The sequence below is a fragment of the Arachis stenosperma genome, chromosome 1 (genome assembly GCF_014773155.1).
Source record: "Arachis stenosperma cultivar V10309 chromosome 1, arast.V10309.gnm1.PFL2, whole genome shotgun sequence".
NCBI classification, from domain to species: domain Eukaryota; kingdom Viridiplantae; phylum Streptophyta; class Magnoliopsida; order Fabales; family Fabaceae; genus Arachis; species Arachis stenosperma.
This window is the reverse complement of record NC_080377.1, coordinates 122085188-122157276: the sequence shown is the minus strand read 5'-3', so window position 1 is coordinate 122157276 and position 72089 is coordinate 122085188. Positions and strand designations below refer to the sequence as shown.

The following is a 72089-nucleotide window of genomic DNA, read 5'->3' as shown; positions in this document are numbered from 1 at the left end:
ATCCTTTTTTCTGAAGGTTTGGACTTCCACTCTAAGCTTATCTTCAGATGAAGAGATCCTCCAGCAGAGCTATCCAAAGACATCTTGGATAGTTCAGAGAGACCATCATAGAAAATACCTATGATGCTCCATTCAGAAGCATGTCAGAAGGACATTTTCTGATCAATTGTTTGTATCTTTCCCAAGCTTCATAGAGGGATTCTCCATCCTTTTTCTGAAGGTTTGGACTTCCACTCTAAGCTTACTCAATTTTTGAGGTGGAAAGAACTTTGCCAAGAAGGCATTGACTAGCTTTTCCCATGAGTCCAGGCTTTCCTTAGGTTGTGAGTCCACCATGTCCTAGCTCTGTCTCTTACAGCAAAAGGGAATAGCATAAGTCTGTAGACCTCAGGGTCAACCCCATTAGTCTTGACAGTGTCACAGATTTGCAAGAATTCAGCTAAGAACTGATGAGGATCTTCCAATGGAAGTCCATGGAACTTGCAATTGTTGCATTAGAGAAACTAATTGAGGCTTAAGCTCAAAGTTGTTTGCTCCAATGGCAGGGATAGAGATGCTTCTCCCATAGAAGTCGGGAGTAGGTGCAGTAAAGTCACCCAGCACCTTCCTTGCATTGTTTGCATTGTTGTTGTTTTCGGCTGCCATGTCTTCTTCTTTGAAGATTTCTGTTAGGTCCTCTACAGAGAGTTGTGCTTTAGCTTCTCTTAGCTTTCGCTTCAAGGTCCTTTCAGGTTCAGGATCAGCTTCAACAAGAATGCCTTTGTCTTTGTTCCTGCTCATATGAAAGAGAAGAGAACAAGAAAATATGGAATCCTCTATGTCACAGTATAGAGATTCCTTGAGGTGTCAGAGGAACAGAATAATAGAAGACAGAGGTAGAAAATTCGAACTTATCAAGAAAGATGGAGTTCGAATTGTGCATTGAGGAATAGTGTTAGTCCATAAATAGAAGGATGTGAGAAGAGAGGAAGAAATTTTCGAAAATCAAGTAAAAGAATTTGAAAACATTTTGAAAAAAAAACATTAATTAGTTTTCGAAAATAAGAGTGGAAAAGAAATCAAGTGATTTTTGAAAAAGATTTTGAAATTAGAAGTAAAAAAGATTTGATTGAAAACTATTTTGAAAAAAAATGAGGTTAAGAAGATATGATTGGTTTTAAAAAATATGTGATTGAGAAGATATGATTTGAAAACAATTTTTAAAAAAGATTTGATTTTAAAAATTAATGACTTGCCTAACAAGAAAAGATATGATTCAAACATTAAACCTTTCTCAACAGAAAAGGCAACATACTTGAAATGTTGAATCAAATCATTAATTGATAGCAAGTATCTTTGAAAAAGGAAAGAAATTGATTTTGAAAACATTTGATTGAAAAGATATGATTTGAAAAAGATTTGATTTTGAACAACTTTGAAAACTTGAAAAAAAATTGATTTGAAAACAAAATTCTCCCCCTTGTGCCATCCTGGCGTTAAACGCCCAGAATGGTGCACATTCTGGCGTTTAACGCCCAATGCACTACCTTTTTGGGCGTTAAACGCCCAACCAGGCACCCTGGCTGGCGTTTAAACGCCAGTCTGTCCTTCTTCACTGGGCGTTTTGAACGCCTAGCTTTTTCTGTGTAATTCCTCTGCTGCATGTTCTGAATCTTCAGTTCCCTGTACTATTGACTTGAAAATAGAACCAAGATCAAATAAACAATGCATTGCAAGACACCAAACTTAAAATTAGACACTAGACTCAAACAAGAAACATAAAATCTTTTTTGGTTTTTTATGATTTTTGAAATTTTTTTGGATTTTTCGAAAATTATATGAAAATAGAAAATGAAGGTTTCAGAATTCTTAGTTTGGATTCCAGGAATCATTGCAATGCTAGTCTAAGACTCCGGTCCAGGAATTAGACATGGCTTCACAGCCAGCCAAGCTTTCAAAGAAAGCTTCGGTCCAAAACACTAGACATGGCCAATGGCCAGCCAAGCCTTAGCAGATCATTGCTCCAATAACAAGATTGATAGAGATCAATAAGCTCTTGTGATGATCAGTTGAAACCTCGGTCCAATAAGATTAGACATGGCTTCTCAGCCAGCCATATTTCAACAGATCATCATGAAACTCTAGAACTCATTCTTGAGAATTCTGAAAAATACCTAATCTAAGCAACAAGATGAACCGTCAGTTGTCCATACACGAAACAATCCCCGGCAACGGCGCCAAAAACTTGGTGCGCGAAATTGTGATCAATACTTTTCACAACTCAAATAATCCCCGGTAATGAATCCAAAAACTTGGTGTTCAATACCATGGCATAAACACAACTTCGCACAACTAACCAGCAAGTGCACTGGGTCGTCAAGTAATAAACCTACGCGAGTAAGGGTCGTCCCACGGAGATTGTTGGTATGAAGCAAGCTATGGTCACCTTGTAAATCTTAGCAGGCAGACTCAAATGGGTATAGTGATATACAAATAAAACATAAAGATAAGGATAGAGATACTTATGTAATTCATTGGTAGGAATTTCAGATAAGCGTATGAAGATGCTTGGTCCCTTCCGTCTCTCTGCTTTCCTACTGTCTTCATCCAATCCTTCTTACTCCTTTCCATGGCAAGCTTATGCAAGGGTTTCACCGTTGTCAGTGGCTACCTCCCCTCTCAGTGGAAATGTTCAACGCACCCTGTCACGGCACGGCTATCCATCTGTCGGTTCTCGATCAGGCGGAATAGAATCCAGTGATTCTTTTGCGTCTGTCACTAACGCCCGCCTTCAGGAGTTTGAAGCACGTCACAGTCATTCAATCATGAATCCTACTCAGAATACCACAGACAAGGTTTAGACCTTCCGGATTCTCTTGAATGCCGCCATCAGTTCTTGCCTATACCACGAAGACTCTGATCTCACGGAATGGCTGGCTTGTTTGTCAGGCGAGCACTCGGTTGTCAGGCGATCAACCATGCATCGTGTATCAGGAATCCAAGAGATATTCACCCAATCTAAGGTAGAACGGAGGTGGTTGTCAGTCACACGTTCATAGGTGAGAATGATGATGAGTGTCACGGATCATCACATTCATCAAGTTGAAGAACAAGTGATATCTTGGACAAAGAATAAGCGGAATTGAATAGAAGAACAATAGTAATTGCATTAATACTCGAGGTACAGCAGAGCTCCACACCTTAATCTATGGTGTGTAAAACTCCACCGTTGAAATAATACATAAACAGGGTCTAGGCATGGCCGAATGGCCAGCCTCCCAAAGTGATCAAAAGATCTAAAGAACAAAAGATTCCAAAGATCAGAAGATGAAAATACAATAGTAAAAGGTCCTACTTATAGAAAACTAGTAGCCTAGGGGTTACAAAGATGAGTAAATGACATAAAAATCCACTTCCGGGCCCACTTGGTGTGTGCTTGGGCTGAGCAATGAAGCATTTTCGTGTAGAGACTCTTCTTGGAGTTAAACGCCAGCTTTTATGCCAGTTTGGGCGTTTAACTCCCATTTTGGTGCCAGTTCCAGCGTTTAACGCTGGGAATTTCTGAGGGTGACTTTGAACGCCGGTTTGGGCCATCAAATCTTGGGCAAAGTATGGACTATCATATATTGCTGGAAAGCCCAGGATGTCTACTTTCCAACGCCGTTGAGAGCGCGCCAATTGGGCTTCTGTAGCTCCAGAAAATCCACTTCGAGTGCAGGGAGGTCAGAATCCAACAGCATCTGCAGTCCTTTTCAGTCTCTGAATCAGATTTTTGCTCAGGTCCCTCAATTTCAGCCAGAAAATACCTAAAAATCATAGAAAAATACACAAAATCATAGTAAAGTCCAGAAAAGTGAATTTTAACTAAAAACTAATAAAAATATACTAAAAACTAAACCAAATATACTAAAAACATACTAAAAACAATGCCAAAAAGCGTACAAATTATCCGCTCATCACCAGCCATCCCTTTCCCTTCCCCGTTCCTTTTTTTTTCCAATTGTTCCTTATAGTAACTTAATAGGAACTTAATGATGTGCATGTGTTCTTGGGACTGAATCAGGCATACTTCTTGGCTTATAGTAACTTCTTCAACCTCTTGTTTTCTTTAGTACGAATAACACAGATGTCTCATAACTCTATTCGTGCTAGAGAATATAGGCGAAATTCTTTAAAAAGAAAGCGAATGCAAAGTCAACGTCGAAATGCAAGTGGTTAGTACTGAATTGACTTTAATGATATTTTTAGTCTTTTCTACTCTAATTTTTAGTGATTTTATATCTATGTGAGTGTTTGTAATTTTTCTTCATTTTGTAATGCTCTAGAGGTGCTTGATTCCTCGATGCCTACCCTCACTTTGAATGATTATATGGGTAATTTTTATTGTTCTCTTTATGTTTTTGTACTTAATCTTTGTGTTTATAATAATCTATCTGTTTATTTTATATGTTTTCAATGTTTCTATTTCTTCTTATATTTTTGAAAATTTATTTGAGGTATCCCAGAATGTTAATCAGAGTTCAAGTTTTATTTTGTCAGGTATAATAATATCTTTAACTATTTGATCCCTGTCTGATTTTTTCCCGTTAAATTATATTTTAGGTTTCTTTGATTTATGTCTAATAGCAAATGTTTTTAAGTCATTTATTATTGTTTTTTTATGCTGTTACACCTAAAAGGGTTAACTTAATTATTAGTAATCTATAAAATTTATAATTAAATATATGTTTGTACTTCTCTAAGATATAAAGTAGTCACTACAAGAAAATGGAACATTTGTAACAAAAAATTTGTATCAAATTTAAAATTGTTACAAAAAAATAGTATTTTGTAATAATAATATGTGATTGTTACAAAAGAATAATGTTTTGTAACAACATTACAAGTTGTTGCAAAATATGATACTATTTTGTAACAACCTTTTTTATTTTGTTACAAATTATGTTAGTTTTTGTAGCGAGACGGTGTTTTGTTACAAAATATTACAATATTTTGTAACAAAAAAAAAACAAGGTGCAAAAATTTAAAATATTTTGTAACAAATTTTGTTTTTTGTTTCAAAAACTCTAATTGTTTTGTAACAAAACAATTTTTTGTTTCAAAAACTCCAATTGTTTTGTAATAAAAAATTAATTTGTCAGAAAATTCAATATTATTTGTAACAAGTTAATTATTTGTCACAAAATATAAATATATTTTATAACAATTTTTTTTTTCAAAATGTTAAACACTTTAAGAGTAAAAAAAATTGTGTATATATTTTTTTCAAAATAATTTTATTTTGTAACATCCTGCATTTTTGAAAATCTAAATATAAATAAATTGTGATTTTATTTTATTAAGTTTAAACTTTATAATTTTAGAAATTATTTTATTAGAAATAATTAAATAGATTCGGAGATGATTTCATTATAAATCAATTAAGATTCTTAAGTAATTTTATTATAATTGAATATTTTGAGTAATTTTTGTAATTGAAAAATAAGAAAGAATTATATAGCTTAATTTAAGTAACTTTTATCATGAAAAAGTTATAACTTATTATTAATTTAAACTTCTTATTTTATAAACTAATCTATTAAGTAATTAAATTAGTTTTTAATATTTGAAGTTAAATTAATTAATATTCTTGTGCAAATTTTATAATTGGTCATTTGAAATTAAAATTCAATAATAGAAGTATTATAGAATTGTAAGACCTAGAAATTTTAGAAGATTTTATTAAGAGCTAATTTAGATTTATTTATCATTAAGTATTTAATCTCTGAAATTATTTTATTAAAGATAATTAAAACAAATTTTGATTAATTGAGTTTAAAGTAATTTAAGGTTTTATCTGATTTTATAATTATCGAATTATTTTCTATATTTAAATTATAAAGTTTAGCAAATAAAAAATAATAAATTTTTTTATATAATTTAATTTAAATAATTGAGATTTCAGAATTTAATACAAATAATTTTATAAATAAAAAAATTAATTATATTACCTTATAATTTTAATTAGATTAATTGATTTCAAATCAATTAATATTTTAATATAATAAATAATATTTTAGAATAATTTTAGAGATACAATTAGATTCTTGATTAACTCAAAATCCCCAATTTCATACATACACAAAATCCTATTTTACCCTAAATTAAATCCTAACCTCACAGCCACTCACCATCCACCGCCCCCAAGGCCTATACACCCACATACAGAAGAAATGAAGAAAGGGAAGAGAGAAGTGGGAAGAACCGAGTGGGGAGGAGGAAAGGGAGAGCACATAGAGCAGAGGGAGGATAGAGAGAGAGGACGTGCTACTGCCGTCGTCTAGTCGCCGCGCCATGGCCGCTGTTCATACGCCGCCGTCATTGACAAGGGAAGAGACAGAGCTCGCGATGCAGGAGGAGAAGAGAAGCCATCGTCCCGCGTTGATTCCGGTTTTGCCGCGTCATCTCGCCGTCGAGGTCGCAACCACCATCGCCGCCGAAGCTGCGCGTTCGTCCTTGGTCGCGCCGCCGCTGTCGTCCAAGGAGCCGCCACCTCTGTTCGTCGACATCGTTCAGGGAAGAAGGAAGAGCCGTGCGAGCGTCAGTGGAGGAGAGAGCCTCTGCTGCGTCACCACCGCCCTTGGATGCTGCTGTCGAAGCCACTCCTGCCACCGCTGCTACTAGGGTTTGTCATCGTCAAGCCCCGCGTTGCCGTCATTGGAGGAGCCGCCGCCGGTGTGGTCGGAGCCACCGTTGCTAGTTTGGTCAGAGCCGCTGTCGCTGGTGAGAGAGAGAGGCTAGCCAGTTCTGCTTCTGGTTTCTAAAATCTGACAAGAACTACACTGCAGCTGCTAGAGTTACTGTTGCTGTTGCTCTGGCTCCGTTTTGAACCGTTAAACCGCAACTATTTTGGTAAGCCCTACCTTGTTTCTGATTCTACCTTGTTCTACCAATTTGTTTTATCTTAAAGCATGTTGCTGAAACTATTTGTATTGGATAAAGTGCTTATAATAAGTTACGTTGCCGTTGCTGCCACGGTCGCCGGTGAGTCATGCACCGCCATGGTTAAGAATTTCTTAATTGACATGAATGACTTGAAATGCATTTGAAATTAGTTAGTTGTTGTGATTATTCTGAGCTGTGATTGAATTTAGATGCTGTTGTGAACAATGATTTAGTTTAATTTATTAAATTGAAATATGCCGAGTTAATTATTGAAAAGCTCTCGTATGGATAATTGATGAATTGAGTTTGGATTGTTGCTGTGAATTTAATTGGTTTTGTTGTTATGAGACTAATTGATAGAAATAAGCTTGGTTTGAGATTGTGAAATTTGTATTAAGTTTGATGATATTTTAGTGTTTCAATTGGAGTATTGAATTCAGGTTATGGCTGTGAATGTTTTGGGCTTTGTTGTGAGTGTTTGAAGCAGAAATTGATATTGGTTTTTCTGATTTTGATGGAATTGTTGAAAGTTCTGACTCTATACTGAATTAATTGAGTTGTGTGGCTGAAATTATGATTGGAATGTGATTTATTTTGATGGATCAAATTGAATATGCTGTTGAACATTACATAAGTGTGGAAATAGATGTGATTGTGTCAAACGCAGCTGCAAATCCTTCTCAATAGCGCCTATTTTTGGGGTAAATAATTTGATTATGGTGTTAAGATCTGAACTTCTGATTGTAAAGTTAATTGTTTATGGCTTCAGTCCTTGAATTCATTAATGTTATCATAGTTTCAATGGTGTAATATGTTGTTGGAAATGACATAAATACCTTCGAATAGTTACTTGTGCTTATAGTGATTGCATTGTGTGTGCATTTGTGTTGAATAATTTTTCACATTAAGTTGTTATTGTTGCTCTATACTTCGTTGGTTACTGCTGATTTTTCCCCCTCATTGCTTGCTTGTTAAATGATTCTTAATTCAATGAGAAGGAAATGCTGCTGAGTTATTGTTGTTTGTGTTGGAATATATGATGGTTGCTGAATTGAGATGGTTTATTGATAAATCTGTTGCTGAAATCATTAGTTTGGCTTGATTGATTTTCTGTTGAATTAATGGATAAACTGCTGTGCCCCTATTGCTTGCAAGTGTAATGGTTATTGACTTCAATGAATAGAATGCTTCTTGAATCCATTACCTTTGTTCATTTTACTGTTTTAGGTGCTGTATGATGGGTCATTGATTGCTGTTCTGTTCAGTGCTGCTCTGCTTCTTGCTGGTTGGATTGGTTTTAATTGTATCCTCATGTTTTCTTGCTGGAATTTGCTTATTTACTTGCTTCTTATGAATTCATTTGATTTTTTTGTTTTTAACTGTCAAAGAATTCATATGAAATTTGAATTGATTGATTGAAATTGTGAAATAGGCAAATTTACTGCTGAAATGCTGCCGGAATTTATCTTAATCTATTTTCAATATTCATCTTTGATTCAATTAATTGATTGAGTTGGTATTTAATTGCTTTTGGTTTTAACTATTGCTAAGCTCAATTGATTGATTATCCGGCTAAGTGCTTCACTGTTTGGTTGTTGGAAGCTGGAAGCTTCGGGTTTTGTTATTCACTATTTAGTTGTTGTCCTATTTGGTTGATCAATTAAACTGCATTGTTGTTTGAGCAAACAAGTTCTATTTGACGAATTTCTGTGTCAAAATAGACCTTATTGCTACATGATTTCTGATTGCCTCAAGATATTTCTTTGCAAGTTGTGGTCATGCCTTTAACATTCTTTGCCCTTTTTTTCATACTAAATTACTCCTATGCATTGAATAGTTCAAGTGAATTTCAAATTGAACACGAACTTGAAATTCTTTTAAAAAAGAGCCTCTTTTGCATGCTCTCCCAAGGTTAAAGATTTATTTCTACCAATGTGGCTAATTTGATTTATTTTATTCATGCCTAACTTACCTTAAGCCACATAGGCATGAATTTTTCAAGTCTTGTCTCAACCTTGTGACTTTTATGCTTCATTGGAATTTGGTGTTTGAATGTTCTTTGGCTTACATGTTTCTTTATGTTTCTAACTTAGTCATACCAAATTGTTTTAATTTATGCCACTTACTTGTGATTGATATTTACTTGATTATGTGCTCACATACATGTGTATCACTTATTTTGGCATTTTGAATTGTTGAGAAGTGAATACAAACTTGCTTGTTTTGAAAATTTAGAAACTTTTGAACTTAAGGAACTTTTGACTATGCACCTAACTTTTGTTTCGGTTTTTCTTATTTACAGGAGTGATGAAATGGTGACCACATGCTACCTTGAGGGCTCAAGAATATTTTGATTCATAGAGACACTAATCTATGTTAGAACTTTTAACTTTTGGTTGAACTTGTGTAAGACATATAACTTGTAGAACTAATCAATGTACTCACTAATGTTATTTGTTTTAAAACAATGTTAGATAATAAGGCATGTTTGAATTATGTATGTTTTTACATATTATATAAATGTAGACTTGCTTAGTAAAATAGTTAATATATTAGTTAATTAAAAAAATAATTAGTAAATTAGCATGTAATTTGTAATAAAAAAATTGTTACAAAATAATAATTTGTTTTCGTAACTAAAGAAAAAAATGTTACAAAATCATGTTACATTTTGTAACAAAATTTTTTGATAGGGAAAAAAATTGACTGTTACGAAAAACCTTTAAGATCAAAATTTGTTACCACTTTTGTAACGGCTTCTAGTTTTTGTATCAGAAAAAATTATTACAAATATGGTATTGAATTGTAACAGTTCTATTTTTCGTTACAAAAACTTTTTGTAACGGGACTTACTGCAATGGACCCTTTTTTTGTTACAAAAAACTTTTGTTTCAAAATTTTGACGTTTTATAACAATATTTTTTGTTACAAATGCGCCTTTTTCTTGTAGTGAGTCAAAAATTAAACATACGTCAGTAAAAGATATAAAGTAGTCAAAAATTAAATAAAGTGACTATTAGGTCCATCCTTATTTTTTTCGCCTTCAGATTAATTAGGCCTTGAATCAAAAAATAAATATTAATTTGGTCCTTCAAGATAGTGAACCATGAATATATTACGTCTCTCAATTAATTTATTTATGATGTTAAATTTAGTGTCATACTTGGATGTTCTTACTAATTTTTCATCGGTTTTTCCGAATGAATCGGCAGCTCTGGTCCGGTTCTTGCTGCTATCTTTTTACGTCATAATTAGTAATTTAGATTATTTCATTTTAATGTTCGTAGTTAGTATCAGTGATTAAAATAAACAAAGTGTATTCTAATGTTGTTAAAAATTAAACTCATTTTGAATGTGCATTTAGTTTTATTTATATTTACTTATTCATAAATGAATGTTTTTTTTATTGATTTCGTATTTTATTATATTTGTGCTGTTCACATTCCATGTTCATTATTAGATAGTTAATTAATTTCTTTTGCATGATTTATTTTTGTTTTATTTGGTTGTTGAATTTATCTTTACGTAAGTTTGTCTTATTCTAAATCAATGGATGATATAGACCAATCAGAATATGATCCTTCCGTAAATTCATTCAGTCAAGTTGGTTCTGTTATTGATCATCCTCTGTTCTTGCAAAGTGAGATACAAGGTACATTCTCTTTCTTAATTCATATTTAATCAAGAATAGTAAAATAGAAACTTTATTTATTTAGTTCTGAAACATCCGATTGTTATGTCATGAGATATTATTCAATTAGTGTAAAATATAAATATATTTTCTGACGTATTTTTCTCACAACACTCAATGAGTAAAGTATTTATTTTATTTATCTTTATACTAATAGTTTATTCATTTTGTGTTGAGTCTATTTCGTGTCATGTAATTCGGATGAAATCCTATTATTGTTGGGTATATTTTTCGATTTTATGTTTACCAGGCTGCCTTGATGTTGGTGATCCTAACTATGAATGTTCAATTTGTGGCGCGTGTTTCTGGTTATTAGAACGTGTTGAAGAGATTCTACATTAATCATCCTATTTTTACTGTTTGTTGCTCAAAGGGAAAAATTCAGTTACCTTATCTCCAAAGGCCCCCAGATCTGTTATATAATTTGATCAATGGAGATGATAGCAAGAGTTTGTATTTCCAAAAAAATATTCGATCTTATAACATTATGTTTGCCTTCACGTCTCTTGGCGGTAAGGTATTGGATTCAGTGAATGATGGGAGAGGTCCACCGCAGTTTATAATAAGTGGTCAAAATTATCATCGGATGGAAGTTTGCTCCCAAATGCTGGTGAGAAGCCTAAATTTGCACAATTATACGTATACGACACTCAGCATGAGATATTAATAGGCAGCGAATCTTTGGGTATGTGTGTTGATACATTGTTGTTAGTCTTTCTGTTGTATTTTCCTGATGTTTTGCTGTTATTTGTATTGGAAAACATGTTTATATGTGACTTCATAGTTATACTGTGTTTTGTTTATAATGTGCTATTAGTCATTTTTTAATATTATATCAAAATATCTTACAATTGTATTTTATGTGGGTTTTAAATATATTTTTTTTTGGTTAATATATATTTCTTTTAGGCAAACATCTGAGATAGATAAAGAATTGATAACTGAGTTGTTGCAAATGATCGATACTCATAATGTCATAGCACAGTCATTTCGAAGAGTTAGAGAATTCTATCAGTGTCATCCATCTGAGATTTTCTCATTGAAGTTGTATTCGCAACGGAACATTGATCGAAGAATGTACAGTGCTCCCTCTTGCGATGAAGTTGCTGCTTTAATTGTTGGCGATTTTGATTCGTCGGATCATGGTCGTGACATTATTGTTCGATCTACTGCTGGTCGGTTGCAATGTATATATGAAACTCATGCTCTATATTGGCCCTTACAGTATCCTCTGTTGTTTCCATATGGTGAGGATGGTTATCAGTTGAACATTGGTTATCGAGGTCAACAGTCTGGATATATTCCTGGAAGGAGAACAAGAGTTTCTCTCAGGGAATTCATATGTTTTCGTCTACAGATTAGGGAGCATGAAGATGGAATTATTCACAAGTGTAGGCGGTTGTTTCAACAATTTGTTGTTGATTGTTTCACGATGATTGAGTCCCAGAGGTTGTATGAGATCAGAATGAAGCAAAGTACAATTAGAGGAGAAGTTCTTCAAGGAATAGAGGAGGCTATGCGTCGTGGTGATGATGAGGCTTCTTCAATTGGGACACGAATTATTTTGCCTTCCTCCTTCACTGGTGGTAAACGTTATATGTTTAACCGTTGTCAGGATGCCATGGCAATTTGTAAACATTTTGGCTATCCAGATTTATTCCTCACTATTACATGTAATCTAAATTGGCCTGAATTCCAGCGGTTCACAGAGCGAGAGCGAATTCCCATCGCTGATCGTCCTGATATCTCTTGTCGTGTTTTTCATGCTAAGTTGAAGTGCCTCCTTAGCGATCTCAAGGAAGGTGTGTTTTTTGGTCCACTTAATGCAGGTATGTTCTTTTCTCGCTAAGCATTTCAATTTCTGTTTGTTGTTGTCGGACATGCAGTTGTTTGGTTCTTTAATATGTTTTTTGTATTTTTTAGGTATGTATACTATTGAGTTCCAAAAAAGAGGTCTACCTCATGCACACATGTTACTCTGGCTTAATGGAGAAAGCAACTTACAAAGTGTCGAAATTGTTGATGAATTCATTTGTGCTGAGCTACCCAATCCACAGAAATTTCCATCTCTTTATAATGTCGTCATCAAGTACATGATCCATGGTCCCTGTGGTGCACTTAGACCGAGTTCTCCTTGCATGAAAGATGGTAAGTGCTCAAAATTTTATCCAAAAAGATTCGTTGACCAAATAAGTTTTGATGAAGATGGGTATCCAATATATAGACGTCGTAATATGGGTGTGACAGTGAAAATCAACGATGTTGATATTGACAACAGATTTGTTGACCATGAGGATCTCTACCTTTGTGATGCTTGTGGTTCATGTGTTGAACATGTGTTGGTCAAGTAAGGTTCATATGTAAATCTACTATTTTATAGATTAATTATTAATTTTATAGATTTTTGGTTAGTTCTTTGTTATGCTTCACTCTATGTGTTTTTAAGCAGATTTAATTTCTTGATTTTAGTTATGATTCTTGTTTCTTAATTGTCTTAGATATAGGATTCGTGTAAAGATTCATCATGGTGGGTGTGCTGTTTTGTTTGTTTTGCTTGATAATGTGGCAACAAAACTACTTGGAAAAACGTGTTCTGAAGCATTTCTCGGGGTAGATGAAGAATTTCCTGTTGATCCTAGTGTGCTTGCAGTATGAACTTTTTCATATTGAACCTCATTCAGTGTTTGTTAATTTTATTTTTTGTGTTCAACTGTATTGATTCTTTTATATTAAATTCCGAAGGTCTGTCGGTCATATTCTCCATAAATGTTTGGTGTTGTTGTTGGAGAGGAGAAAGTTTTCAAGGTTGAAATTCTTTCTGGAGTTGATCCAGATTACTCCGGGTCCTTTAAAGTTGTAAATGTGTTTAGTAATAATCTGGAAGCAGCTGCAATCGATGATTATGTGGATGTATGATTTCTGACCCTATGTTACAACATCTTGATGCATTCCTCTTTTTTCTTGATCAATGCATTCGATACTTATTCTAAGTAAATTATCCCAGGCAAGGCTTCACGATCCGATTTTTGCACCAATCTATGATGCCTATTTGCAGTACGCAACTGCGGAAGATTACAAGACTCAAGTAGTGTGTGATAATTCTATTCAATCAGAAACTATTGAAGATATTATTACTGATCTGATTTCACCCAATCGCTGCTATTCTGATGTTGAGAATGTATATTATTTATTCTCATTTGTGATAAAATCTCCTTGTCCTTTCTTTTTTATTATTCTTGTTATATCATATGCTGAAAACTTAGTTATTGATAGTTTTGTAAATTATTTGAAGTTTGAAATGCTATATTAATTTTTTGTGTGCTGGCAGGGTGATTTCGTTTTTATTTTGGGAACTATATCATCTGTTTTCAAGAAACATAAGTGGTGGTTCTCAACTTGTTTGTGTGGTTCTCTTGTGTCGGCTAATAAACAAACTTTATCATGTGATCTATGTCAGCTTCAATGTATTGATGCTGTCCCAAGGTGTTTTCTTCTTTGGTTTTATTCTGTTTTCCTCTGTTTTCGTAACTAATTATTATTCCAAACTTAACTGAAAATTTTCTTGTTTTCTACTGGTTTTTAAGATTCTGCTTGAAGATTGTAGTGTCTCATGCCAATGGGAACAATATATTTGTTCTTAAAGATCGTGAGGTTGTGTAACTAATAAAGATTAAATGCTCGAGGTTCTTGGATAATCACCCAGAGTTGAATCAGGTTCTCATCCTGCTGTGGTTTTAATTAGTATATAGTTATATAGATATATAGATATAGATATAGTTAGTTTGTATGTTTTGACATCCCTAAGAAATACGTAACCTATTATTATGCTATATTTTAACTATTTTGTTTTTTTTTTATTTTTTGTTTTTAGGGATCTTATTGCAAAGTTGTTCCATTGAAACTAATTTCAAATCTTTTGCACAAAAAAGTTGTATTCATGGTTGATGCTAGGCCTGTGGGTTATGAGATGAATCGATCTGTGTATATTGTTCAACAAATTTGGGATGATGCCTCTGTTATTAATGTTTTTGAGGCTGCTTCTGAGATGAATGATCATAAGGTTTGGTTTTATGGTTTTTATAAGTTATTCGATTATTAGTATTTAAAAATATCAATAACTGAGAGGATTTAAACTTTTTTTTCAGATTCGTGTTTTGGTTGATTCTTTGCCTGAAGTTGAAGACGCTTTAAGCCAATGTGGAAGTGATCATGACGCTGTGGAGGATCTAGATGCCTTTTAGTTTAATATGTTAGGATACTACTATAAGTTGTTGTTGTGCAGGATCTTCATGCTTTTTAATTTAATATGTTCAGATAGTAATTTAAATTGTTGTTTGGTTTATAATACAATGTTAGTCCCTTCTGAATTGTAATATGGATATAATTATGGTATTTATATATTTAATCAAATTTCTTTTTTAATTACGACAAAAAAAATATGTGTTTCTTTTACCATTTTCAAATAAACTCGTGCAATAATTAATCAACTATTAATCGGTATTGTAAATATGATAATTGCGGAAAATAAATATATATACTGGTTTTTGATTGCCATTTTTAAATTTATGTATTCAACCTAAGGTTAGATTTAATTGTTATTAAAAAATATAGTTGTCTTTAGTTTTTTTTTTATTTGTTTAATCAAATTCTTTTTTAATTACAAGAAAAAATATGTGTTTCTGTTTCCAATTTCAAATAAATCCATGCAATAATTAATTAATTATTAATCAGAACTAAAAAAGAAATTGATAATTAGAAAAAAAAATATAGATAATGGTTAATAAACTGGTTTTCATTACTATTTTTAAATGTATTCAAGTTGAGATTAAATTTAATTGTTATTGAAAAATATATATGATATAAGTTTTTTTAATTTCCTTTTTTTGTCCAAAAAATGTGAACTCAAGGTAGCCATATAGCCATTAACACATAACTCATGTTGTTGCTTTTGTTCATTTTTTTCATTTTTGGGTTTTTTCGTGTGTTTCTGTTTTTCACTTTGAAACCCGATTTGGTGTCTATGAGCTCAACGATGATTCCCTCCGACTCGCCCTCTCCAGAAGCAGAAAGCCAAGTACCCAGAACTTCGAATCGTTCTCTTGATATCGTTGATTTTGTTGGGTGGGTGTGTGATTCAATTAGAGTCGCGATGCATGCTGTTCTTTAGTCAGGGGCTTCTTTCTCTTCAAGTTCTCCCAAAAACAGATATCAGATCAATGAATCGGGTTCATCGAAAACTATTATCCTCTTGGTTCTTTTTCTTTTTCTTGATTCTGTCGATTTTTCTGATGAATTTTGTCATCGTTCCACGATTGATCTGGGTTTTGTTGTGTATGGTTGCTCATATGCCTGATTGTGCAAATTCTGTTCATTTTTTGTATCTCTTGTATGCTTAATCGAGATTTTTTTTTCTAGGGTTTGTGAAATTCCTAATCTTCCAAATTGTCATCGTTTTGGTATCTGTTCGATGTTTAACCCACATGTTATTGTTTAGGTTTTCTGAAATTACTAATTTGCAAATTTTGTATGTCAGCTGGTTTTTTTGTGGGTTCATGTTGTTGGTTCGATTTTTTTGGGTGTTGCTCTTACCCTTCAGTTTGAACTTATTATCAGATCTCCTTTTGGTACATGTTGAATTGTTTGTTGCATGTATTTTGTGCTTTTCATGAATATATTTATGATTTATTACTTTGTTTACATTCGACAAATTCCTTGAGTTTTTAAACTGTTTTCTGTTTTGAGAAACATGTTCTGTTATCTATGTTTGATGTAATGTTCACATGAAAATGTGGTTTGGATACATAATAACGTTGTTGTGTTTATTCTTTATTGGGAATTCGAAATTTGGGCCTCTTTAAGAAGGTATGAAGTTTGAATCATATCTGTTTCATGAATGTTGGCTTCAGTTTGAGATTTTTTTTAATTTTTATCTAAACTTTTTTTTCCCACTCATCTGCTGTTTTGAATGTATCCTTACCTAACACATTTACCAACTCTCATTATGATCAGTAGAATCATTGTTTGGGGTAGTAGATTCATAGATGGGCTGATATGACATATCTATATAATATAGAGGTATGAGTATATCTAATTTAATTAGCTATGGACACATTGACTGTCATATGTCAATCAATCAATCAATCTAGCCAAGGAGTTTAAGAGAAACGTATTTTACAAGCTTTGCTTTAGAAACTTGCTCATTCCTCTGGTATAAGTAGTACTGAGGTAATGCAGTATTGTGGAGATTTTTCAAGAGCTATCAGTTGCTCCTTACTTGTCTTTTTTCCCTTGCATTCCTTTCTGTTGAGATAAATCTCATATCCCACGCTGTTTTCTTTTGCCCATTTTTGGTTCTTTAATTTTTTTTTTCATGCATGTTCTTTCATCTTTACTATTTATTAATCGATAAGATGAGTGTTAGTATTGATCCTCTTCACAAAATCTCTCCATGGAAGGAAACTTGGAGTATTGAAGCTAAGATCTTGACCATTTGGGAAGATACTTTCATTGTTAATGAAAATATGCAGAAACTTTTACATGTAATCTTGATGGATAAGCAGGTGAGTATGTGTGTGTTTGTTGGTGTGTGTGTGTGTGACTGTGTGTGTTTGTGTGTGTGTGTGTCAGAGTATGTGTGTGTGACTGTGTGTGTTTGTGTGTGTGTGTGTGTGTGTCTGTGTGTGTGTGTGTGACTGTGTGTGTGTTATCAAAAGCTCAGTTTTTGCATGACTAAATTGTGTATTTTAAAATTCTGATTGTGATCAGTTTTAGTATGTAGTATTTCATGGTATGATATTTAGAAATGGTCAGATTATTTTTTCCCTCTTTTTTAATTTTCAGCACAATAAGGTCCAAGCAACTGTTGAGGATGATTTGATCACAACTTTTGTTCATCAGTTAAAAGAAGGACATGTGTGCATTATTTCCGACTTCAAAGTGATACCTAATGGTGGATTGGTTAGGGTTACAAGACATCGATTCCGGATCCTTTTCAAGTGTAGTACTTCTGTTGTTGCAGCTCCGAATAAAGTCATACCTAATCCTGGTTTAAGTTTAACCTCCATGGACGAGATTCTTCAAAAGCGCACTGGTTATGAGTACTTAATAGGTAAGTTTCGTTTTTTCAAAATTCACCCAAAATAAAAGTCTTTTGAAGCAAGGTTATTAACAGCTAAATGAAATGTCTTGTGGTATTGTATCCGGCAGTTTAATCTTTTCTGGTATAATTTGAATAAACAGATTTTGTTGGAATGCTGTGCGAATTGAAGAGGAAAATGGATGTTGAGTGTAATGGAAAGATATTGAAAGTTATTGTGCTTGTGGTTTTTGCTGATGGGTATCCTTTGGCTTTTTGTTTTTCATTCTATTTTTAAATTATGTTATGCCACTTTTTCATTTCTTTTTATTGCTCCTGAATTGTTCTATTGTTGTATTCCATTTATTATAATGATTACCCAGGAAGAAAATACCCTGCAGTCTTGTTGGTGACTCTTCTACTCTTATAGACATCAGTAGTTTGCAAAAGTATCAGAGACCACCAGTTCTTATTTTGCAATCTTTCAAGATCAAAATCATTGGAGGTGAAAAGTGGTCCATGTTGGACACATGTCTGAGCTTGATTTGTTTATATATTTTTGTTTACGAATTAATTGTTTCTTTATGAATTAATTCTTTCTTATTGTGTTTTGTGATTTGTAGATAAAGTTAGCCTCCAAAATGTGATCAATGTTTTTCGGGTTTCAATCAACCCTGATATGCAGGAAACTGTGAATTTTCTCAATCAGTTAGTTCCATTAAATTTTTACTCAATTTTGTCACAATGAACTGAAAAATTCTGCCTTTCTCTTCATCGCTCACTTGCTCATTCTCTCTCTCTCTATTGTTCACTTGCTGATTCTGTCTCTGTCTCTAATGCTCACTCACTCACATTCTTACTCTTTCACTCTCTCTCTCTCTCTGTCTCTGTCTCTCACTTTATCTCTTTTCCTGAAATTATTTGACTCTAATATTAATGTTTTTTTATAGATACCATATCGCAAGTCACCATTTCAGTAGACTACGTAGTAATGAGACTGGGGATTTGGTATCTGTAATTGATGATGAATCTTTTGATTGGAAACTAATACGGACTATTGCTAATCTCAAGGGAAACAATGAGGTGTGTATTGTTAGGTTTTTAACATGTTTTAGGTCTATGTAAGAAGTACTGATGTTAATTGATTTTCTCATATTGTGGATGTGCTTTGTCTATTCAATTCATAAAATTTTTGTTTTAATAGGATGGACAATTCTTTGTGGTTGGAAAAATTAGAGAGATTGTTGAAGATCCAGAGTGGTGGGTCTTTTCTTGTGTTTGTGGTCATGCAATTGTAGGTGATGATAATGTGTTTCATTGTCAGCTCTGTGGCAGAGAGGTCCAGCATTTTATGATCAAGTAAATCCATGCTGTAATTTAAAAATTTTCTTTCATCTGTTCTGATTCAATAATATAAATAAGCTTCAGATATCAGCTTCTTGTGAGACTTACAGAAAGATTAATCTGATATTTATTTTCTTGGTTATAGTTATAGGATTAAGATACTTGTTGAAGATGGGACTTCTTGTGGAATGTTTGTCTTGTTAGACAGTGCAGCCACTAAGCTATTAGGGAGAATATGTTCTGATGTGTTTTTGTTGTTAGAAGATGAACAGGAGGTATGATTAATTCTGTTCAATTTTATTTCTGTATACTCTATCAATAGCTATTTTTTATTCCTCAATTTTGTCGATTAATTAGTGATGACTTTTCAATTTCTATCACAGAAAATTGAGCACCAATACTGTCCACAATTTTTTCATCAACTCATTGGGAAAGAGATTGTTTTCAAAGTTCAATCAAAGAGGATTAACACTCGCGGTTATTGCGGTACCTTTAAAATCATCAATGTGATTACTGATGCATCTTTCTTCAACAAACTTGAGTCTGATCAGTGCATCAATGTTAGTACTCTTTCTTTGGGTTATATATTAATATTAATTAATTGATTAATTGGAGGAATAATTTTTTGGATATAGTTTGTTGATTCCCACTTTCTAATTCTTTGGCTGTTGTTTTGAATGGTTTCCTTTACATACCAATATGATTTTTACTCATAATTTACAAAGTTTGCAACCTTTTGTAATTCATGCTTTGCTTCCAAATTTTAAGGATGTTAGTTCTGATTCGGCCTTTAGCCCAATAGTTGAAGACTTCTGCCAGTGTGGACAGTTTAGAAGTTATGACAACCAACTCATATCTGGTGTTCCAATACAACTGCATAGCATTAAAGAGATGCTTGCTGACATTCTTTGTGCTAAAATATATTCTTCTGCATCAAGAAATGTTAGTATTTATGTTTATGTTCTCAATCGTCTGAACTGTGTCTCAACATATCTTGTATGATAAAACATGCATCATAATATGCCAATTACTGTTTCTCTGCAGGATCAGATTTGTATTTTGATCGGTGAAATTATTGATGTGCCGAAACATCAGAAGTGATGGTACTATTGCTGTTTGTGTAATGCACCTGTTTCTCATGTTGGAAATTTATTTTATTGTTATCTGTGTAAAGTTGAGTGTTTTGATGTCATAAGAAGGTATCTATTTTATCTCTTGGAGTTCTTGGTACCATTTTTTCTTTTTGCTTAATTTCATCTTCTACAACTGTCTCTTAGTGTATATTTTTTCTTTTGTTTGCATTATTTAGGTATCGCATCAAAATTATTGTTTCCCATTCAAATGGGAGCAATATTTTCATACTTGAGGATGATGAGGTGATGCAAATACTGAAAAAGAGTTGCTTAGATTTTTTGATGGACCAAGGAAATTCGTCCCAAGTAATCATTTTGTTTTTAATTTAATTTAATTGTCCTTGTTTTCAGTTGACTGTTTATGGTTCAGGTATGTGAATTTTGCTAATGTACCTATTCTTTTCTTTTTCTTTTTCTTAGTCAACGGATGATTACACTATTCCGAATAGCATGATTTCTCAGTTGATGAACAAGAAAATTGTCTTCATAGTGGATCCTAGACCCATTGGATATGATTTGAATAAATCTCTTCATGTTGTTCGTGCAATATGTGATGATGTTGATATTGTGAGCTTTTTGGAGGACTCCATCCATGATAATCAACAGCAGGTGGTACCATTATTATGTAAATCTAATGTTGCGTTATTCCACTCTGTTTTTTTTTATCAAGTTAACCTCAATTGCCTATATTGTTATGTGTTTTTTCATGGGCGATGTATTAAGTGTTACTGATGTTATTCCTCTCTTGTTCCATTTAGAAATTTCCTCTGGATCCCTTTGTTCCTCATTTTCCTTTCGAATTTAAGAATCCTGTTGAGTTTCACTCCAATGCAACCGTTCAATGTTCGTCAAGCTCAGGTGCTCCAGTGCATGATGCTTCATCGATTTCCGTTCTGAACTGGAATTGTTGGGTATTTCTTTATCTAATGGGCTTTGATTCTTTATCTAATGTGTTCCTTGTTCTTATATTTTGCTGTGTTCTCTGTAGACTGTTAACCATGCTTTTCATGCAAGAATCTGCTCCTCACAAGGTTCCAATTTAGTTGGCAATCATCAGCCTCTCACTATTAGGGAGGAGCTTCGGAGGGCCTTTGGACATTGTGAAAATACTAGCGATGCTGTGGAAAGGATGGATGAGTGTAGTGGCTAATTGTTTCTTACATTACAATATATATTTATATAGATATCTATAATATCATTGCAAGACTCTGAAGAATTGTTAGAATTTTGCTTAGTTGTGTTAAGTACTTGGGAAATTGGTAAAGTATATTGTCAATGGATCTATTTTGGTATGTAATTATCAACTCATTCTTTGGAGTTGTGATATTTATAAAAGGTATTGTTCTCTTTCTTGTGCTTAAATTTGTATGTATCGTTATTGTATATAGATGTGGGGTTTGTTTGGTATGTGTATATATATATATATATATATATATATATATATGTTTTGTTACAACTTATTAAAATGTATGCAATAATTTAAATAATGAATTCCAAAATCATTTAAAAAATGTATTTTTTTAAATTGTGTTATAATTTTATATTTAGATTTAGATATCTCATGTAAAAGGATATTTTTTAGTCAAATTGGTTAAATGTATTTCTTATTTATTTATCATGTGAAAATATATATTTCAAACAAAATTTTAAAACATAAATTTCAATTACTAAAAAAAAAATCTAATGAATTTTTTAGTAATTTTACTTTTATTATTAAAAATATATCAACTCTACTAAAAAGTAAATAAAAATATATTATTCATCCTTTTTTATTTTTTCGATTTAGTAGTCATCCAATACTCAAATACTTAGTTGGTTTTATTAATTTTTTATTGATATATCTAAGTTATCTATCTTAGTACTTTAATAGTGTATAGTTAGATATTTTTTTGATAAAAAAAGGTTAAAAATTTCTAGGCAGCAAAACGCTGCGGTTCCACTCAATGAGACAATTAGCAAGCCCTAAGTGCATCCTCCCGTGGCAGACCTAGCATTCCAGAGTCCAGGGCGCCGTTTCAATCTCATCGACCTCCAGAGAGCCCCTCAGCTCCGTTCAGCGACCGCCTCGTGCCGCCGCCATTGTTCGTTCGAACAGCTACTGTCTGCGTGCTCACTTCCCCTCGATCGCGAAGCAGCCATCGCAACCTTGGAAGCCTCCATCGCGCGGTAGCCATCGTCTACTCCAGCACTCTTGCATGCTCTGTCTCCCTCGGTGTTTCTGTCTCCGTTGGTCACTCGGTGTCTCTGTCTCTGTCTCTCGGTGTCTCTGTCCCTCTCCGCAACCACAATCTCTTGCATGTTCTCTAGGTAATTTTTTTTATTAACTATCAATTTATGATTGAAGTCTGGTATAGTGAAACTCTGTGAACTCTGATATAGTGAAACTGTGTTACTGAAATAGTGAAGCTCTGTGAACTCTGATTCAACTGATCTGAATCTTTATTTGAAAATTATTTTTTGGTTCTTTGATTTTTAGGTTGCTTGCCGCTTCAATTTGAGGGGATTCTGAATTTTGGTTTAAACTGTGATTGAATGTTCTTTGGTTTGGGTATTTTTCACTTTCCTGAAAGCTTAGCTTTTAATTCGTTGAGATCAAATTATTGTTTTCAACCTTGGTGATTTTTAGATATTCTTTTTGGTTGCTTTCTTTTTAAATGTTTCAATTGGTGTTATTGTGTTGTTGGTGTGATTTAAATGTTCTTTTTGATTCTTTCTTTTGCTCGAATGCCCAGACAATGCTTGATTGCTTGGGTTTGCTCAGTGATTACATTTGATGATAAATTTTATATTTATAACTCTATTAGTGCTTTATTGTCTGTTTCTATAGTTAAATTTTATTAAACTTTTCTGAATTTTCACTATGTTATTGATTCAAAGTTTTTTGAGTTTTGTTCATTGTGTGGTTGCACCATCCCAGCTCTCAATCTGTGCTGACTTGCTGCCCCTCCTCTGTGCTGCATTTTTATTTTGTTTCAGCTGTTTGTGTTTTTGTTTCAGGTCCTCTTATGTTTGTTGTGCAAAAATATCAAATTGTTTTACTTTTTGACTCAGCAAAATTAAGACAATATTTCCTATCTTTAACCTGTGCATTGTATATTTTTTCTTTTTATTTTTGATTTTATTATAAAATGGTTTTTTCGGTTCAACCACGGTCAAACCGATTAAAACTATGAACCAGTGAACAAGTAGCTAGAGCGGTTCAATGACCGGTTCGCTTTTCAGAACTTTGGTTTTAAGAAATGAAATATGCTTAGTGTCAACTTATTCAGAAAATCTCTTCTCTAATCTCACCCCTGAAATGAATGTTGAAAGATAACACTCAAAATCATCAGAATGTGGTTTTTAATTGATCATAGGGAGGAGAATGAATAACATGCTTTTCTTCAGCTTCTGATAATGGATAAAGAAGTTAGTTATTATAGCTATTTTGATAGTTCTCTTGAATAAGTTTGTATAGCAAAATTTTACTCATCTAAATATTCTACTAACTGTTCAATGCATAAATTTAATCATGCTGGTTCAGATGCTTTTTGAACTTGGCTTAAATTAAAAGTTTTATATGATGTTGACTAGAAACATAAATTGAGTTTACTAATTCACATGTCTTGAGTGTTAGTGTTGATATTTTCTTATCTTATTTGTTATCAGTTTTAATGTTTTATTGTGGCTTTTGTTTCTATGTGAAAATTCTTAAATATCTTCAATTTCCTACCTGATTTAAGGTCCTATAAATGACATGCTTTATGTTTTGTTCTTTAAGTTTCTTTATTCAATTTTATCGCTTGTTTTTCTTGAATTTGTTGAGATTTTCTGTTAGGGTTTACTTTATTATAATGCTCTCTTTTGCAGTACGAGACAACGTCCTTTATTTCTTCTTAAATCTTTATATCAAGCCTCTCTATTTGACAAGTCTGAATGGCCATGGATGCTAATAGAGAAGATCCAAACAGGTATGGTGCTGAGCATTAGAGAAGATGTTTTCTTTGCTGCATTTTCAATTCGATTGAAGTCTCATTTGCTTTTCCATTCAATATATTTCATATTAACTTATGAAAATTTTAATGTGAATTCAATATCAATGTAATGCCATCTATAGTGTTTTTTTTAAATTCTTACTCAGATATTTTTCATGTTTTAATTTAATTTTATTGGCCTCTCATTTGTATGTGGGCTAGATTTCAGAAGTTGTTGTAATTTATACAATATGTATGTTAGTTTTCTAATGTGGTCTCTTGGGTATTTTTCATTATTGTGCTTTTAGTTTGTTACAATTTTTTTTGTATACTTAGTTAGTTGTTTTCTTGGTTAAAAGTCTCGGTCTTAAATTCTAATCGTGCCTTTATATGCTAATAGGAGGTTTTTAGCAACCCAGGTATATTGGCCCAGCGAAAAAGAACTGGTTTTCAGATTTTGTGATCTCAGTCAGCAGGTAATGAGATATAATGGCCAATGTGCAGTTTTGTAGAGTAGTGTCAATCTCAATTAATTAGATTACTGATTTGGCTTTATGTTCTTTAATTTGTTATTTTCTATTATTTTCTTCATCTGTGAGACTGATTGCTTTGCCCCTTTGTCGTTTTTCTATGGATATTTTTTTTAAATTCATTGAGATATTTACTGAACTAGAATTTTCTCAATTATTTATTCTAAAGTTTTCTTCTCATTATAATGTTAGTTCATTTACGTGATTATTGTTCTCTTGTGTTACTCAGTTGGTAATAATAGTAGATTTAAAATACCTCTATTTGCTAAATAATTAGGTAAGATTATGTGAAGCTTTTTTAGCATGTTTAGTTACAAGAGTTAACTTTGTTAAGAAATTTGAATATAGGGTGATAGAGCTCTTCCCTCAAATTTTTTTTCAACTCATGGGGAAGGATTCGAGCCAATATTCTATGTCATTGACGAGTTAGATAATTGTTTATCGTTGGAGGTGATCAAAAAGAATGATCAGTTGCTGATAACTGAGTACTCATTTGAAATGATTAGAACTTTCTATCTTATCGATAGATCGGCATGTGTTCAATTTAGGTACGTTGGTTTTGGAATTTTTTTTATTTCATTGTTTGATAAAGACAACCAACCCATCCAAGTTCACCTTGATCCTGATTGCTATGTTCCTGAGCTAATGGACCCATAGACACTTGATAATGTGTCAAGAGTCTTCCACATAAAGTATACCAGGATGGAAGAAAACTCATCAGCTGATGTCATTGTTCTGTCTGGTTCTGAACCATCGGATGAACAGTTTTCATCGGATGGTGATGAAGACAATGATCAAGATGGGTCACTGGTTGGGGATAATCCACATAATCCCATAAATTTGTCTAGTGGCAGCAGTTTATCATTGGAAGTTGATGAACACATTAATGTGTCAAACGAATTGCCTGATCCTAGGTAATGCTACATGTAACTATTTTCCTTTCTTTTGTATTTTAATATCATTTGATAGCTTTTTATTTTTTACTATCGTGATTAAGGTTCATATTATCTTGAATTAGATATGCTCCAGAGGTTTCTTATGAAAAGAAGATCACAGCTTGGGATGTTGGGCAGTCTAGATTGGTAAGTTGATCTTAAAGAGTGTTTTCTTTTTTTTTTTCCTACAAACTTATTGGATGTTCTTCCTAAGTCTGTTATTCATTGTGTATAAAAATATTATGTTTATGTTAACTATGAATTATTTGTTGCAGTATTTGGCTTCAAAATTTGTTGTGTATCTTAAACCATCTGGAGATGGTTCGATTTAGACGATCATTGGTCCAGATTCCAATGTTGAGAAGAATGAGTTTTTTTTTCAGTTACTGAAGAGTCGAGGAAGACGTACAGAATGGAAATTTGGGGTCGGGTGGAGTGAATGTTGTAGAACATATAATTTAAAGGAGGGTGATACCATCACTTTGAAACTTAGCTCGATAGCTAACCGCCAGATAGAGTTATCGATTCAGCGTTGTTAGGCCTCCTATGTATAACTCTATTTGATGGATATTGTGAATTATATGTTAAGTTGTCTTGAAGATATTTTATTTTTTGTTTAATGAACAAATTTATATATGTTGTATATATTTTGTTTTGGTAATAGTAAGTATCCTAATGTTATGTGTTCTTAAGATAATATGTAATAGTAAACTACATCTCTATTGTACTTTTTTTTCTGTTTTTTTTTTAGTGTTTAGCAATTGTTTGAATATTTTATTAACTTTTATTATCTTACAAAATATGTTATATATTTATTGACATATTGAATAATTGTTGTAATCTATTTTTTTATTTTAGTCTAATAATAATTTTGTAATTATTCAAACTTAATACAACATATCTATTTGTATAGAATATATTTTAGTTATATTCTTAGTATTTTTTTTTTAAAAGTTTAAATTTCGTGAATCCCGTGCATTGCACGGGTTATCACGCTAGTAAATAACTAATAGCAAATAAAAGTTATTACTAACGAATTTTATTCTAAGTATTTTAGTTAAAAAGATAACCAACTTAATAGTTTAAAATAATATTCAATATTTAAATATGACTTTTATAAGATACAAATATTTAATTTAAACTGAAATAATCTTTGGGAGTGTGCTTTTTTGTGTACATATATTAGTTCAATTTATTTAGTTAATAGTAAAAATTTAGATTTGTCATTTTAAAAAATTATAATGATAGGGACAATAAGACATACAGAGAAGTGCGGATACTGTGAATCTGCGACTTGGTAAAGAAAGAAGGGAACCCTAATGCAAAACAGAATAAAGCAAATCCAAAAAAGAGAAAGTTAAAATTGAGCAAATAATGAAAATAAATTAAATTGAAATCTCTGTATTACCTGAACAATTGAGCTCATATTGGCGGAAGAAAGAAGAAGCGGCAAAAGAGAAGATAAAGCAGAGTGAGTGTGGGATTCGGAAAATAGCTTGCGGCAACGGAAGGAGAAACTCAGCCTTGGAACATGGGTGTTATTACAAGGATGATAAAGGGTGGTTAAACTTGCAGAGTAAAGCCATTAAAGCTACAAGCTCATGGATCATGTTTAGCATATGGAACACTTGTGAAGCCTATAATCTTCAACTTTAAAAGTCACAACCCCTTGAGTTTCTTCATACAACTTTAAACCAAGCAAGAGATAAGATCTTCCCTTGTCTCAGTCTGAGAATGTCAGTTAGTGATGATGACTCATCACTTGGTAGACCCTTTGGGTTTCTCTTCATCTATGGACTCCATGGAGAGGGAGAAAACCTTGGGGAGCTAATAGAATCCATGTGGAAGTTCACATCAAGATTGGGAGAAAGTATTAAGGATTGCAGAATGGTTGTGACTGAGTTGGGTTTAGTGATCCACTTGCAAACCATGTCCCTCAAACAGCATCTATGTCGTGCATCCATGATCTCTGGTTCACAAGAAAGCTTTCAAGCCACAGTGAGCAAAAGGTTGAACTTATTATGTTGCTGACAAGCTGGTTCTTGGTGAGAATGAATAGGCAACTGAGATGAAGCAATATATAGAAAATGATTTTTATAGAATTTGACATTTCGAGACACAAAAAATTTTTTTGAAATCAAATCAAGAAGCATATAACCTTTGGTACCTTCCGGAAGTCATCAGTTCGAGTCTGATTATCCCTAAACCCAACCCAATGTGAGTTTTTCTATTTTGATGCCGTAATCGAATGAGAATTTAGAATAGATAAAAAAGAGGCTCTTGGGATTGACGAGATGGGGGGTCTATATTTCTGGGAGCGAACTCCAGGCGAATATGAAGCGCATGGATACAAGTTATGCCGTGGAATGAAAGAGAATTCCGAATCAACTTTGTCTACGAGCAAGGAAGCTATAAGTAATGCAACTAGGAATCACATGGAGAGTTCGATCCTGGCTCAGGATGAACGCTGGCGGCATGCCTTACACATGCAAGTTGGACGGGAAGTGGTGTTTCCAGTGGCGGACGAGTGAGTAACGCGTAAGAACCTGCCCTTGGGAGGGGAACAACAGCTGGAAACGGCTGCTAATACCCCGTAGGCTGAGGAGCAAAAGGAGGAATCCGCCCGAGGAGGGGCTCGCGTCTGATTAGCTAGTTGGTGAGGCAATAGCTTACCAAGGCGATGATCAGTAGCTGGTCCGAGAGGATGATCAGCCACACTGGGACTGAGACACGGCCCAGACTCCTACGAGAGGCAGCAGTGGGGAATTTTTCGCAATGGGCGAAAGCCTGACGGAGCAATGCCGCGTGGAGGTAGAAGGCCTACGGGTCTTGAATTTCTTTTCCCGGAGAAGAAGCAATTACGGTATCCGGGGAATAAGCATCGGCTAACTCTGTGCCAGCAGCCGCTGAGGTGAACACATTTTTTTGAACACATTTTTTTGAACGAGAGTCCAATTTTGTTATGCTATTTTTGATCGTGCTTGCATATGCTAAACAACCAAATATTTTAAGGTGAAAAATATGGGGAAGTGATTTATGCAGTATTTTAAACGGAAATTTTTCACGTAAACGAGGTGTGAGAATTCAGTTTATCAAATAGACTGCGTGGATCACTCCAAAATTCCAATAACACTTAGGTATTTGGGCGTGGAACATAATGGCCCTTGCTACACCAAAATGTGTTGATGTTTTCGTTCAACAACACCATTTTGTTGTGGCGTCTCAATGCATGACCTTTGGTGCAAATTTTCAAATGAACCATAAAAGGTTGGCATTAAAAATTCAGCACCATTCTCAGTCCGAATAATGTTTACAGATTTCTCAAATTAATTTTTGACAAGTTTAACAAAATTTTGCACCAAAAATGCTGCTTCAGCCTTAGACTTCATTAAATTTATCCAAGTAAATCTGGACTTGTCGTCCACTGTAGTGAGAAAATATCTATAGCCATTAATAGACGAAATAGCAAGTGGTCCCTAAATATCAATGTGAAGCAAATCAAAATTATTATCAGAAATAGTATCATTTTGAGAAAAAGACAATCTTCTTTATTTTTCTAATTGACAAGAGTCACAAGGATTTTCGTTTATTGTACAATCAATGAAATTGAAAGTTTGCTTCATAATAGCTAGTCTATTATTAGGAATATGACCTAATCTATCATGCCATAAATGCTGCATGTGTGTTCTTTGTATGAGTGTTGTGATATGGTGTGCAGTATGGTGTTCACCAAGAGGGACAATGCTGTGCTTATTTAGTATGTATAAACCATCAACAGAGTTAACAATACCAATCATCGTCTCTATGTGTTTGTCCTATATCTCACAGTTTATATCAGAAAAAGTCATTTTACAATGCAATGATGCAGTTAACTTCGACACTTATATGAGTTTAAAATTAAAGAAAGGAATGTACAATGTATTGGTAAGATAAAGATTTTCTGAAAACTTAATGGTTCCCACGATGCAGCTCACGGTGGAAGTACCATTAGAGAGTTTGACAATGATCGGATCAATTTCAAATGTTTCAGAAAAATCCCTGAGGCAATATGATACATGGTCAGTGGCACCAGTGTCTATTACCCAAAGTTTATACTTTTGTATACTGATGAGCGGATAATTTGTACGCTTTTTGGCATTGTTTTTAGTATGTTTTTAGTACATTTGGTTTAGTTTTTAGTATATTTTTATTAGTTTTTAGTTAAAATTCACTTTTCTGGACTTTACTATGAGTTTGTGTGTTTTTCTGTGATTTCAGGTATTTTCTGGCTGAAATTGAGGGACCTGAGCAAAAATCTGATTCAGAGACTGAAAAGGACTGCAGATGCTGTTGGATTCTGACCTCCCTGCACTCGAAGTGGATTTTCTGGAGCTACAGAAGCCCAATTGGCGCGCTCTTAACGGCGTTGGAAAGTAGACATCCTGGGCTTTCCAGAAATATATGATAGCCCATACTTTGCCCAAGATTTGATGGCCCAAACCGGCGTTCAAAGTCACCTTCAGATTTCCCAGCGTTAAACGCCGGAACTGGCACCAAAATGGGAGTTAAACGCCCAAACTGGCATAAAAGCTGGCGTTTAACTCCAAGAAGAGTCTCTACACGAAAATGCTTCATTGCTCAGCCCAAGCACACACCAAGTGGGCCCGGAAGTGGATTTTTATGTCATTTACTCATCTTTGTAACCCTTAGGCTACTAGTTTTCTATAAGTAGGACCTTTTACTATTGTATTTTAATCTTCTGATCTTTGGAATCTTTTGTTCTTTAGATCTTTTGATCACTTTGGGAGGCTGGCCATTCGGCCATGCCAAGACCTTGTTCTTATGTATTTTCAACGGTGGAGTTTCTACACACCATAGATTAAGGTGTGGAGCTCTGCTGTACCTCGAGTATTAATGCAATTACTATTGTTCTTCTATTCAATTCCGCTTGTTCTTTGTCCAAGATATCACTTGTTCTTCAACTTGATGAATGTGATGATCCGTGACACTCATCATCATTCTCACCTATGAACGTGTGACTGACAACCACCTCCGTTCTACCTTAGACTGGGTGAATATCTCTTGGATTCCTAATACACGATGCATGGTTGATCGCCTGACAACCGAGTGCTCGTCTGACAAACGAGCCAGCCATTCCGTGAGATCAGAGTCTTCGTGGTATAGGCAAGAACTGATGCCGGCATTCAAGAGAATCCGAAAGGTCTAACCTTGTCTGTGGTATTCTGAGTAGGATTCAATGATTGAATGACTGTGACGTGCTTCAAACTCCTGAAGGCGGGGCGTTAGTGACAGACGCAAAAGAATCACTGGATTCTATTCCGGCCTAATCGAGAACCGACAGATGGATAGCCGTGTCGTGACAGGGTGCGTTGAACATTTCCACTGAGAGGATGGGAGGTAGCCACTGACAACGGTGAAACCCTTGCATAAGCTTGCCATGGAAAGGAGTAAGAAGGATTGGATGAAGACAGTAGGAAAGCAGAGAGACGGAAGGGACCAAGCATCTTCATACGCTTATCTGAAATTCCTACCAATGAATTACATAAGTATCTCTATCTTTATCTTTATGTTTTATTCATCATCTATACCCATTTAAGTCTGCCTGACTAAGATTTACAAGGTGACCATAGCTTGCTTCATACCAACAATCTCCGTGGGATCGACCCTTACTCGCGTAAGGTTTATTACTTGGACAATCCAGTGCACTTGCTGGTTAGTTGTGCGAAGTTGTGTTTATGCCATGGTATTGAACACCAAGTTTTTGGATTCATTACCGGGGATTATTTGAGTTGTGAAAAGTATTGATCATAATTTCGCATATCATATACAAACATTAAGAGCCTTTATGTGAGATTTATAATGCAGAATATGTGTCACTTTACCATGAGGAGGTGGCGGAGGTTGAGTTAAGATGTGGTTCACGCTATGAATATGTTGCACTTCTTGCTTATTGAGTAAGGTCAGCAAAGCTTCCTTTTGTTCTGGAGTGAAATCGCTCCCTGTAGTCTTCTTCTCCTCCAACTGGGGGTGATTGAAACTGAGATCATCATTGCTCTTCTCGGTTTCTTCACCTGTGTTGAAGCAATTCATCATTGCTGGGGCATAGTTAGTGCTTTTTTGCGTTAGATGAGGAGAAAGTCCGTGTTTCTTGTAACACGTATCTACTGTGTGTCTAATTTTGTCACAAAACGAACATTGCATCCTTGTTCTGCCTCCTCTGCTCTTCCCCCCAGCTTGAAACCTGCCTCCCCTACCTCTTCCTCTCTCTCTGCCTTGAGAAGGCATAGCAGTGTTTAAGGAATTGGTAGGTGCCACCAAAATTTGAATGTCTGAGGTAGTTTTAAGGCTTAGGAACTGTCTCTCTTGTTGAGTAAGCTTAGAGAGCACCACATTCAGACTCGGCAACTTGTCCAAGAGCATGATCTAAGACCGTACATTAGAATATTGCTCATTCAATCCTCTCAAAACTTCACAATTCTGTCTTCCTCCCTTTGGCTTCTAATTACTCCTAGATCACATTGACACGTGATGTCACATTCACATGATGGTATTTGTCGAAAATTGTCAATTTCTTCCCAGATTGTTTTGAGTTTCGTGTAGTAGGATGTCACATCCAATTCGCCTTGTCTTAATGTGTATAGTTCTTCATATAATTCACCAACACGGTACTAGCATTGCTTCAGATCAAGTCACAAATCACTAGCAAGATTGTTCTATGTTATACTTTGATGAATATCTGGACTAAGTGAAAGATTTATCCAGCCAATTACATAAGTGTTACACCTTTCCCATATTTCAAACAATGGATCTGTGCTATCTGATTTTGTGATGCTTCCATCAACGAATTTTGTTTTGTTCTTAGGAATTTTGTGATGCTTATGAAGAAACCAGTGGGGAATGTGTTTGTTGACCCAAGAGATTTCTAGGTATAAAAATTTCGCTGCCTTGCAAACTTGGTTGATTTTAAATAGGTTCTAGCACATTATTTTTTCCCCTTTTTCGTTTCTAAGTATAAAAATAACAATGTTATGTATATATAGTATGCAAATAATCTACAATAAAGATTGTGCTTTCTAGCAGTATGTCTCTTTTGTAACTACACTGGTTTAAAAATTCGTAACCATTATCTAACGTCTCATAACAATTGCATTTACTATTATAAAATATAACATATAAATTAAAAAAAAGTGCAGGATCATATGTGATGAGTTTGGAAAACTCTAATTTAATTTGATGATGAACAAACATTATTAAAAAAAAACAATTAATTACAAAATTATTAATTTGATCTTAATTCATACTTGCTTAATTAATAATTTTGTTGTGCAGATTTTTGTTGGGCCGAAAATAAAGGAAATCTACAGCAAGCCCAGTTTGATTAAAAATTATTCAGCATTCATACAAATGGTTTTAATCATTGAGGCTGAATTGGTTTGGGCCAGACTTAAATATGCAAGCCCAAATCTATTGTTGGTGTATAACCAACTTGTTTGGTCCGAAATAAAAAAAAGGGGGGAGATGGGACACAATATTGTTTTATTCATTTAAACAAATAAAACCCATTCCCTTGATCATGTGCTGCATGCTTCAACGGATATCACCTTTATTCCTTGATGGAATTCAAATTTTATTAAATGGAGTTATTGCAGACCTTGGAACAATGAGAGAGAAATTGATTTGATGGGAATCATTATGATTAATGCTATACGCTACTCAAAGCAAAGGGAGTAAAAGCTATCCATCATATGCTTCATTACATTTAATTACTTTTACTTTAACTTCACATTCTCTCTCATCTCTTTCTCTCTTCTCTTTGGTCATGTCACAACAACCATGAAAGCTACACTAAGCTACCAAAAGGAAAAAGAAGAAGCTGCATGCTTCAAGGCCATCAAGTTAATGATGGTAAGAAAAAGAAAACCAAAAGTATGTTGTGGCTGAGATAATCACCAAATGTAGTAAGATTTGGTGAGGTAATCTCGGATCCTTCATACTCAAAAAGAAAGATGAAGATTCGGCCAGCAAGGTGAGATTCTTGGAGGCATGGCTTGTCTCTGATTCTGCTCAACCACCACAGGAAGTAGCTAGAGTGGCGAAGTGATGGAAGTGGCAGAGATTGGAGTAGATGAAGCCATCATCATCATGAAGCATCAAGGGCCAGAAATCCATCTTGGAGAGGAAGCCAAGGATGGAGCGCTCGGATTGATGAAGAGTGATGACCAAGGAAGGACTAGAGGTATTTGCATGTTGGTTTTTGCATGAGTTACCTCTTCTCTCTCTGTGGCCGAACCGGTTTTGTTTTGAAGGAAAAGAAGCTGAGCTCGGGTTTGTGTTTCAACTCTGAAGGCTTCACTTCTCTATAAAAGGGGTGAACAGTCATGGTTTGAATCAAGGAGTAAGATTTGAGAGTGCAAGGCACAGAGTTCTCAAAGCTACCTGAGCTAACAGATTTCTCTTCTCCTTCAATGTTTTCTATTTTGTAATTTTTCTGTTTAATTTTGTCATGTCTTGAGTCTCATCGAAAAAGGCAAACAGTGAGGTTTGTATGAAAAAGCCATAGAGCGGAAAAAGGCAGAGAGTGCAAAATTAAAAGAAAAAGCCATAGATGTCTTAGAGTTCCTTTGTTCATCTATGTTGTGTTTCATGATTCTGTGAGAATCCCCTTGTAAGGTGGGTTAGCACTTTACAATTTGTAATCTGGATGATTATAGTGAAATTCCATCATTGTTGTGATGGAGACTGGATGTAGGCTGCACTGCACTTAGCAGCTGAACCAGGATATATCTGGGTGTAATTTTCTCTCTCTCCCTACTTCAATTCTGTTTTTACTGTTCAGATGAAAAATAAAAAATGTCTCGTGTCAAGTGACGAGACAAAATGAAAATGTCTCGTGGCTAGGGACGAGCTAAAAACAGAAAAGATTCCTCTAAGTCCAGCAAGTGTTAGCAAACAAAAAAGGGGGCTAAGATTCAACCCCCCCTTCTCTTAGCCACTGAAACCATCAATTGGTATCAGAGCTTGGTCTCAAAGAGATCAAGCTTTGCAGCTTGGAGTAAAGATCCTCATGGCGGAAAACAGTGGCGCAAATGTGGTGTCCTATAATCTGACCGAAGGACAATCAAGCAACAGACCTCCTCTTTTCAATGGAAAAAATTATACCTATTGGAAGGAGAGGATGAAGATATTTGTACAAGATGTGGATTACAGACTTTGGAAGATTATCCTGGAAGGGCCTCAATTTCCAATTACCACAAGTGCTGAAGGAGTAGTCACCCTCAAACCAGAAGCAAGATGGACCGAGGAAGATAGGAAGAAGGTAGAGTTAAATGCCAAGGCAGTAAACCTACTCAACTGTGCTATCAGCTTTGAGGAGTACCGATGGGTATCACGATGCACAACGGCAAAAGAAATCTGGGACAAGCTACAAATCACTCATGAAGGAACTACCATTGAAAATAAGACTCGGACAGACATGTTGAATAGAGAATATGAAATGTTTGCAATGAAGGAAGGAGAGTCCGTTGATGAACTGTTCGAACGGTTCAACACTATCATTTTTGGCTTAGATGCTCTGGGAATCACACATTCTGATTCTGTGCTTGTGAGAAGAGTGCTGAGATGTCTCACTAAAGAGTGGGAAACAAAAGCCTTAATTATTTCTGATAGCAGTAATCTTGATTCCATGACACTTGATGATTTGAGAGGAAATCTTCTTGCTTTTGAAAACACTTATTTGAAAAAAGAATCAAAAAAGAAAGGAATTGCATTTTCTTCTGTCACTAACCCTCTGGATGATGAATCCAGTGATAACTCATCTGAAAGTGAATTTGTGTTGTTTGCAAAAAAATTCAGGAAAATGATGAAGCACAAAGGCAAAGGCGGCAGTTCAAGGAAAATGAAGAAAGACCTTAGCAAAGTGACTTGAACAATAAGATGTTTTCTGTTGGAAAATCAAGAACTTGAACAACAAATCACCATTCTTAAAGCTGAAAACAGTTTTCTAAAAGAGAAAGTGAGAGAGGCCGAAACTGCTTGTGATCTTGTTGAAGAAAATAAGCAGTTAAGAGCCCAAATTAGAAGCTGTGAAAGTGACCATTCTGTCCTTGCATATGTAGACTGTTTTAAAAGAAATGAAGAGTTGCTTAAAGAGGTTAAAAGGCTTAAGGAAGACTTAGCCATGTTTACACAAAGTTCTAAAAATCTTAATCAAATTTTGGCTAGTCAAAAACCTCTTTATGATAAAGCTGGATTGGGATTTTATAAAACTGATGAGAAACCATCTTTTAAAGATAAACCTTCTTCATCCAATGACACAAGGTTTCAAGATCCCACCTACTTTAACAAAACAGCAACTCCAAGATTTTGTAGATTGTGTAACCGTAGTGGTCATTTTCCAGTTCAATGTTTCTTTGGTGAAAGAATGATTGGTGATAAAGTCTACAAAGTTATTTTTTATTACAATGATTTGGGACATAGGAGATGGTTTAACGTGAAAGGATCCAAGAAAATTTGGATGCCTAAGGTCACTTGAGCTTATTTTGTAGGTATGCGTAGCATCCAAGAAGAAAGAAAATATGTGGTACATGGATAGCGGATGCTCTAGGCATATGACCGGAAAGACAACCTTCTTCATAAAGCTTGATGAATATGATGGAGGATTTGTCACTTTCGGAGATGATGCAAAAGGAAAAATAGTGGCTGCCGGGAAAGTGGGTAAAAATCTCTCATCTTGTATAAATGATGTCCTTCTTGTACATGGCTTGAAACATAACTTACTTAGTGTTAGTCAATTGTGTGATTTGGGCTTTGAAGTTATTTTTAAGAAGTTTGTTTGCTTAGTTGTTTGTGAGAAAACTGGGGATGTTCTATTTGAAGCTAAAAGATGCAACAATGTGTATGGATTAACTCTTGAGGATTTAAAGGAACAAAATATAACATGCTTTACCTCTCTTGAATTTGAAAAATGGCTTTGGCATAGAAAGTTGGGTCATGCTAGCATGTACTAAATTTCTAAGCTAGTCAAAAAGAATTTGGTTAGAGGAGTTCCAAACATCAAGTTTGATAAGGATCTTACTTGTGATGCTTGCCAATTGGGCAAACAAGTAAAATTCTCTTTTAAATCAAAAGATGGAATCTCAACCAAAAGGCCATTGGAGATGTTACATATTGATCTTTTTGGTCCTACTAGAACTCAAAGTTTATGAGGTAAACACTATGGTCTTGTGGTGGTAGATGATTACTCTAGATTTGGTTGGGTACTTTTCCTTGCTCATAAGAATGATGCATTTTATGCCTTCTCCACCCTTTGCAAGAAAATTCAAAATGAAAAGGATTTGAAAATTGCCCATTTGAGAAGTGATCACGGAAGAGAATTTGAAAATCAAGACTTTGAAAAATTCTGTGATGACTTAGGAATTTCTCATAATTTTTCATGCCCTAGAACCCCCCAACAAAATGGGGTGGTTGAAAGAAGGAATCGAAGCCTTCAAGAAATGACTAGGGCCATGCTATGTGAGAATGAAATTCCTAAGTTTTTATGGGCTGAAGCTGTGAACACAGCATTTTATATTTTGAATAGAATAATCATTAGAAAAAGGTTAAAGAAAACTCCTTATAAGCTATGGAAAGGAACCCCTCCAAATCTTAAGTACTTTCATGTTTTTGGATGCAAATGCTTTGTACTTAACATTAAGGAAAATCTTGGAAAATTTGATCCAAAATCCTATGAAGGAATATTTGTTGGATATTCCACCACAAGCAAGGCCTATAGAGTTTATCTCAAAGAGTATAGAACCATAGAGGAATCCATACATGTTACTTTTTGTGATTCTAACGTAATTCCCAGTATTGTAAAGGATAATGACTCAGATTGTGAAGAGGATGGAACAAGTAAAGAAAATCCCAAATCTGTGCAAAATGAAGAATCTGTCAGCCCGGTTTTGTCTCGTCAGATTGGAGGAGGCATTTCCATTTTGTCTCCTGAGCAGGCACGAGCAACTGAAACAGTGAGACCACCAGAAGTTCATCAAAGCTCAACACCTGTCCGAAAACCTAGAGAATGGAAGTCCATGAGGGGTTATCCTTATGACTTCATCATTGGTGATCCCTCTCAAGGTGTAACAACAAGATCCTCTACCAAAAGGCAAACCGAACCTAGCAACTTTGCTCTCTTGTCACAAATGGAGCCCAACAATGTCAAACAAGCTCTTGAAGATCCATCATGGGTCAAGGCCATGCAAGAGGAGCTTGCTTAATTTGACAAGAATGAGGTTTGGACATTAGTATCTCATCCGGATGATAAGAAGGTAACGGGTACTAAGTGGGTATTCAAAAATAAACTTGGTGAGGATGGACAAGTTGTTCGTAACAAGGCTAGATTAGTGGCCCAAGGTTACGATCAAGAAGAGGGAATAGATTTTGATGAGTCTTTTGCTCCGGTAGCTAGAATGGAAGTAATTAGGTTGCTTCTTGCCTATGCTGCCCATAAAGGTTTCAAAATGTTTCAAATGGATGTTAAATGTGCTTTCCTTAATGGCTTTATTGATAGAGAAGTGTATGTGGCTCAACCCCCCGGTTTTGAACATAAAGATTTTTCTAATCATGTGTTTAAACTTTCAAAGGCTCTTTATGGCCTTAGACAAGCTCCAAGAGCTTGGTATGAAAGGCTTAGTGCCTTCCTATTAGAAAATCATTTTCAAAGGGGAACCACCGACACTACTTTGTTCATTAAAGTTTCTAATGATGACATCCTTCTTGTTCAAGTTTATGTGGATGATATTGTGTTTGGATCAGCCAATGAGTCCTTGTGTGAAGAGTTTGGAAAACTCATGACTAGTGAGTTTGAAATGAGTTTAATGGGAGAGCTAACTTTCTTTCTTGGCCTCCAAATTAAACAAACTCCTAGTGGTACTTTTATTCACCAAGGCAAGTATGCAAAAGAATTGATAAAGAAATTTGGCTTAGAGAATTCCAAACCAATGGGAACACCAATGCATCCTAACACTAAACTTGAAAAGGATGATGATGGCCTAGATGTGGATGAGACACGGTATAGAGGAATGATTGGTTCATTAATGTATATTACCTCCTCTAGACCGGATATAGTTCAAAGTGTGGGTGTATGTTCAAGATTTCAATCTCACCCAAAAGAATCCCATTTATCAGCCGTTAAACGCATCATTAGATATATTAAGGGAACATGTGATTATGGTATCCAAAATCTGATGATTTTTGTGCAGTAGGGTTTTGTGATGCAGATTATGCGGGAGATAGAGTGGATAGAAGGAGCACCTCCGGCATGTGTTGCTACTTGCTTCCTTGGAAGCTCACTCAATATGTGGTCAAGCAAGAAACAAGCCACAGTGGCTCTATCCACAGCTGAAGCTAAATATATATCCGCATCTGCTTGTTGTTCACAATTAAGTTGGTTGAAAACTCAATTGGAAGATTACAAATTAAAGATCAATAGCATACCCTTATTTTGTGATAACATGAGTGCAATAAATATTTCCAAAAATCCTGTTCTGCACTCAAGAACAAAGCACATTGAAATCAAATATCATTTTATTAGAGAACATGTGCAAAAAGGTACTATTGATATTCAATTTGTAAAATCTGAAGAACAACTTGCTGATATTTTTACAAAACCCCTCTGTGAAGATAGATTCTGTTTGTTAAGGAAAAGCTTGGGAATGTTTGATTTAAATCATGTTGAAAATTTGTGAATTTCTGATTCTGTTCAATTTTATCTCGCAGGAATGGACGAGATAAAAATAAATGCATGATGGGAGAGCTATGCTTAAGGGGGAGACTGCGCAGAAATAAATACCAATGGGGCCCACAAAATCCCTTTGACCAATCTCTGACCGTTTTGTTAGTTACTCATTTTTTGAAAATTAAATCTCAAAGTTGTCCTATCATATCTAGTTGAAAGAGGGATAATGTCAAATCAAATCCTTCTTTTTCAACTAATCCCTTGATTCAAGGAACCACCTTTTCAAATCCTTGGGAAACCGCTCTGGTTAATAACCGCGCATGATGACTATTAACCACCCCCATTATCTCTCTCCAATCAACATTTATTGCTTCCTTAACCTCCCTCCACTCTCCACCTTCGGCCAACCCTTCTTCTTCCACCCTCATTATATCTCTTCACATAATGAAAAAGAAAATTGCATCAAGAAAAAGTGGAAGAATACGTCTCTCTCAAAAACAGTTCACTCCACAATCACACACACATATTCACATTCACTCTACATCTTCTTCCTCTCCCTCTCAATCTACCAAACAAACACCCACCATGAGAAAGAAGATTGCTCACAAGAGTTCTGGCCGTGGCAAAAACAAGGAGCCCAGTGTTGAAGAAGAATCGTCTCACACCTCACCCGTTCCTTCCCCACCGCCACGTTCACCAAAGAAAGCTACACCACACACTTCAGGCAGAAGCTCTCAGAAGCCCAAAGGTTTCGTGTTACATGAAACCAGGGAACCGGCAAACCTTGAGTCACTGGAATTCAAGAATAAATTTCACAAGCCACTGAAACCATCAATTGGTATCAGAGCCACATTCTCACTGTGATCCATCCAGATTCTTGACATGTGCATTTTATGAATTCCATCAAGAGGTTTTGGAAAAGAGGCATATCTGTCCCTCATATTTGGTGAATCTTGAGCAACTGGCAGCCAAAGGAATTATCTTGCAACCTCTGTTTGACAACATCAAATGGTCCCCATTGCTCCACACTCACAAAATGGTTTATCCAAAATTGGTTAGGCAATTTTATGCAAATCTCAGACTGATTGATGGTAGTCTTCACTCCTATGTGAAACGTGTGCATATCACTCTGAATACTGAAACTATCAGTGCTGCCCTTGGCTACACGGATGAAGGACCGAGGGTATACATGAGTGACAAATGGGATGAACATGTTGGACTTACTTACAAGCAAGTTCTCTCTCATATCTGTGCAAACATGTCTGGATTGGACGACACTGTTCCTACTCACAAAGCTCTTGGACCAACCAACTCATTGCTGCATCGCATCACTACCCACATTTTAACCCCACAAAGTGGTTCTCACAATAGGGTAACCGTATCTGATTCTTTAATAATTTTTGCCCTTGTTACTTCTTCTCCTATTTCATTTGCTTATCTCATGATTAGACATATGTGGGAGTCTATAAGAAGTACCAAAAAGGCTAATTTACCTTATGGAATGTTTCTCACGTGTATTTTTGAGTACTATAAGGTAGATTTAACAAATGAGGCTGTAGAGAACAAATTTTCTATGATCAAAGAAGGTGGTGCTGTAAAAGGAACAAAGAGTAAGAAAACAATGCCAATGGACAGCGATCTTGAAAGTCAGTTTGAATCCTCCAAAGCAACCGAATCCATAAGAGAAATCCTCACCGAATTCTCTAATATGTCTACACTCATGGTTCAATTTCATAAGGCTGCTCGCAAGCTAGCCTATGAAAATGAACGGGCTTGGGGGAGATGTAAAGAGAGAGTGGGTATGATGCTGGAAAATTTGGAGAAGGATCTGGGAGTTGGCAGTGAAGAAGATGTTGGAGACTCTGATCTCAATTTGTCTGATGATTAATGACTGTTTCTTTACATTTAGTTGATATTGGCTCCATTAGGCTCAATCTGTTTTTTGTATGAGCATGACTTGATACTCACTGCTTTATGATACTTTGATACACTCTTGTTACTTTATTATGGATATTTTGTTGTGTTTTTCATACTTTGTACAGGTGCCCCTTGATGAAAAAAGGGGGAGGAAAATTAGTTTTCAAAAAAATTGAAATTGAAACTAATAAAACAGGGAAGGATCTGCTGGGAAAATTAGTTTCCAAAAAAAATTGAAATTGAAACTAATAAAACAGGGAAGGATCTGCTGAAACATGGGATGAAATTTTCAATTGAAAATTTATGATCACCCTTGTTTAAAGAATGCATGTTGATAGTGCATTTGTTTCACTATGGTTACTGTTGCTGAAAAAGTATTTGGCATTTAGTAGTTTATGATGTTGTTTGACAAATATATCATTCTGATTATATAAATGCCTGGATGTTGATTTATCTTGATGAACATGCTCTTATTGAAATAGGAACATTCTTACTCATCTTGGTAAACATGTTGGTTTGAAAACTTATTTTTGGCAGTTCCTTTAAACTGTGATATCTAACAGATGCCATGTTTTGCTCATGTGTGATTCAAAAATATTTTCCTTACTTGAATCATATGGCTCTAATACTTTGACTGGAAAATAATTGAATTTTTTTTAACAACATTGTTTGTGCTTAGTTGATGTGTGTAGTGTATTGAGCAGAAAATTAAACTTGTGATAGCAAATAAGTTTTGTATATCATTCTAATATGCTCATAAATCAAGCATTCAACATTTCAAAACTAATATGTTGAATAACATTGTTACTTGTAGCTTGATTTAAATGTCACCGGATTAGTACTTCCCTTGGTAAAATAGTATACATCAAGGGGGAGCCATGTGATAATTTGAAAGGGGGAGAAATTCAATCTTCAAAGGGAGTACTCGTACTCAAATCTTGCAAATTTCTTTCCATTTCAATTTTAATAATGTTTGTCATCAAGGGGGAGATTGATGAGTTTAGAAAACTCTAATTTAATTTGATGATGAACAAACATTATTAAAAAAAACAATTAATTACAAAATTATTAATTTGATCTTAATTCATACTTGCTTAATTAATAATTTTGTTGTGCAGATTTTTGTTGGGCCGAAAATAAAGGAAATCTACAGCAAGCCCAGTTTGATTAAAAATTATTCAGCGTTCATACAAATGGTTTTAATCATTGAAGCTGAATTGGTTTGGGCCAGACTTAAATATGCAAGCCCAAATCTATTGTTGGTGTATAACCAACTTGTTTGGTCCGAAATAAAAAAAAGGGGGAGATGGGACACAATATTGCTTTATTCATTTAAACAAATAAAACCCATTCCCTTGATCATGTGCTGCATGCTTCAACGGATATCACCTTTATTCCTTGATGGAATTCAAATTTTATTAAATGAAGTTATTGCAGACCTTGGAACAATGAGAGAGAAATTGATTTGATGAAAATCATTATGATTAATGCTATACGCTACTCAAAGCAAAGGGAGTAAAAGCTATCCATCATATGCTTCATTACATTTAATTACTTTTACTTTAACTTCACATTCTCTCTCATCTCTTTCTTTCTTCTCTTCGGTCATGTCACAGCAACCATGGAAGCTACACTAAGCTACCAAAAGGAAAAAGAAGAAGCTGCATGCTTCAAGGCCATCAAGTTAATGATGGCAAGAAAAAGAAAACCAAAAGTATGTTGTGGCTGAGATAATCACCAAATGTGATAAGATTTGGTGAGGTAATCTCGGATCCTTCATACTCAAAAAGAAAGATGAAGATTCGGCCAGCAAGGTGAGATTCTTGGAGGCATGGCTTGTCTCTGATTCTGCTCAACCACCACAGGAAGTAGCTAGAGTGGCGAAGTGATGGAAGAGGCAGAGATTGGAGCAGATGAAGCCATCATCATCATGAAGCATCAAGGGCCAGAAATCCATCTTGGAGAGGAAGCCAAGGATGGAGCGCTCGGATTGATGAAGAGTGATGACCAAGGAAGGACTAGAGGTATTTGCATGTTGGTTTTTGCATGAGTTACCTCTTCTCTCTCTGTGGCCGAACCGGTTTTGTTTTGAAGGAAAAGAAGCTGAGCTCGGGTTTGTGTTTCAACTGTGAAGGCTTCACTTCTCTATAAAAGGGGTGAACAGTCATGGTTTGAATCAAGGAGTAAGATTTGAGAGTGCAAGGCACAGAGTTCTCAAAGCTACCTGAGCTAACAGATTTCTCTTCTCCTTCAATGTTTTCTATTTTGTAATTTTTCTGTTTAATTTTGTCATGTCTTGAGTCTCATCGAAAAAGGCAAACAGTGAGGTTTGTATGAAAAAGCCATAGAGCGGAAAAAGGCAGAGAGTGCAAAATTAAAAGAAAAAGCCATAAATGTCTTAGAGTTCCTTTGTTCATCTATGTTGTGTTTCATGATTCTGTGGGAATCCCCTTGTAAGTTGGGTTAGTACTTTACAATTTGTAATCTGGATGATTATAGTGAAATTCCATAATTGTTGTGATGGAGACTGGATGTAGGCTGCACTGCACTTAGCAGCTGAACCAGGATATATCTGGGTGTAATTTTCTCTCTCTCCCTACTTCAATTCTGTTTTTACTGTTCAGATGAAAAATAAAAAATGTCTCGTGTCAAGTGACGAGACAAAATGAAAATGTCTCGTGGCTAGGGACGAGCTAAAAACAGAAAAGTTTCCTCTAAGTCCAGCAAGTGTTAGCAAGCAAAAAAGGGGGCTAAGATTCAACCCCCTTCTCTTAGCCACTGAAACCATCAACATGTTTAATCTTGACTCTATTATTGTATCATTTTCAAGCTAATTTGCAAGTTGCAAGTGTTATAAATTGAGAGTCCTTGTAAAATGATAACTAGAATTCCTCAGTTTAATTGTATTACATGAATTGAATATAGAAGAGAGCAGTTGAGTTAGCATAGTTATACTTTCGTATCATTTTTATATCACATTATATTCACCTTCTCATTCTCTCTAGTCTTTACTCTGTTTCGTTCCAAATGTGATTATTTTATTTTATGTAGACGCAGAAGCCAAACACTGAAACACTTTAAAATATGTATGTCTTGAAGGGGCACGGATTCCATGTGCTGAAGATATTTGGCACATCAGTGCGCATAGCACTTATCTTTGGTCAGATTCGTCTATTGGTCATTAATTTTTAAAGTTTTGATAAGAATGGAATACTTTATGAAAAAAAAAACATAAATGAATTTATATTTTAAATTAATTTTATATTCTAAACCAATTATTATAAGCTAAGTAATTCGGTTCAATTAATTTTATTAATTATAGTTATATGATATTGAAAATAATTTTATTAACTATAATAAGATATCATATAAAATTAGTAATTTTTTAGAATAATTGTATAGATTATAGTAATATAATTTAAAAAATTAGTTATTTTTTTAGTAATTTATAAATTATAGAAATATGATATGAGAAATTAGTAAATTTTTAAAGTAATTTTATTAATTATATTAATATGATGAGAAATTAATAATTATGTTAAATTAATTTTATTAACTATAGTAATATGTCATGAAAAATTATTAATTATATAGAATATTAATCATAGTAAGATATTATAAAAATTAGTACAAATAGAAAGTACAAAGAGAAAACAGAGAATACATAAAAAATTAATTTTTTTAATAATTTTATTAATTATAGTAATATGATCTAAGAAATTATTTTTTTTAAATAATCTTATTAATTATGTTAATATGATATGAGAAATTAATTATTATGTTAAATTAATTTTATTAATTATAAAAATATGTCATGGAAGATGATTAATTATATAGAGTATAAATTATAGTAAGATTCTATAAAAATTAATAAATAAGATAAATATATTTTAACTAAGTTAGACTAGTCTAGTCATCTAGTGGTTAGGTCAATAACTCCAAACCTTCAACTCTAACCCCTAACCTCTAACTCCCAAACTCTCATAATTAGTGTTTTGTTTTTAAAAAAAAAAAAGATAAATATATTTTGTTACACAAATAAAAACCTCATCAACCTTAATGATAAATTCAAAATTAGTAATTTTAAGAGTAGTTTAATTAATTTTATATATATTGAAAATTAATAAATTTATTACATTAACTTTATTAATTATGGTTAAATGATATAGAGAATAAATTTATCAATTAAAATTTTTGTAATATTTTCTAAAAATTATTTTGTTTTTCACAAAATTTAATAAAAAAAAGACAAAAAAATAATAAGAGTGATATTTGTGCTTATAATATTCTAATATTTGTGTCTACGTATATTTTAATATAATATCAGTATCATTTTAAAGATAATATCTAATACAAATTTTAATTTTTAATTTTTAATTTTAAGTTATTTTAGTTATTATAAAAGTAAAAAATAATAATAAAAATTAATTCCATTAAACTGCTTAATAATTTATTTATGAAAAGATATAATTGTATTTGTATAAATGATAATTCATGGTTCAAAAGATATAATCTCATTTTAAGCTTTGACGGAATATTCGAAACCGCAGTTGACAGTAACAGTGTGGGTGTGTGGCCATGGCGAATCAGCAGAATTTGCCAGAAGGAACAGAACATTCTAGAACAAGAAACTCTCAAATGGGTCTTCGTTGGTGGCAAAAGTGGCGTTGGCAAAACTACATACAGCTCAATACTCTCATTCCATTCTTCTTGCCACTATTCGCGACTCTGTTCTCATAATCTCCACCGACCCAACTCATAATCTCAGCGATGCTTTTCAACAACAATTCATAAAGACTCCAAATTTGGTCAATAGCTTCACCAATTTCTATGCTATGGAAGTGAATCTCACTGTTGAGCATGAGGATGTGGACGCTTCTAAAGGGATGGACGGTTTGAGTCACTGAAATTTTCGGTAGAATGTGGGCAATAGCCGAAGCCACCATGACTGAGCGAGGGAGGAAAAGGAGTTGGTAGCGTGACGAAGAAGCGAGTAGGAGAGGTCTTGAAAATTCAGTCGTTGTTGGCGTTGGAGATAATGGAGGAGGCCGTGCGCTTACACAGTAGGGAAAGGGGAAGAAGAAAACTTGGAAAAAATGTTAACGGCAGTAATACATAATTAAATATGGATATTTATTTAAAAAATAAAAAATGACCCCTTTATTTTATGTGCAATTGCAAAAAGAATCCCAAAAAACAAATATTTTTATTTTGACATTTTTTGGCTTATTGGTATGCCAAACACGTTTTTGGCATTTCAGTGCGCTAAGAAGGAGCGCGTACCAAATCCGTGCCCGTCTTGAAGATAAATGCAGTGCTATGAATCATGAGTATAATTTTTTTCTCCATTTCTTTTTTGTTTTCTTCAAAAGTATTCTTGTAATATATGCATTCAACATATGACAGGACGTATCTCCTGCTGTGCCATACTATATTCAAAGCAAATTTTTTGAAGACACCAATTTGTATAGGACACAAGGCCAAATCCTAAACTACATGAGCCCTATGCTGTGCACTTACACTTTGACAATTCTATTGTTTGATCTCCATATACTCCTTGGAGATTTACTTGTCTTCACAGTTGATGGTTCTAACTGAACTTCCAGCTTGGATGTATCTAAGGACAACCTTTCCATAATGAAAGCATCCAAATCAAAACCACTTTCATCTTCTTCACCATCATCGACATTAGAACTTGTGCCGGCTAAATCAACCTTGTTTTTATTTATTCCGGCGATACTTTTGAAAGAATCCGGCATCATGTTGGAAGAATTCGGGTCCAGCTTGAGGAGTCTCTTCAGACGGTCAACGGCCGGGTCTATAATATCTAAGAATCCCATAACCCATGAAGCATCATCTACAACTTCCGTGCGCTGTTGGATGCAACAAATTGAATTTTTGTTATATATGCAGGAGCTATCAAAATAGTACTTCCATTGAAATTCAACTTTTCCCTTATCTCTCAGATCCAAAGATTGGTTAAGTTATTCAAAGTGGTGGTGATTAATTCATTAGGCAAACTTTGGATTATAAGTTACTTGAAGCAGTAGGGAATTTAGACTATTTTCTCAAACAGTTACCTGCTGGAAATAGAGGTTACGAATCTCTTCAGCACGAACAGAATTTCCTTGATCTTCCTCCAGTGATGCCCAAGTCATCCATGTCACATAACTCTGAGAGTTTATATTCAATGATGATCTAAATAATCTTCGGGCAGCTGAAAGATTACCAGCCCTCTGTTCTAGAACACCCCACGCCTGCATTCGGGAGTAGTAGTTACAAGAGGTGAATACCAAGCTCTTTTTAGGATCAATATGTCCCTACATTTTATGCATTCATATAAATTTATCACCTGAAGACACCTAGCAGCACTCTCACTGTTTGAATCAATTGATAAGGACTTTTGATATAACTCTCTAGCTTTATTCAAGTTTCCTTCCTTCCACTCCATCCAACCCCAAGCCTGCATATTCCCAAATATCTGATTACTCGTTCTCTTTTTCACAGAATTACAAACCAAAGAAGAAACTCCAAAAGCCACCAGCAAATCAAAATTGTAGCTAGGAACTTCCGAAAATATATATTATAGGAACTTCTGAAATTGACACAAACCAACAATGCATATTTGATCCAAGTGGAGAAATTCTTACAAACCAAACAGGTTGATGCCTTGGATCCAATTCAGATGCTCTCCTGAACAAGACCCGAGCAAGGTTTGCCGTTGAGTGCTTGTATTCTAACAATGCAAGAGACTGAAGGAGAACAGGATCCCTCGGATTTAGAGCATGGCCTATCTTTAGAAGTTTTCTTCCCTTGTCAATGTTGCCCATTTTAGATTCAAAGATGCCCCACACATGCCAAGCAAACCTATTTTTAGGACTTGCCTGTACTGCTTTCTATTAAATTACAAAGGAACAAAAGAAGCACAAGTCATTCATAATTTATTAATCATAATTAGTAGAAGTAAATGTCAAAGAAATGTTGATTGATTGTCAAATTCATACCTCAAACAATTTCCTAGCAGCACGGTAGTTTTCCTGTTCCACCTCCATTTGTGCCCAAGCCTGTTTCCAAGAACAAAATCAATTCATATTTTCCTTAAGATACCATGCACAAAAATAGAAATTTGTTACAGAAACATTATCCCTCAGACGATCAACTTACAAGCCAACTAGCGCAGCTGTTAGGATTACATTTCGTGGCCTGACTGAATAAATATCGAGCTTGCTGATACCGATTTGCTTTAACTTCAAGCAATGCCAGTGTTTGGTAAATATACTCATTCTCTCCACAATATTTAAGACCTTTCACTAACAAACTCCTTGCCTTCTTTATATTTCCCTGCTTTAACTCTAGAACTGCCCATCCGTGCCAAGCAGCAACATGCTTCTTATCAGCAACCGTGGCAGCGTCGAATAACTCTCTTGCCCTCCTCATATTTCCCATTTTATTTTCTAGAACAGCCCAACACTAATCAAAAAGAAGTTAAACCCAAACTCAACATACAAGAGAGGAATCAGCGATCACACATTAAAGAAGAAAGAAAGAAAAAAGATTAACCTGCCAAATGTAAGCATTTTCACCCTGAGTAGCCTGGCAACCCTTCTCGTACACCTCTCTCGCTTTACCTGTCTTTGATTGCTTGCTCAAAATTTTCCCAAGTGCCACATAAGCTCGACCATCTTCCGGCCAACAGTATATACACTTCATTCCCATTCGAAAATTATAACAATGATAAAGAACAAAGAATTAGAAACACACTCAATTTTGGCAATTTCTAACGGTAGCTACTCTCACGAAGATGGTTGACATAACACGAGTCACAGCTATTATCCTCACAATTATTCTAAACAATTCCATGTGACTAGTCGCCATTTCCAACACTAAACTTTATAATATTGATAGTTAAACAGAGAAGGTTATGGAATGATAATGAAACACACCTTCTGAAGTATAGCTTCTGCTTCTTCATAGAGAAATTTTCTAGCCAAGACCTTGGCCCTGTACAGTGCCAAGTCCAAGTTCACAGTTAGCGGCTTCTCTTTGGGATTCGATTCCACCCTTTCGGGCTCAAACATGGGCATCTTCTTCGCGAACTTCGTGAGTCCGGCATCGATCGCAGAAGCAGAACCATTCGCTTCATCGTCATCGGTCGCGTCCTTCCCTCCGTCCTCCTCCTCATCGCCGGAAACCTCCATCACCGGCCGGCGAACCACGAGCCCTCCCTCATAGTTGGCGTCTTTCGGCAAAACTACATTGGAACTGGGACTCTGTTGGGAGGAAATGGCATTTTTGTCCAGGACAGTAGTGGTGGATGAGGAAGAGTCTCTGAGAGAGCAACATGGCGGAGAGGGCAAAACTGGAATTTTGATGCCGAACTTGACGTGGTAGTAGTTGTTGTGCTTGGGCTGAGTGAAGAGATTGAAGTTAGAAGAAGATGAAGATGATGGGGAAGGAAAAGCGTTCATTTCTGGGTTAACGGATTAAACTGTTTTTGTGTTTTACTATACGAAGGAAATGTGAGGTCGAAGGGGGAGGACGAAGGGAGCATGTGTAAGTTTACTATTTTAGACATGGTCATGATGCGTGCTTGATGTTTTAATATCATTTTATAGTTGAAAAAAGGGGGCATTTTCGTAGTTTCGTACTGTGTTTATAAACTGGTATATGACATTTATCCACGTTGCTGGAGGACTTTTGTGGCTGAGACTTCATCCAAAGTGCAGATTTTAGTGACACGTGTGGGATCATCATTGGCATGTGTGTTTATGTTGTGATTTATCAGACACACAGATATGCAAGAGGATGAACACATTTTTACCTCTCTTGTTTTATTTTAAATATATTTAATATATTAAAATGTAATTTTTTTTTCAAAAATTGTGTAGACATTTTTAATTACTTTTTTTTTATCATTGCTGAGAATTTTTTTTAAATTAATTATTTTCTTTAAGTTATAATTTAACTCTTTATACATTTAACCTCACTATATCTAATTTTTTATTTATTTTATAATTATAATATACGTAAAAAATCATTAATTATTTATTTATATAAAATATATATTAAAATACGTAATATATTAAAAAATTGTTTAAATAATATATATAAAAATATACATATATATAATATAATCAATTTAGTATAAGTGATCGATCTTTATAGTATACAGAGTATTTTTTTTAAGCTTATATTTCTGTACAATAATCTGAGTCGAGATATAACTCCTTCTAATGCTAAAAAATAATTTATATAGAGTTTTATATTCTAAGAGCATAGACGTCGAGCTATACTTCAGTCTTCGGAAGAGGTTGAAACTTGCAAAAAGACTCCAATATGCTCAAATAAAAAAAAGTATAAGATGAGGTATAAGTTATTCAGAGATGTTGTGTTGTAAGTAGTTACTCTGCAAGCCTAGTATTGTAGAACTGTTAAGGATATTAGCCTGATTTTGTAGTAACTGCTCCTAAACATATTCAGATGATTCTATTATAGCTGAAATTTTCTGTAACTAAAGATAAGTCACCTTTATTATTTTACTTGAATTTTGATTTATAGGTATAATTAGGTCGAGTTGTAGCTAACGGATCAAGAGGTAAATTTGGGCCAAGTTATAGCTAATAGATCAATGGCTGAATTTTGGTTGAGATATAAGTTTCATTGGCCGAGTTATAGGTAATGGATCAAAACTTGTTCTCTGAGTAATTGGTGGCAGTTACCGAGTAATATGGAATGGACCAAATTCTAGACCGAGTTTGAGGTATAACGACCAAGTTATATGTTGGTAATTTGTGAGTCATGAAAATCCTAATGTTTTGACCTAATATCCGAATTATAACTTGTAGCCGTCGAGTTATAATGACCAGATCATAGCCCCCAAGCTTGACCTGTTTATTTTTAAGAGAAGCAGGTTAAGCTTTTATGAAAATTGATTTATAACTTGGCAACATATAGAAGAGATGCGGTTGTGTTATAATTCAGAAATATGAGGATTAGCCCCCAAGACAACTTGATAATCTTGAAAATAAAATTGGACAAACTTGTCATTGAAAAATGTGTTGCTTATTTCAATATATTTTTGAACGAGTTTATAGGTGATTGTTTGTTGGACTGACACCGACTTAAAGGTGTCAATTTGCTTTAGCTGATTCAAACTTATAATTATCAATGTCGGATTTTTTGGATTGATTTTGACTTATAGTTGCTGGTTTGTTACATTGATTCTGACTTATGGTTGCTGGTTTGTTAGATTGGTTCTGACTTATAACTGTCGATTTATTTTTGTATGCCAACTTTAATATTGGTTTGCTATAATATGTGTAGAGCGTAGGAAAAACAGTAGCCAAACTAAAGACATGAATAAAAATAAAGAATGATGAAGTTAAAAATAATGTACTATTTATTGAGAATTACACTTTTAACATAAAAAGTATAGGATGAAGTGCCACATTAAAATCCCTCCAAGCAAAACCTGGTGTAGGAAAAGTCTTGTGAGTGGGAAAAATATAGTACATCTTCGAGTCATAGTTCTTTGCCTAGTAGTGCTTGAAGGGTGCAAGTTCCTTGCCGATCGATTGTTGATTCAAAAAGGTTCTTCTGGTCGTCTTCTTTTGATTGAGTTGGTTTATTGATCCGCTGAACTTGTCTAAGTTCTTCTATTTTCATCTGTCTAACTACTTTTTCTCGAAATTCTGCCAAAGTCTTTGGCTTGGTGACAATAATAGTCTCGTGAAATTTGCTAGGGCAAAGACCACTCTTAAGAGTATGGATGTGGAAGTTAGGGTTGCGGTTGGAGATCTCCATTGCTATCTTATTGAACCTCGTCATGTAGTCACGATGACTTTCGTGTTGACCTTGTTTGATTGTGATAAGGCAGTCAGAATTATGAACATAGATCTTCGATGCTGCAAAATTGTTGGTGAATAGGTCAGCCAATTCCTGAAAAGTAGAGATAGAACTTGTTGGTAAAGATGAAAATCAGGGTAAAGTAGTACCATCTAAAAATGTGGAGAAAGAACGACATAATATTGGGTCAGAAGCACCGTTAAGAAACATCATTAAGTGAAACTTAGTGACATGTATGCTCGAGTCCCCAATCCCCTCATATGGCTTTAAAGTAGTTAAAGTAGTTGGTAGGGTGAAGTTCTTCGACATCTAAAACTTCATGATTTCCATGGGAAAAGGGTTTATACGTCTTTTCAGTGCCTTTGAATGTGTGACTTCTACCAGAGTATGAGTTCCTGACACATGCTCATCATCATTATGAGCATCCTTGCGATCTTTCTTGTTATTCAGGTTCTTTTGCTGTTGTGTTAATAACTTAGTTAACCTCTAGACCTCGGTCTCAAGCGCAACGTTATTAGCTAATAACTCGACCTGAGTTGGTGGAGGAGGTGGTGGAGTTTGCTCATCAGCCATTGATTATAAACGACAAAATAGGGTAAATAATCGGGTAGAAAGATAGTAGTGGAGTTAAGTAAATTTGGCCCCATGATGGGCACTAAATGTTCCTGCACAATAATTTCAGCCAAGGTATAACTCCTTCTTCCATTTATATGGAGTTTTCTGTCCTAAGAGCATAGACGTCGAGGAACACAGGAGGGTTGGGACCTGCAAAGAGACTCCAACGTTCAAGTAAGAAAAAGTATAAGATGAGATATAAGTTATTCATAGTGAATAACGTACCTTTCACGTAGTTAAAGTTTTGTATTTATAAAGATATTGTGTTGTAGGACTCAACAGACCTAGTATTGAAGAACTGTTAAGGATGTTAGTCTGATTTTGTGGTAATTGCTCTTGAATATATTCAGATGATTCTATTATATCCGAGATTTTCTCTAACTGAAGATAAGTTACCTTTATTATTTTACTTGAATTTTGATTTATGGGTATAATTAGTCGAGCTGTAGCTAACGGATCAAGAGGTAAATTTGGGCCGAGATATAGCTAATAGATCAATGGGTAAATTTGGACCAAGATATAGGTTTCATTGGCTAAGTTATAAGTAATGGATCAAGGCTTGTTCTCTGAGTAATAGATGGCAGTTACCAAATAATATGGAATAGACCAGACTATAGGCCGAGTTTGAGATATAACGACCGAGTTATGTGTTAGTAACTAGTGTATGTTCTCGTACCCTGTACGGGATAATATATGAAATTATATAAATATTTTTATTAAAGAAAATTAAATAAAAATATATATAATAATTATTATTATAAATATTTTATAAAGTTATAATTAAAATCAAACTCTAAGAAATTTTAATATTAAAAATAATTAATATTTATCTTAATCAATTTGAGTTTATTGAGTGATCATCTCACTCATCCGCTTAAGCAAGTATTAGGAAGAAAAAAATGAGTATCAATATGTGGTTAGACTTTGCAAGAGTATTGAAACCTGTGAGTACCCGACCCGTCCCTACCCGGTCAAGACGAATAATAACTCGACCCGAGGCGAGGCAGGTTTGGTTCAGGGCGAGTGTTCGAGCAGGGCAGAACAGGGTCGAGTTTAAGGCGTACCCACCCCAGGGTATATACATATAAACACCTTTTATGGATTAGAATTTGTCTCACATCACAGATTCATGATTATTCTGAGTCCATACTCCATAGCCACGCCAGAGAGACTCAGTCATCCTCACTGGGAGTCTTCTTCTTCTCTACAGTAAACCTCACAGCTCTAATTGTCGTCACAGCTTCCGTCATCTTGCTACTGAGCCGTCACTGCCTACCTTCACAGCTCTCGTCGTCGCCGCTGCTGAGCCCGTCACCATCGTTGTTGAGGTCGTCGCTACCTTCCTGCTGAGCCCCTTTTTCTCTAGGTAAATTTCTTAAACTCGTCGCCGCTTCCTCCTGTTGAGTCCCTTTTCTCTAGGTAAATTTCTCTCTCCTCTCTCTCTCTCTCTCTCTCTCTCTCTCTCTCTCTCTCTCTCTCTCTCTCTCTCTCTCCCATCACATCGTGAGTCTGCTAAGTTCTTCTTCTTTTTCCACAGACTCATCACTTGTTCGTCGCTGCAGCTTTGTGTGAGTCTGTTACCGGAGCCCCTTTCTCCTGAGCGTATCGCTGTCTTCCTCCTCTATTTATCTGTCCGCAAATAAGTCCCCCTGCCTTTCTCTCATATTATAAATGACTGAATCTGTATTTCATTGGATCTCTACTTGGTGAAGTTGTGAGTTTGTGTTGTAATTTTCTTGGTGAAGTTATGAATTTGTGTTGCAATTTTGTTTATATATATGCAGTGGGTCTAATCTACATTTCAATGATTTCTATCCATATTATGTACTAATATTTTTCATGAATTATTCTAAGATTATTTTATATAAAAATAAATATGTTTCATGATTGATTTTTCATTGAAGTGTGAATGTTCTCAGTTTATTTTGTATTTTTCATTTTAAATCGTTAATGACTTTGGGTTCTAATTACTGATGTTGGCATCTTGCAATAGTTTATATATGTTGATTGAGAATTAGAAATTTTGTGATTTTGGTTGATTTATATACGTGCAATAGATCTAATTACTTATGTTATAATGGTTTGCTCAGTTTTTTCGATAAGTACTTTATGTATGGTTTGTTTAGATTTTTCAATTTTTTCAATATAGGTGCTTTAAGATTATTTCATGGCTAGTAATGTTAGAGAGAACGCACAAAACAACAGTGTTGCTCCTAATGATATTGAGATTGACATTTAGAGTAATGCTAATACACTTTATGTTAATTTTGTAGTAATCAGACATTAGTTTTTTTTTTCATGTTATTTGACTTTATATGAATTTTATGTTTGTAGTTTAATTTATGTATAAATTTTAATTTTTTATCTTAATTTATGTATGAATATGTAAATCTTAAAGTATTATTTAATTATTATAGGATGAGTAAGAGTGGGGAGGGTACTCGCAGGAAAGGGTTAGGGTACCGACAGGTATAGGTGGAGCGAGTAGTTGAGAAGTTTAAGGACGGGGGCAGGACTGGGTAAGGCAAAAACCCACCTCACTGCTAACTCTATACGTAGTGGATTAGTTCTCGATCTGTCCAGTTAAAAAAACACCATAGAAAAAAAATAGATTTTTTTAAGTAGAATAATTTCTCATTGATAACAATATTTATGGAGATTTGTTTTTGTTGGAATTTACCTGTGACAATTTTATTTGTTAGCATCATATTCATTCTTGAAGTCAAAATAATATCATCAATATTGTTACCTATTAAAATTTCACATTTTATGACATGATTTTCAAGTTTTCAAACTCAGACTTATGCCATTACAAAAGCAATTAAGTTAGTTAATATTTCTTAATAATATTCGATATATAATTTATTCTATTTTAAAATGAATTATTATTTTACTGAATTGTTAAATATATTTTTTAATTTCTTACACCGATTTATTTGGCAATATTTTTATACAGTGTATGGAATAATTAATAAAAATATATGAAGTTTTTATTAAAAAATTAAACAAAAAATATATATAACAATTATTACTATAAATATTTTATAAAGTCATAATTAAAATCAAAAGTTAACAATTTTTAATGTTAAAAATATTAAAAATAATTAGTATTTATTTTAATTAATTTGAGTTGGTTGAATAGTTATCTCACTCGTTTATTTACAGAAGTATTTTTGAATCTCGCTTATGTATATAACAACTCATTGGCTAACGAGAGACCCTTGATAAATGGAGCTTCAATCCGTGATGGATTAGTTCTCGGCTTGCCGAGTTAGAAAATACGGGAAAAAAAATAGTATTTGTCTTGAAAGTAGAGCAATTATCACATTGATAGCAATACTTGTGGAGATTTGTCTTTGTTAAAATTTAAATGTGACAACTTTATTTATTGATATCATATTCATTCATGAAGTCAAAACAATATGATCAATGTTATTACCGGTTAATATTTCACATTTTATGACATGATTTTCAACTTTTCAAACTTATATATAGACCTATTTCTTTACCAAAACAATTAGATTGATTAATATTCCTTAGTAATATTTCTAAAATATTATCGTTGAGTATTCATTTGTGTGAAAAAAAATCATAATAACTTTGGTATTTAATATATATATATATAATTTATTCTATTAAAAAATTATTATTCCTAAATTGGTAAATGTATTTTTCTCTCATTTTATACCAATTTATTTGGCAATAATTACCGTTAAAAAATGAATGACTACATTATCTTATAATATGATGTATAAAATAAAATTAAAAATAATTTTTATACAAATTTAAATTTGACTTTAAAATTGATTAACAACTCACCTTTTTCAAATTTTAATAACAAAAACAAAATTAGTTAAGTGCAAAATATTCGAAATTTAATAATTTCAATCATTTAAATTTTAATTAACGAAAATTGGGTTAGAAATTAATTATAACTTAATAATCGATAATATATATATATATATATATATATATATATATATTAGTACACAAATAATAATATCTAATGTATCATTTATTTATTTTTTTAATAGGATTAATGTATAATTTATTGAAAATTACTTTATTATCCAAATTTTTTTATAAACATTGTAGTAGGTGAAAATAGTGATCTTATTCTTCTATTATTATTTAAAAAATTATTCATAATTTTTTTATTACATAATTAACTTAATTAATAATTTTTATTATTATTTTTCTACTTAAAAAATCATATTTTTACTATTTATATATTTTTTTAATACTAATAAATAAGTGAATATTTATATTATATTTATTGTCCTAGTTTGAGTTGCTTATTTCGTATGTGAATAATATAAATAGAGAAAAAAATTATGTAATAAATCATATGTTATAAAAATTAGTTAATTTACACATAAATTAACCTTATTAAAAATAATTTTTTTATATATAATCATCTTTAATATATATAATAGGTTTAATTATTTTGTTGGTCCCTATAGTTTCGTGAAATTTTCAGTTAGGTCCATATATTTTTTTTTTCTTTTTAATTGGGTCCCTGCACTAAATTTTTTTTCAATTAAATCCCTCTTAGTAGTAATTGGCTTAATTTTATAGAGACCCAACTAAAAAAAATTAGTATAGGGACCTAAATAAAAAGAAAAAAAAGTGTATGGACCCAATTAAAAAAAAAATTTGGTGCAAGGACTCAATTAAAAGGAAAAAAAGTATAGAGACCTAATTGAAAATTTCACGAAACTATAGGGACCAACATAGTAATTAAACCTGTATAATATCATGTATATATTACGATGACATTTTAATTATTATGTGAGTGATTATTATTATTATTATTATTATTATTATTATTATTATTATTTATTTGTTTGTTTGTTTTATTACGTTAATAAATAATATTTAGACTAAAAGAGAAAAAATATAATTAAAATTTTTTAGTTTGATTAAAAATTTTCTTGTAAGCATATCTAACTTTTATATATATTAAATATAATAATATTTAATAGTATAATATATTTTGTAATAATGACTCAAAATATTAACTTAAGTGAGCAAGATCAACCTAGGTTCATTGTTCGGATTTTAAATTCGAATTAGGTTCATTATCTTGGGACTCAATGCAGATGAAGTCCACGTGTCCCATCTTAAATCGGCTCAAATTGAATTTTCGTTGTTAGTTAGAGATGGTAATGGATGCTTGTGTGGACACGGTAGACTTTCATTTCCGTTCTTTGCTCCAATTTTTTTTAAAAAGTACCCTCCATCCTCTCTCCATTTTCGTCGCAAGTCCCTCTTTAATAATCCCCTTAAGAAATGCAGATATCTATAATTATCTATAGATATTTTTTAATTTTTTTTAAATTAAAAAAATCATAATATAATAATCATAAAATAATTAATTCAATATAATTCAACACAATTCATAATATATTCATTATAATAAATAACATTTAAAAAAATATATAAAAACATCTTCCAACAAATAACATAACATACTTTTTTTAGAACGAAACTGAACGATGTAGAGACAAATTTAAGAGCCAGAGAAAGTGAGTTAGAGAGAGAGATGAAAAATCAAGACTAAGGATGTGTCTAAAAAAAATTTGAATTGGAGGCAAGAATTAAAAAATATATATTAAAAAAATCGGTAATTTTATATTCACGTTGTTTTAACAAATCTTATGGAGAGGGTAACTATGTCCCCTTTTCCATCCATTTCATGTGGATAGGTTCCCACAATCCCACCCATAAAAATTTGACATATTTTTATTAAGTCACAAATTGCGATTGATCTCTACGAATATATATTTGACCTTTTTTTATCATTCCAATTGCTAGCATTCGTCGGTTTGTAACGTGGAATTATACCAACCACTTAGTCAATTCTTAGATAACCAAAGTTTAGGTAATATCATTCTCATAAAATTACATATATCTTATTATAATAATATTAATAAAAAATAATATGTTTAAATACTAAATGAGTCATGACTAATATCACATTTTATAACTTGTGAAATCATATTATAAACTATTGATAAGTTTGAATTATAAATATAAATTGAAAAAAGTTAACTATAAATTTAAATGGCCTTATTTTTAAACTGTATAATTTAATAATTTTTTTCAATTTCTATACTAATAATATTAATTTTTCTAACTTTTTTAGTTTATGTTCTCAATATATTGTTCCTTTAGAAATATTCAATTATATAAATACTATCTACTTCGTTATACAATAATCCAGAATCTTAATTATTTGGCTTCTAAAGCGAGGATCTCTACATTTTTAAGAATGTGATGCAATTTCTTTATCTATATCACCATTTTATAGCAAAATACACCAACCTCTAAATGGAGGTCAAAATTAATAACCAAATAGAAAAAAAGAAAAAGTCAAATACATGAATGTCTAACTACTATGATACATAGATAAATGTGAAATTACAATTACACAAGAATTTTTCTAAGCTATAATTCAAAATTCACCTATCCATTCTATCAATTAAATAACATATTCGAGCGGTACAATTTCTGTAGGCCGCCACGTTGACTTTCGAACACCTAAAAAGCCCTTATTTTCTTTAGTGTAAGTCATGCAAACCTCCCCGTTCATAAACTTCACCATGCTCTCAAGCTCGTTAAGTACCTCAGTAGTGTCTCGAACAATAAGCATATTTTTGGGTCTCAGAATTTGATCAATCTCAGCCACAACAACTTGAAAATTGCACCTAAGAGACCAATAAATATATCAGCAAAATAACACAGATAATTATTGTCTGTTGATATGATCTGATAAACTATTGGTTTTGATAAATAAGAAATGAAATAATTATACACACATTTTCTTGAATCTTGAAAACAGATAATCTGCATGGAGAAAATCGTAGGACCTAGGATAAGTGCTACACGATTTACACCAATTGTGAAACATGCCAAAAAGACCGTGTTCATATATAATAGGAAGTATATTTGGAGTATCTACTGAAACCACATTCATGACTTAAATATTCAAATCTTTTATAGTTGCAGCAAATCTGGAGACCAAAAAATAATTATAAAACAAAGGTATTGACAATGATAGATTTATATAATTCGGATTAACATTTTAAAAGTGATTTTTCTTATCCTCTGTATATTGATCTTATATCCATAATATTTTGAATATTTGACCATTGAATTTCTCCTAACACATTTTTAGTGTTCATAGTCCATGTTAAAATTGTCAAGGACAGACTTTTTATAAACTCCAACTTGAGAATTTGTCAACCATGGTCCATGAATACTTCATGGTTAACATATTATATATAGCTCCAAGTGTGAGTTGGAGTATCTGGTGGCTTGTATCCACGATAAGTCAATAGTTACCTTCTTGCCACGATGTCTCATAGGAAGAAAAAAAATTGTTGTAAAAATTACCAAATAAAAGAATAATTGATAAAAAATGAGATCCTCTTCTAATATATATGACCTTTTATAATGATAAAATAAAAATAGAAGGAGTAAAATTTTATATTTTTATATTAGAAATAGAATTTAATATTTATCCTAATAAAATTAAATAATGGATTAGTTATAACTAATATATTTAAATAAATAAAACAAATCAAATAAAAATATTTTTAAGAATTAATCAAATCAATTAGTTAATATAAATAATTAGTATAATTGATTTGATTTGATTTAATTTATTGAATTCAAAAAAATAAATCAAAAAATAGTTGATTAAATTTAATGAATTAAAAGACAAATAGAAAAACACTCTCTTAGGAGACAATGATTTTCTTAATTAAATTAATATGTGTTTATTATATTCGATTAGAATAAATAACAAATTATCTATTTTAATTTGTACCTTATAAATTAATAAATTAAAATAATCGATATAATGAATTATAGTTAATTAATTGATATAAATTATAATAGATTACGCGATATTTAAATATCTAATTAAATTAATTAGTTGATATAATTAATTTATTTTAATGACTTGTATTTAATAATTTGAAAGAAATAAATTGAAAAATACTTTTAATAATTAATTGTTTTATATAAATTATAATAAATTGTGTGATATTTAAATATATAATCAAATCAATTAGTTGCTATAATTAATTCACTGTAGTAATTTGTATTTAATGAGTTAAAAGAAATAAATTGAAAAATACTCTCCACATCAGTTTCATTATTAAGTGTAAAAATCTAATTTTTTATATAATAGAATAGATAGAATAAATTTGTGAGTTATAAAAATTCTAACGTCGTGACCTAATATCCGAATTATAACTTATAACTGTTGAGTTATAATGATCAGATTAACTTATATAGTATTTGGATGAAAAAAATAGGGACAGGAAGCTAAGAAATATTTTAAAATTTGGCCCCCAATTAAAATCAAAGCTAATAAATAGTAAACCTTTTGCCTATCATATTTAAATTTGATATTTTGTATTTTATTACTCTCATTATTCTCTTCTAACATAGGCTTTTAATTTTAGTCAATGCTCATATACAGTTATTTTTATATAGAGTTGATAGTTGATAACCGTTATATTATTTGATAAATTTGATTAAATTATCATCTAACAATTCTTAACTATCATTAATTTCATGTGAGTTTTCAACTTTAATTTTACAATTTTTTATAGTAAGCAGACAACATAACACATTTTTATTTTTAATATTGGATTAATAATGGTGTTTTTTTAAATCGTGATCTACTGTGGTATTTTTCTAAAATATGGGATGATTTAACTTATGTAGTACAAATCGAACCGTTCGATTTCTGTACTCGGATCGTCCGATTGTGTTTAAAAAATTTAAAAATTTGGAATTTTGTGTACTCCAAATTTTTAAAATTTTTTAAATACAAATTGATGAGTCTGATTTGTGTACCCTAAATTTTTAAAATTTTTTAAACACAAATCGAACTCTCTAATTTGTGTACCTCCCATAATTTTAAAAAACACAAAAAATTATTAGATTAAAGTATAACACTCATCTTACTTCTATATCCAAATTTTTTAACCACAAGTAACTTGGTGGAGCATGGATTTAAAATAAAAGTATCTAGTCTAATTCTTTAGAACTAGCTAGTAATAATTACGTAGAAAGTGTGCACGTAGCATACGCAATTCTGTACTTTGAAATTTCAATGCTTTTCATTGATGATTACATGTTAATTTACCACCTTTCTGACACTTTTTTACCTCTACACACGGCCAATTCCTCGATCGAATATCAAAATATGCCAATCATGACAAAACATGTACGACCGAAAGTTCAATGAAAGTCTTTCTTTCTTTTTTTCTCGCTGAGCAATTCGTCATTCGTTCATTCAACTTGTTATTTTATATAAAATTGAACCTATCTATTAATATTTAATAATGTTTTTGAACATGTCAATTCATAATTATTATCTCGTGTATATTTTGATTAACTTCTTGTGACGACAGACATTTCTTACCGCATATTGCTGATGATTTATAAAAGTATGATGCATGCAATCGTGTCAGCAATAAGTACATGTATCTATGCGTATGCCATTCATGAATTGTTTACATGATGGAAATTTACCTCTTCTCAAAGTCAGAATAGATCTATAACATGTAGGGCGAAACAAATATGGAAATGCATCGAATCATAATTAGAGGCTATTCAATCGTACAAGTCCATGTAACTGTGCTCTCTTTTTCATGAATAAAGGCTGCCATTGCTCCCCTGTAACTTTCACCTTAGATTTCACAAGTCACGTACGTTGTTCTGTAGTACTATCTGTGGATGCTAGTTCCATCGATCGGAATGTAAAGAAGACAGGGAGCCAAAAGATTATGCTTATCAGAGAAAGAAAAGGGTAAAACTGATGAATGATTCGGTTTCCGCCGGGAATGAACACGTTTGTTCTACCAATTTTTTTAATTCGTTGATCAGCACAAAGATTTTGCTCCGTAGAAGATTGGAGTCAATATTTGATCATGTTAATTTTCATCAATTCTTTCAATAATTCGTTAGGTACGGTGATATTGTTGTACATGAAGTTCTGTAGAATCCTTCAATTATTTAGTTTCATTTATTTTCATTACTCTATTTTCAGGTAAAACTCTAGATTAGTAGTATATAATTTACTACAAGGGTAAAATATTTTAACATAACTTCTAACCGAAAAAGCTTGTGCTTGTTTGTCCTTTGGAGTTTGGAATTTACAGTGGTAGGAAACAGTTTTGGCATTTTGCCATTGTGCATTCATTGGCTGTTGTCTTCCTTTTTAACTAAGCAACAACACGGTAAATTGAACATCTAAAATATGCATTCTTGTTTACATTTTATGTATTGAATTTTTAGTCCATAAACTTTTGTACACAAGTATGCATATAAAATCTAATTACCTTGCACATTTTGTTGTCTTTTTTGTAAAGAAAAAAGTGAAATTTTATAAGACTGTTAGAATCAACTGATGACCTCACACTTCTCTTAGGCACTTAAACTCCCTCCACTCCCCTTCAAGTGTCTTCAGTTTTTTCACCCTCATAGCCTTTTTGTGTGATTACAAAGAAACATAACCATTATGAACCACTACTGCCTTATGTTCTTCCTTTGCTTCACATTGCCCTTTGTATTTTGTGATGTTGAAATGCATTCAGGTACACAAAGATAGATAAACCTTGTTAGTTTTTTTTATAATCCTTCCCTGAAGCTTATTTTTGTCATAGTTTTAGCAGGTCGGTCAACCCAGATTCTGCACTCTTTCTATGAAGAAAGAAACTTGACAACGGTGATGGTGAAAGCAGAACAGACACTCTCTACATCAAAAAATTTTTTAATGCATGGTATTTTACACTTGCTTCTCTGTTTGTAAAATTTGAGTTTATTATTATAACTAACAAGGCTAACATAGAAATGTTCTCATCCAGGTTCATGCACAAACAAAGACATAAGCATCTCACAAAGTAGAGAATCTGCTTCTGGAATTCCAGAGTACATTGTGCAAATTGTGAATACATGTGTTTCTGAATGTGCTCCATATGATATTCACCTTCGCTGTGGCTGGTTTGCTTCTGCAAGAGTAATCAACCCAAGATTGTTCAAGAGGCTCTCTTACGATGATTGTTTAGTTAATGGAGGAAAGCCTTTAGCCTTTAGTCAGATCGTTAGATTCACTTACTCCAACTCCTTCTTGTATCCTCTTGCTTTCAAGTCTGCTAAATTTTGCTCAACTCCCAAGTAAAAGACACCCAACAAAAAATTAAAATAAATGAAGTTTAGAAAAATGTTAGGTGTACTCATTTTTGTATGGAACATTGTGCCGACTCATCTATGATTTATCATGACTTTATTACTTTAATAAGGTCCATATTCTCTTTAGTGGTAGATAATAGATGTATTGACACAGTATCACGTATAAAATGAATTCATCTAAAAATGTTTAATCCATGATATTTGTTTCAAACAAGTGAAAATATAGCATTTTGGTAGAGTAATATTATAATTGTATCTCTCTCAATGGAAACAATTAAGTTGTTATGATTATATTTATTAGACTTTCCAACATAAAATGCTTCTGTTGTGGGGTTGTGGTTGCATGTTGCATGGAGAGTTTAAAGATTTGCTCATGCTGCAGCATGTGCATTCTTGGTGCAGAATAATTGAGTTGTCCTTTTTCTTTTTCTTTTGTTTTAATTTTCGTTTTTATTCTAGCGGTATTGATGAACAGGGCTTATTATGTATGAATGGAAGTTCCGTAAATTGAACATATTGAAATTAAGCATTATTTGAGTCACGTAAATTCTGCAAGCTTCTCAATGTATGTTTTCCTTATAAAGTTGATGTCTCAAATTCTGCCAGAAAGGGACGCATGGAATAGCCAAAACGTCAAATTTTGTCTCTGTTTTTGTCAACAGACAAAATAGAAAAAGGGTAAAAAGAAAGTGGCCTTTTTAGTCACTAATTTGAGTTGTTGCCGAATATTGTTCATTAAGGGCAAAAGTAAGATAGACATTTCAATTGCATCTTTAGGAGCGAATTTGATCCTCGTACATTATTTTGAAAGTAACATAAACATACTCTATCATTTAACTTTTTTTTTTTAAAGAAAAACTCGTACATTATTTTGAAAGTAACATAAACATACTCTATCATTTAACTTTTTTTTTTTAAAGAAAAAGTCATACTGGTTAAATTATTAAATAGTTAAAATCAGTTATTAACTTCAAAAAACTATATATAAAATTTTGATGTGATGTAATTGTAAAACAATTTTATATATGCATTCAATTGCGTAAAAATAAACATCTTAGCCTATGAATTGCTATATATGCAAGGCATAATTCGAAATTTCTATACTTATTTAGGGAGACAAATAAACTTATCACTTGATCGACCTATGTTGGTATGAGAAAATTAAATATTTAAGTATATTATTCTTAATTTTTTTTTATTAAAATGGGGCTAAAGTCTAAAGAAAGACAAATTAGATACTAACTAGATAAGGAAAGAGAGATTGAGATTAAGAGACTGAGACTAAATTAAGTCTCTATGTTATGTTTGGTAAAAATGTATAGAATCGAGTTATGTCTCAGTATCATATTTAGTTTAAGATAAATATGACACTAACGAATAAATTTAAAATTTGAAAAGTTAAATAAAAGTATTTTTGAAGAAAAAAATGTTATTAAAATTTCAATCTCTGTCCCTCAAAATTTCAGTCCCTGTATTCCAATTTTCTTGAGATATTTGGCAGTGTTTGGTTACTGTCTCAAACAAATAAAAACATAGACACAAAGACACAAATACACATGAACACAAAGATACATAAATTTTATAACATGTTTGGTGATAATACACAAGACACATCTATTTAATTCAAAAGTCAATTTTACTCCCAAACCAAAACAACCTCAACACCACCACTACCATCTTTGACCATGGCCACCACTCTCATAATTTTTAATTTTTAATCTTATCATAAATAATTAAATTAACTACTCTAATTCAAATATCAGTTACATAATTCAAAATTAAAATAATTGAAATAATTAAAAAAATAAACAAAAATAAATCTAACAAAAGCATATCTAAAAGCGGGTGAGGATTTATTAAAATTATGGACGATAAACAAAGAGCAATGATGACATGATGATGGGATGACGACGGTAATATGAAGGGCGACATAATAAGTGGACAACAAGTGAAGAGGGCAACATTAAGATGAGGAGGCATCAGCATGCGCAAGCAAAAGAAGAAAGAGAGAGAAGACAAAAGAGAGGCGGACAAAGGAGGGAGACAGTGGTGATGCCGATAGTAGCGGCAGCGACAATGATGGAAAGAGAAGATAGTGGTAGAAAAGAGGTAGGGAGATGGAGGAATTGACAAAAGGAGAAGGAGAAGAGAGTTATGAAGGTTAGGATAAAAGACAATACTGGAATTTTATGTACGCGTACCATCATGTCAATATCTCTGGTGAGACAGAGACACAAGAACATAAACATTGAAGACATTGACATAACGAGATACAAAATTTTTACTTTGTTATCCCTGTCAAAAAAAAAAACACCACTGAAAAAGAGACAATAATAAACAAAATGAAAATTTTAAAAAAGGGATAAAATTGAAAAAGTTTGTGTATTATAAATTGTGTTTTAGTGTCTCAAACTAAAAGAGAGACATAAAAGACATGTATTTTATGTGTTCTTGTGTGCTATCATATCCATAAAAAATTTGTGTCTAATAAACCAAACACTCCATAAAAAATTGAAATTTTATATTTCATGACTAAAATTTTAGTTTCAGTAACCAAATATAATATTCAGTTTCAGTTCTCCCACCTTGGTCTTCCCAAAAAAAATAAACGCAGCCTTAAAGCGCTAACTACCTTACTAGAAATGTTCCAAAGTGTAGTTTCTGCTCTAAATTTAAGTTTTTATGTACTAAACAATCGACAAATCTATTGACTTCTCTAGATATATTTACAAAATAAATATCCCAAAAATCTGATAGTGTAAAAATAATAACTCGTGTTCCAGGTTTTTTGGGCCAAACATACGGAAAAGCTTTTATACTCACCAACGATGGCTCATCGGAGAATCCTTGTGTGCAACTTTTTTTTTAAATAATTGTAGCAGATGGTATTATTGTAAGTTGTAATTTGTACTTTTTAGAAACAATTTTTGAACAACAAGCCTTTGAGGGGGAAAAAAACTGCAATACCAATATCATGACTCAATCATAAGCCTTCTTAGCCGAAGTTGGAGTAGCAAAAAGAAAATACACATTCTTTTAAAGAGATGAAAGTAAAAGTACCATTCTTGAAAATAAGTATATATTACGCACAATCCTGAGTTTCTTTCTACATTACTCATTGCTCCTAATTAATTCAAAGTCTAACACACACACACACAAACACAGAGACACAAACAAAAGGAACTCAAAACTAAGAAGATTAATCTTCAGAAACTAACACAAGTACCACTTCTTATCTTCCTGTTGCCATAGCAATTTTATTGTGGAAATAATTTGAGTCATCAAACAAGATGCATGAGTCATCATTTGCCTTCTTTCTTTCCTTCAAGTTTTCCCGCATCAGCATTCTTCTGCAGCTGAAGTGCAAGCTCAAGTGTCCACAGTACATCACCCATTGAAGGACGTTCAAGCCCATTATCAGATAAACACTTCTCAGCAATCTCAGCAAACTTTTTCAAACAATCAATGCTAATCTTCCCTTGCAGATGAGGGTCAATGATATCTTCAAGTGAACCTTTCTCTAGGTTCGTCAAAGCCCAATCAGCTAAACTAACTTGCTCTGTTGGCAACGTAGGATCAAGAGCTTGTCTTCCACATAACACCTCAAACAGAACCACCCCAAAAGAGTAAACATCAGATTTCTCTGTCAGTTGTTGCCTGCGGAAGTATTCAGGATCAAAGTAACCGAAACTACCTTTCACCATTGTGCTGACATGGGTTTGATTCATGTTTGGACCAGTTTTGGATAAACCAAAATCAGAGACTTTTGCTACCCAACTTTCATCCAAAAGGATATTTGTTGTTTTTACATCACGGTGAATTATGGTGAACTTGGCACCGGTGTGAAGGTAGTGAAGCCCTCTCGCCGCTCCAATACATATTTCAAGCCTTTGATTCCATGGCAAAGATGGCTTGTTACTCTTATAGAGGTGTTGCTGAAGAGTCCCATTGGCCATGTAATCATAAATTAGAATCATTTCGCCATCTTCTTGGCAAAAACCAATTAGAGAGACTAAATGCCTGTGTCTTAGCTTTGAAAGCATGTAAATTTCATTCTGAAACTCGTTGATTCCTTGATTTGAAGATGGGTTAGATCTTTTCACAGCAACTTCTTTCACTCCTCGTATGACACCCTTGTAAACCTTCCCAAATCCACCAACACCAATGACGTTTGATTCATCGAAGTTGTTTGTAGCGAGTTTAATCTCCTCCATTGAAAAGTTTTCGCACAATAAGCCTTGTGTTGAAATACTACAACCAGCACCACTCTTATGGTGGCCACATTCAGTTGTTGTGTTCGGCGAGTCATGTATGGCCAACCAATTACCAAGAACAGTTTCATTTCTATCACCCTTTCTCTTCTTTCTAAGGTAAACAAGTAAGCATAAAGCTGCAACAAGAAGAACCAATCCAGTAGCAATGATTGCAGCAAGATTATTATGTTTTTTGTTACCTTTCTTAGCTTCGGAATCAAGAAGCAACTTTGATGGGGTAGGATTTTTCCCTGCCAAGTTTCCATTGGTGTCATTGATCTTGAATATCTCCAATCCATTAAGAATTGCATCGTAATACTGTGGCTTTGTTTTCACAGCGGGATGCAATTCCACCCACAATTCTTGATCATCAACACCAGGTACATCCACAACAAAAGTGGCAAAATCTTGATAAATGGGAGCACCTTTGGATTGAGTCCACTCATAAACATCAGCACCCTCCAGTGTAGTTTGGTTGTTAACGTAAATGTTAAACTTTCTTTGATTATTTCGGGTGAAAAACAGCTCACAAAAATGGAGCCTCACAATGTAGGTGAAATTTGCATCAACCTGAAAAACCCAACTGAGGTTATAATTCAGATTCACTCGATTATCAGGACCCATTGTTCTTGCGGTGGCGTAAACATCCTTAGGAGCAATGTATTCTGGAAGATCGGAATAGTATTGAATCGTAAGATTCTTATCCGCCACAGCAGTGACACCTAAGGCTGCGGCGAACAAGTAAGGTGAATCATCGTACCATGTTCTGCTAAGACCACCGGAATCTCTGTCGGGTGAAATGTATTGTCCACCAACGTTCAACCGAATCATGGTTTGCAACGACGAGTTGGCAACAGAAATCGATTGGTGAGTTGAAACCAGAGGTGGTGGTTGAGTGAACAAGTCAGGGATAGCAATAACTTCAATGCCATTGATGAAAGCGTATGATCCATGGCGTTTGGAACACGGTGTGAACGTGATGCTGAGTTTACCTGATTCTGCAGGGACGAGAGAATACTCCTTGATGAAGTAGGCTTTTGCGAGAGCTTTTGCTGTGAGGTAGGCACTGAAATTGTTGAGCAGAGTGAAGCCATTTGCGTCGACGGAGAAGTATGAGTTGTTTGGATCAAGAGAAGAATCGTAGGTGGAAGGGTAAAAGTGGAGTCGGATATAGTGGCGTGTGTTTGGTGAAACAGGGAACCGGAAAGTTGATGAAGAAGAAGTGAAGATCCTTGCAGACATGTATGGTGTTTGTGAAGGAAGAGAAGGGTCTTGTTGTTTTGCTGTTGAATTCTTTGTGTCAATGGAAGAAGGTGTTGTGAAGTACTTGGAATCTGGCAACCATGTTCTTCCGTTAGAATCTGTTCCACCGGTGGAAGAACCGCATGAGATTAAGAAGGATTTGGCAGCTGGTTCTTCAGTTCTTGCGGTTGTGATTAAGATTAAGATGATGGAGAAAATGATGAGAGAAAACGGGTACTGAGAATGAGGCCTCATTGCTGGAGAGAAGAAGAAGCTGCTTGGTAGAGAAGAAACTGAGACAGAGGACAAGTTACAAGTGAGAAAATTTAAGGGAAATTAACGCGTAAATTCTTCAGAGGAAGTCGGTGAATAATTAATAAAGCGAAGAACAAAACAACAATGTTTCTTTTTTAATTAACTTTCATATGATTGTGTATTAATGATTTCTGTGTTTTTTTGCTTTTTCTTTCCTTTATCGAAAAATATAAATAGACAATGAAAATATTAAATAATGTGAATATAAATATATCGGATATTTAATTCATTATGTGTGTAAATGATTATTCTAATATTAAAATTTGGGTAGGTAATTTAGGGTGTAGTATATTTTTATTTTATTAGGCCAATTTTAAAGCTCATTATTTATAGAAAAAAGGATAAATAGGTTTCTAACATTTTGTCCTGCAGACATTTTCGTTCCTAACCTTTACAAAACTTGGACAGATTAGTCCTTCCATCCAAAATCTAACGGAAAAATCTGACGTGGCTCCTACAACGCTTGTGACGCGTAGGCGTGACCGCTATGAATTCAACAAAACAAATCCTCATAATTTCATGAATTCTTCACTTTGCATGTTTTTTTTCCATTTCTTTCAAGTTATTCTTGCCTTCAAAATTTTAAATCACTCAAACAAACATATCAAAGTATCGAATGAGAGAAAAGTAAATTACATTTAGCTCTAACCCCATTACTTGATATGTGTATCCATGCATTGAATATATGTTGATTGGTAGAAGAAGAAAAAGCCTTAGAAAGCAAGATTAGTAGAGAATAGAGAGAATCCACTCTCAAACACCTAGAAATTAGAGTGCAAACACTTCCGGTGAGGATTCGATATCCAATCCCTTATTCCTTGCTTTCACGAGCTTTCTTCTTGCAAGTATATTTATACTTCATTTTGATATTTGAATTAGTGGAATTCATAAATCATCATACTATCTTCGCCCTACTTTTTCATATATATTCTTGGAGATTGATTCATTTTAACCAAATAAGTAGACGCATTTTGCATATTAGTTGATAAACTATAAGAGTTTAGCATGAGGACATGCTAATATTTAAGTGTGAGAAAGTTGATGAACCATAATTTTATAGTTTATATTGTATTGAATTTGGTAGATTTTATCAATTTTTTTCACATTTATTTATTAAAATAGCATAGTTTTGTGAATTTCTCCTAAGTGTGCTTAATGAATGAAAACATGTTTTATAGACTATTAAATTGTCAAATTTAATTTACTTTTTTCTCATTAGATGCTTTGATATGTTTGTTTGAGTGATTTAAAGTTTTGAAGGCAAGAATGACTTAAAAGAAATGGAAAAAAAAAGCATGCAAAGTGGAGAATTTATGAGAAAATAAAGATTTGTTAAATTTATGACGACGCGTAGGTGTGAGAGAGAAGTATGTTAGGCAATGCGTACGCGTGACCCACGCGTACACAGTGATAAATATTACAGAAGTCACATCATACTTTTTTATTAAAATCTGATGGAAAAATCTATTCAAATTTTGTAAAAGTTAAAAATTTAAAAATATTTTTTAATAATCAGAGACGAAAATATCCGGAGAGAGAGCGTTGTTCGATGGGAGAAGTTCTGATCCAATAACGGATAATGGTTTATTCTTTATTGTTTAAACGTTAAGGGTTGCTTTAATGCAACAACTCAACATGTATACACAGGAAGACTTCTTTTTCGTGGCAGTGAAACTTGGTTTGTATTTTTATTTTTTGGTTTAATTTTTTAATATTTTTTATTTTTAAAATTTTATAAAAATAATAAAATAAAAATATAAACCAAAGGTACTCTAAATATTCAATATTCACACCGTAACCCTGCTTTTATTTTCTTGGAACGACCTGAAACTGAGATTGGGAGTGACGTTTAGTGACTGAGAGTAAAATTAAAATTTTAATTTCGAATTCTAGTTTTTTTTAGTATTTTAAGAAAATAAGAACACAAAAAATTTAATAATATTTTTTTAAATACTCTTATTTAAGTCTATATAGTACTATTCATTAGATAATTTAATAAATTTAATTAGCGACTAAATTTAATAAAAGCATTATCTAATAATTTTTAACTATTAATTTTATGTAAAAATAAATGCATGTGAGTTTCTATTTTTTATTTTTTTATTTTTTTTTTAACTAAAACACAAAATGCCATGCAAGATTGCACATTAAAAAAAAAAACACAACTCGCCCCCATTGATTTGGTGTATTTTTAAAATAAAATATTAAATTATGAAAACATTCCACCAATTTCAAGTAAAAAAATTTGAGTTCATCTAGATTCCAAAATTTAAAAAATTTACAAATCACTCCTACCATTTTGATTTTTTAGAAATCACCCTTCTATAAAAAACCAACATTTTTTTGAAAATTCACACATGAACTTCTAATATTAATTTTTTTTCAAAATACTTTGAAAATATTTTATTTT

At 33.2% G+C, this 72089-nt stretch overlaps 3 protein-coding genes across 3 annotated transcripts; 1 reads left to right on the top strand and 2 right to left on the bottom strand.

Moving 5' to 3' along the window:
• Positions 1-46513: 46513 nt before the first annotated feature.
• Positions 46514-49739, bottom strand: LOC130960617 (protein high chlorophyll fluorescent 107). The gene is made up of 8 exons (XM_057886067.1): positions 49139-49739; positions 48756-48899; positions 48360-48665; positions 48200-48259; positions 47846-48091; positions 47548-47658; positions 47276-47452; positions 46514-47068 (listed from the first exon to the last, which is right to left on the bottom strand). The coding sequence occupies exons 1-8, from the start codon at positions 49661-49663 to the stop codon at positions 46712-46714; spliced, it is 1926 nt and encodes a 641-aa protein (XP_057742050.1). The 5' UTR covers positions 49664-49739; the 3' UTR covers positions 46514-46711.
• A 3827-nt stretch (positions 49740-53566) lies between these two features.
• LOC130933195 (uncharacterized) lies at positions 53567-63858 on the top strand. Its single transcript, XM_057862749.1, has 5 exons — positions 53567-53729; positions 53940-54021; positions 63186-63274; positions 63353-63460; positions 63545-63858. Exons 1-5 carry the CDS (start codon positions 53567-53569, stop codon positions 63856-63858), a joined length of 756 nt encoding a protein of 251 aa, XP_057718732.1.
• Positions 63859-67109: 3251 nt separating this feature from the next.
• Positions 67110-69646, bottom strand: LOC130940369 (receptor-like protein kinase ANXUR1). The gene has a single exon (XM_057868486.1). It carries the CDS (start codon positions 69617-69619, stop codon positions 67172-67174), a length of 2448 nt encoding a protein of 815 aa, XP_057724469.1. The 5' UTR covers positions 69620-69646; the 3' UTR covers positions 67110-67171.
• Positions 69647-72089: the final 2443 nt, after the last annotated feature.

Excerpts from the sequence above, each read along its gene's own strand:
- LOC130960617 (XM_057886067.1), bottom strand. The coding sequence starts at position 49,663 with ATGAACGCTTTTCCTTCCCCATCATCTTCATCTTCTTCTAACTTCAAT. Across the intron at positions 47,659-47,845 it reads GGCATCAACCTGTTTGGTTT|GCTTGGGGTTGGATGGAGTG; the intron begins GTAAGAATTTCT and ends GGGAATATGCAG. Across the intron at positions 47,069-47,275 it reads GTAACCTCTATTTCCAGCAG|CGCACGGAAGTTGTAGATGA; the intron begins GTAACTGTTTGA and ends TGCATCCAACAG.
- LOC130933195 (XM_057862749.1), top strand. The coding sequence starts at position 53,567 with ATGTGGTTAGACTTTGCAAGAGTATTGAAACCTGTGAGTACCCGACCC. Across the intron at positions 54,022-63,185 it reads CTGAGCCCCTTTTTCTCTAG|AAACATAACCATTATGAACC; the intron begins GTAAATTTCTTA and ends GTGATTACAAAG. Across the intron at positions 63,275-63,352 it reads TGATGTTGAAATGCATTCAG|GTCGGTCAACCCAGATTCTG; the intron begins GTACACAAAGAT and ends TAGTTTTAGCAG.
- LOC130940369 (XM_057868486.1), bottom strand. The coding sequence starts at position 69,619 with ATGAGGCCTCATTCTCAGTACCCGTTTTCTCTCATCATTTTCTCCATC.